Genomic DNA, 72,089 nt, shown 5'->3' on the forward strand with positions numbered 1-72,089 from the left:
CCTAAGGTGCTCCACAGGAGCATTATAAAACAAATTATGACACCCAACCACATAAGGAGCTATTAGGAGACTAAAAGCTTGGTCAAAGAGGTAGGTTTTAAGAAGCATCTTCAGAGAGGAGAGGTAGAGAGAGGGTCTCCCAGAGGTTGGGGCCTACGCAACTAAATGGCACAGCCACTCATAGTGGAGCAAATAAGATCAAGGATGCTGAAGAGGCCAGGATGAGGTAAGTGTTGATAGGTGGGAGTGGAGGAGATTACAGAATTAGCGAGGGGCAAGGCTGTGGGCAGATCAGAAAACCAGGATGAGGATTTTAAGAATCAAAGTGTTGACCGGGAGCCAGTGTGGGTCAGCGAACACAGGGCTGATAGAGTTCAGACACAGGCAGCAGAGTTTGGGATGACCTCCAGTTTACAGAGGGTTTGAATCTGGGAGAGCAGGTGGGACACACTGAAATAGTCAAGTCAGGAGGCACGAACGAGGGTTGCAAAAGCAGATGAGCTGAGATGGGGTACCGTCGGCTGAATCGGACAACTCACCTGACAGAAGATGCTGCACTGAGCATTAAATTGGCAAGATCATTCAAGAATAAGCGGAACAAAAAGATACAAAAAGCATGCGTTTATTGCATCTTCTGTTAACAAATCAGTAAGTCTATAAACACTTGCATTGTAAAAATTGTGTTTCATTCCCTCCCTTCACACCTCCCCCCCAAAAAAGTGAACACAAAATTGTCGTGCCATGGTGAACACATTCTTTCAGTCATCCAGCAAGCTAATTACTTAACGTAAAGCTGAAGTAAAAAAGACTGCAATTAACATTTTGGCCCATACCACATCCACTTTGCCTGACTTGGCAGCTCTCTGAAGCATCAAACAGCTGTGAGCTTCAATCACATTCGTCAACTAACATTGCACAGCACACAAAGGAAAAGCTTCTCAAGAATAAAAGGGCCAGTTCGATGGACAACTGTAATAGCCGAGAAATTTTTTAAATACTGGGGCGCACCCATCGTGGTCACAATGTAGAGACACATGCAAGTTTTCGCAAGCCTCTACTCAAATCGTAAACAAGGCTAGGCAAACTACGGGGAAAAACAATAAATACAAAATAAAGCAGGTAACTTCTTCATTCATCTTACCAAAAAAAAAAGATACATCTCCAATGTCATTCGCACAAAATACAAAAGGTCAATTTTAAAATACAGCCTTCCATATCTCCGTAATAGTACAAATACAGAAAAGAAATATTCTTTACAAAAGTAGTGCAAAATTTTGCACTGCAGGCCCAATTTTCTAATGAGAGGATACTGAACGGTTATGTACAAATGGCAAAACTTGTGTTCGATCTATCAGAAATGCATGTGTCTTTAGGCCATGCAACAATTGTCAATAATATTGCTCATAATATTAAAAAGTGAACAATTTCGGAACAGTAATTATATTTTAATCTCAAGAACAATGACTCCCTGTTCTTTAAGAGTTATAAATCCATCCTCCACCCACCCATTAATCTTTTAAACTCCCAAGTTCCAGTGGAAAGCTTTATGTTGCAGTGTACTACAATTTTTTATTTTTAAGAGAAGCTACCGAAATCAAAAAAAGTGTCCATTCTCGTGGAGAATTGAATCCCTCGGGTACAGAAGGCTTTGTTTATAAGCAAGCAACGTGTTAACCCAAAGTTAAAGCCGCAATGGATCCCTGACCGAATTCGAGCTGAAGTTTACGAATCGCATTTCTGTAAATACAGGATAAACCCAGCCATCCCTGGTTAATTACTGTACCTGTACATAAAATAATACAGGTTTCCATCAGGGGACATCAACATGTTGGCTCAATTCTGGAAATAGGCTGTTGCGAAGACCACACGGGCCTCTGGCCGACACCTGTGCAGCAAACTGGCATAACAGGGCATTGATCATCAGCAAGGGTCTTAACGCAGTTGCCATGGGGGGCTCAGACCAAATTCCTCTCCTGCTATCTTAAGGCGAGGCAGTAACCCTTCTGTCAAAAAAGGGTAGAGGCGGAAGGGAGGCTTAGTCCAAATGCATCCAGCATTCATACAGCATGCCTGACAGCAATTTCTAGCCTTCCGTCAGCTGCACTGTAAAGGTATTGTGTATTCTTCGAATGATTGAAACTATAGATGATTGCACAGAATGTCACCAAGCCCTGCACTGCCTCAGTTCCTACACAGGCGGGAGCGTCTTGCAAGTCACTCCCGTCATGACGACAGTATCCCTTCAGGATTTTGGGGTTTTTTTTTGAAACCAGTAGTCCTAAACATTCTGCTGTCTCTATTGTAAATCCTACTGTTTTAGCTCGATCGAGCATGTGCACTGACGCGGTGTTCCTGAATGGAGATCACACTTGGAATGCCGAGTTACACACTTGGAAGCCTAAAACCTGCCAGCCTTCCACCTGGAGCTAGAATTCCTATTAAAACACGCACCTCGAGAGGGTGAACAGAAAGGCGGGGGCAGTATCCATCTAGCCAAGGTCGTGGAGTAATGCTGGCAGGCAGTCTTGTTTGTTTTCGCAATAACCTCCGCTCACAGAAATATATTCAGCGGCTTTAGTGGGTGCACTGCTGCCCGTCTAAAAAAAGTACAAAATGTGGAACATTCATTAACCTATAAAAAGCATTTTAAAAAAGGCTACAGGCAGAACCTGTATATTATATTCAATTAACATTTGATCAAGATTGTCATAGCCAATAAATCCATAACTAGAAAAAAAAAGTGAATCCAAACAAACCAAGTTTCTAAGTCCAAAAAGGTGGGAGCAGAAAGTCCACAGAAGAACAATTCTTTGGTCCAAGTCCTGATAGTGGTATTCGTTTCCAAAATGGAACATTTAGCAGTCTTCGTTTATTAATCGTTTCCTGAGCCCTCCGTCTGTCTCGCTATCTGATGGCTGCTGATCATCCTCAAAGGCAGACTCTTCTTCCGAGGCCTTGGCACCCAAGTCGTTCCGCTCATCCTCAGCTCCCGACCAGTGCGACTCGCAGTCTGGAGCATCCTGCTCCCTCTTCTCCAGCTCCTCAGAGTCCTCCTCTTCCCCTTCAACAACCTCTGTCAACACAGAAAGCAGGGGTTAAGGTGTCCCGAGACATGGTCAGCAAAACGCGCAATTGTCTGGTAGTCACCGGCAGCCCACCTTCTCTTTACCCATGGCGCCACCCCCGCCCTCCGCAGGCTATTAATTCACAACCCGATTGTGGGGCACTGAGCCCAGCTCCAAAATCAGTGCTTGCTCCTTCTCCTGTTGCTCAGGTTGTACACAACGAGTGCGAATGCTTTATTAAATGCAACAATTTTGGACTCCCTATGAAAAAGGATCTGATTACTCCTCCAACTCATTTGTGTGAACAATCAAGGCATGCACTTCATTATCCTACAGCTCAGTGCATTGCTACGTTCCCAAGATGGCCCTTTCACTAAAGGCTAGCAACATAACGTCGTAGACACACAGTCAGCTAGAGGAAATCGCGACGAGTAAAGGCTGTAAAGGGTATAAGCAAGCGTTTGTTTTGCCAGGCAAATTAGTCTGGATGTAGGCAACAAACATCAAAATTGTACGCTCATTCCTTTCAAACAAAAAAACTTGTAAAAACGATGATTTGTTACTCATCCTCCAGGTATTGGAGTGGCAGGATGGATGTTAAAGCTAGCCTCATTGGGAATGGGGTAGAAAATCAACCAGCGTGCCCATCTTCCAATGGCGATGCAGCAAGTTCTGCTGGAAACATATCACGGCATTCCCACCCAAACCCCCACACCTCTATCAGATAACCTCCCAATACCAAGAAAACGAGGGAGGGAGAACGTTTACAGTGTAATTAAATACACCCTACATGTAAGGTTCTTTTATAACCCTTACCATTTTCAAGTAGCACATGACCTGTGCTTCCAAATGGTTTGCAAATGACAGCAGGAGCAACAATGGGTTCATTTAAGTGTGCAAAATGATACCGTCTGCTAATCGACATTGTTGCATGCCAAAACAAACCAATAAACTAAAATGATGCACCTATCTAACACAGTTACGAATCTACTGTACTACACAGGAGCAAATGAGGGTCTAGTTAAATTATGAGCTTCTTACCTGTTATCTGGTATTTCTGACGCTTGGGTGGACATATACAGTCAGCAATTAGGACCAGAATCTGAAAAACAAAAAGATAATAATTTGACGAGGGGTAGGAAATTTTGAGCGTATATTCCAACATCAAATGCCTTCTGTGCAAAGAAAACTGGCTAATTACTTGGATCTCAATGTGAACAGCTTAGATGAATTTAAACCTTGGTTAAGATCTGAATAAATGTAGAATGCATCCCGAGAATTAGATTTTAAAATATAAATATGACACACGAAATTACACTCCCAAGAGGAGCAAGCAAGGGAAATAGTTTCATTTGAATTCAAAATTTTAAGTATCATAAAAACCCTCCAAATGTTGTCATTCTCCAGGTGATCTGTTAGTGCAATGAAGTCAGAAGGGGAAAAAAAACACACAGGCCATTTTACTAATTACAGGACTGGAATAGAAGTCACTGAGAAAAAGACCTTCAGCTCATGATTCCCAATCCTGTCCCTGTCTGACCACAAAACACCTTGCCTCCATTATTGAGGGCCATGCCCACAAGGTTATTCCTTTGTTTGTAACTATGCCGTGACCCTTTCACCAACACCTCATGCGGATGGTTAGTGGCCCTTTCAGCGTTTCTTCTGCAGTGACAAGTGAAGCGTTTGTGGCTCAGGCAATAATCACCATTTGGGAAAAGATCTGGGCATTAGAAGGTTTGGGGGAGGAAAGAACGAAGTTTTGAAAAGATAAAAGGGTAGAAACTGAGGATAGACGATGAACGGAATCATATAATCCGGATGCAGTGCCAAACTACTGGCCACCTTGCAAGTTTGACACCACGCCACAGAAGGAGATATTAGCTCAGGTGACCAAAAGCTTCCTCAGAGCAGAGGGTCTTAAAGGAGGAGAGCGGGAGGCAGAGGTTCAGGGAATTCCAGAACTGAAGGGTTAAGGGAGCTACATATATAGTAAAGGCTGCAAGTTATACTGCAGGTTAGGGGGTCACAAATCTCAGAATAAGGGGGTCCAGTCACTTAGGACTGAAATGAGGACAAATTTTTCATTCCAAGAGTTGTAAATCCTTAGAAGTCTCTAATCCAGAGAGCTGTGGATGTTCAGCCATTGAATATAATCACGAAAGAGGTCAATAGATAGTTGTACACTAAGGGAACGAAGGGATACAGGGATAGTGCAGGAAGGTGGGTTTGAGAAAGAATGTCAGTCACGGTCTTCGGGAATGGTGGAGAAGGTTGAAAGGGCTGAATGGCTACTTCTGCTCTTATTTCTAACGTTCTGTGTACTGGTCACAGAATAGTAACCCAGCAGGGTAGGGGCAGAGAAGCTGCAGAGATTTTGCAAGCTGTGCACCGGTCTCAATCACAAGGCCAGCAGCCAAGGTTTTTTAGGTATATAGTTCAGTTATCTGGGTTCCTCAGTTTCAGTGAAGCTGCCTTCACATCTACCTAGAGTAAAGCTTTAAAATCAGTGCAAGGCTCAAGCCAGGGTGAGCTGACCTGCCGGAAAGGGTGTGCAAAACTGCTACTTGGCAAAAGTAGCACTCTAAGATATGTTAAAAAAACAACTGCACGATCGTATCTGCACCAATACAACGAATGGTGGTGTTTCTGGAGCGCCGTTCACAATCTCAGGCCAGGCCACAGCGCTTTACGGCTAACGAGGTGCTCCTGAACTGGTGGCAGTCGCGTTTGTGGGAAACGCCGGAGTCAGCTGGCGCACAGCAAGATCCCACAAACAACAATTCGGTAACGACCGGACAATCTAGGCTTCTCCAAAAACCTGCACCAATTGCCTCTTTCAGTATGGAGCAAAAGCTACACGAGGGAGGGAGATGATAAAGCAGCATGCCATCAAGTCTGCTTGGATGGGTAAGTAACAATGATGGAAGAAAGGGTTGCTAGGACAACGCTACAGCAAAACAGGGTTTGAACGGGCTAGAAGTACACAGCAAACTAACCAGTGTTTGAAGAAGGAACTTTCACCAGAGCTGTCCCTGAACTGCAGCCTTGTTCAATTATTTAGCCCAATTAAATATCCCCGCGCTAAATAAAAAGGTACATTTCAAGTTATAACCCGTATCACTTCTACAGAAGAATTGATCAGGGCAGCCAACCCTAATCGACTGTCCCCAAGCCCTTATGCCAAACAACTGACGTGTATTCGTGATTTGGTTCGGAGTCAAGAGTTGCAAGGTGCGCATCAACTTACCAGGCCAAGGAGGAGACCAGCCACTAGAGTAGTCACGGCAAAGATAATGTAAGAACCCCAAGCCGGAATTCCCAGCGTTTCAGTCAAGTAGCTGTGCATTTGCTGTAAATCAAAGAAATACTTTACATTGACAAATGAATCCAAGTTATATAAATACACTTGCAACCTTGTTCACCATAGCACCGTAGCAAAGCAGCTAAAAGAAAAAAAAAAGCATTGCATCAAGACGGAAACGTATATTAAATATTTAATAAGAAAACATCGCTAATTCTGTTCTTTCCAATATCTGTATGTTGCTTGCGACAACTGTAAATCTTTAACTTACATCTGCTTTTTTCCAATAGTGTCCTAACAGCAAGCAGCACTCCAAATAAAAATCTCTTCAGTTTTCCATCCAATAAAACTGGAGCTTCAACATAACACTGCCAGCCTTAAGGAATTCATTTGAGTTTTCTGTTGTCTCATCTCGAGTTCTTAAATCTCTATTTCTTCCTCGTAGAATACAACTAACCTAAGCTTTTATAACTACTCTATTTATATCTTTGATTTTACAATCTTATTAATTTGATTTTAAAATGGTATATTACACACTAAATATATAAATACATATCTATCACTTCCTCCATACGTTTACATAGCATTTGCAGCACAGAAACAGGCCATTCAGTCCAGAAGATCAATGCCGATGTTTATGCTCCACATGAGCCTCCTCCCACCCCCTCGTCATCTCACCCCATCGACATATCCTTCTATTCCTTTCTCTCCCGTGTTTACCTGGCCTCCGCTTAAATGCATCTATGCTATTAGCCTCAAAATGCTCCTTGTGGTAGCGAGTTCCACATTCCAACCACTCCTCGGGGGTAAAGGAGTTTCTCCTGAGCTCCCCATTGGATTTATTTGTGACTGAATTATATTGACGGGCCCCAGTTTCAGCCTCCCTCACAAGGGAATGAAAGAAAGACAGCCTACGATTGCCCTAAAGGAAGTCAGTTTTCAAAAGGGCATCTTGCACAATGAAAGTCCAGTTATCGTTGAGCTAGTAAACACCTCAGCCATACTAGATTGCAGCAAGAGACTACAATCAGATACGAAGTTTTGTGTTTTTGCCAATCGATTGAGGGAGAAATACTGTCCAAAAGGTCCTTGCATTTTTCTGAGGAGTGCCTTGGGATCTTTAACAGTTAAAAGGAGGCACATGGGCCTTAGTGTAAAAAGTCAAATGGAGAATGGCACCTCTAACAATGCAGCTTCTTTAGTAATTAGCTAACCTTATTTAGAACTATGCTCAAATTTCCTCCACATACTGTGTAGGGGGGAAGCCTGGTCGGTCTAAGAGTAAGATCCAAATCTCGAGGCGTGCTGCATCAGTTACCTTCATATTAACGCGACACTGACCGCTCCCGACAGGAGTGTCACCCCAGCTGTCAACAATGGAAAAACAAACTTGCCAGGCCAGTTGGCGCCGGTGAGCAGATTTTTCCCCTGTGAACCGCCTGCCAAATCTGGCAGCTTGGCTTTGGTATTACCATTGGCACCACATGGCATACCAACAAGGAGCCTGTGGCACTAAAACACTAAAATGAAAAAAAAAAGGTGCCAAATAATCAGAATAGCAAATTGGAGGTATGGAACGCTCTTGTTCAATCAACCGCTGCTAAAGTTACTCTCACACTTAGGCCGACAACCAGTCCTGAGACACAGACTCCACGGATCAGGGTCGATGGGCCAAATGGTCTCCTTCTGTGCTGGACTATACCATGATTCTACATCCTCTGTTGAATGGAAGTCACTGTTTCCAGTCCTTTATGAGTGAACTGTAACTCATCGTCAGCAGCAACGTTAAAACCAAAAACAACAAAAAAAAACGGTAGAAAATAAGCAACATTTCAGAAGTAAAGGAACAGCCATGAAAGGGAGTGGCATTTTCAGAAAGACAGGCTGCATCAAAAGAACAACTGTCTATAAACTCTTTCATACATCAATTAAAACAGATTTGCCATTTCCATTTGTGCAGTTCAACAACAGGCTCACTTTCTGAAAATTAAAAATCCACTCTATCCATCGACAGATCTTTATGAAAACCAATTCATAATTCCAACTGCGGAGCTGACCAGGACATGCCTGTTCAACCTCATCTCTTGAGCCGGAGTACTTGTGGGATCTAAACTGCATTGATACTAAACATGATTAAAATCAATCGAATGCATTAAATCAAAGACTAGTTTAAGAGATTAAAGAGCTCAGAGACGGATTTCATGGGGCAGCACATCCCTCTGCAGTTTAGTTCCAACGGAGCTATGCTCGCACATGTCTGTATGTGCGTCTAGGCAGTCCAGCGTTTGAAAGGATGTTTTGAAAGTCAAAGATAAGCTGGACATCAGTGTATTAATCAGAATTTGATGTCATTGCTTTCGTTTATTAAAATGCAAAACCAAAAGCTAAGTTCTGATTGAGGGCTCAGCCTGTAAAGTTAATACACGACCCTCCACTCCGCTGTGGGAGAGGTTCCAGCACAGCGGTAGCTTAAACCCAGTCAGAACAAGATACATCCCGTCTTGCCTCTCAGTTTCACGCCATATGAGGAGGGGTCATTGGCGATTAACAAAACACATCTCTGAATCCAAACCAACGATGCCTTGCTCCTCTCTCACTCCCGTCACATTTTCCACTTGGCTGCAGATGCCATTAGAAAATGGGAGGAGGCCATTCAGCCCCTCAAGCCTGTTCTGCCATTCAAGGAGATCATGGTTGATCTGCATCTGAACTCTGCCCACTACATATTCCCTCCCCAATACCTTTCACCAGCAAAGCTAAAAAAATCTATTGATCTCAGATTTAAAATCATCAACTGAGCTGACGCTCCAGCCTTCAGCCATTCTTTGTGTGAATACTCATGGTAACGGAAGCTGAGGTAGAGGAAATAGTAATCAGTGCTTTTTTTTATATAATATAATAGAGAACGGAAAGTGCTGGAAATACACAGCAGGCTGCGAGGGCAGGAAGTACGATTCAGTCAGGGTGCATCCAATGCTCAAATCGCGAGTGGGAGAGTTGCGCCAGGAGTACAGCTTTTGGTGCACAGAAAGAGACAACGGCCTTGGAGGGGGTACAGTACACATTCACCAAAACAGGACGAGGGCGGGAAGAGTTAAGCTCCGAGGATGGGTTGCTCATTTGATTCAGGAGGTTGCACGGGTGATCGAATTAAAAGATCCTGTCGGTGATCAAACAGGTTCGCTGGAGGTAGATGCAGGGAAACCGTTTCCGCTGGTGGCCGAATGCAGGTAAGGAGGGTGCCATGGTAAAATTAGAGGTGGACCATTTAGGACTGAAATCACTTCGCCCTCTCCTCCCCACCCCTACAACAGCAGAAGATTAGAAGATGGTGGAAATCTCACTCACTCCATCACAAGGGCTGCGGATGCCGCAACATTTGAAATGTTCAACTCTGAGCTTTATAGGTTTTCTTTCATTAGGTAAGGGGAAAAAGGCGGGTAAATGGAGTCGAGGTGGAGATAGGCATGGTCTAACAGAATGACAGAACAGTCACAAAGGGCTGAATGGTCTCGTTGGGTTCCTAAAAGTTAAGAAAATATTCCCACCCCCACCCCCTCCCACCCCAAAAAGAAGGCTGTTTCTTCACAACTCCTACACAGAAATAATTCTAGATCCTTCCTGGGTGAATTCAATTAAAAATGACATTATAAAATACACTTTGCCAATGTTATTAAGGATATTGAGGACTGCCCACTCCAGAGAACTTGCTATTCACCGCTACCAATTTCACGCATCAATTCATTCCAATGAGATGAACTGCAGTGGATTTTACAAATCGACAGCCAACGCAGAACAAACAGTGTGTGAAAAAAAAGGGGAAGAAATTCTTAAAGGAAAACATCGCGCAAAGTCAAAATCTCTGGCCTGCAGAATATTAAAGTATCATTTGCAACAGTGAGAGCCACCCCATTTGGTTTTCCTGACTGCGAACCTTTTATTCGTGCCTGTTTAAGTGAATCGCATTACATTTTACCAACAGTTCAAGTATTTATTCGTTTTGGTGCAACCTTTCAGTTCTATTTAGGCATGCTGGCAAGGATCCACGTGCTGCTCCTCTCACAGGTAAATATTATTCTGCAAGAGCGTTCCCACTGTCAAGACTTGTAACATTCCCGACAAACAGATCGCTTAAAAAGAAAACCGGTCACTCGGAGAACGGCGCTCAGCGCTTTGGCGGACACTTACTCTAATCCAGACCGAGAGCCGGAAAAGACCCGCCATCCCAGACATTCTAGAAGGAAGATCAGAAAAATAAAAGCAACAAATTAATTGGTGGGAACAAACTGACTGCAGTCCACTACAAAGCTGGCCAACACAGGTGACAAAACTTTGTTGAAGATGGCATTGAAATGAGTTGGCGAAGGCACGATGGGCTGAATGGCCTCTTCTTGTGCTGTATGACTCTATCGCAAAGAGGGCATGGGTGGTGGGAGGGCTCGCTGCCAAAAAGCAGTGAAGGGGCGGCGAGAAGGTAGGATTATCTATAATCGTTCTTTCACCACCTCAAGACATCACAAAGCTCTTTACAGCCAATGAAGCACTTTTGAAGTGTAATCACCACTGTAATCATGAAACACGGCAACCAAATTGTGCTTCCGTGAAGAGCAGTCTGATATTTTTTTTTAATTCTTTCACGGGATGAGTGCTGCTGGCAAGGCCAACATTTGCTGCCCTCGAAAGGGTGATGCTGAGCCACTGCCTTAAAGCGCTGCAGTCCATCTGGTGTAGGGGCAGCCACAATACCATCCGTGACTAAACTTCTAAAAACACATGTATTTAAAGTGATCCGTCTTCAAATCAGACCCACCAGGCCTTGGTTTAAATGTCTCAGTCAGCACCACCACTCCCCCCAACAGTGCTGCACTCCCTCCTGCATTGCACTGGAGTGCTCTTGCCTCAACTCAATGGAGTAGGACTTGAACCCACCAACCTTGCGATTCAGAGGCGAGAGTGCTACCCACTGAGCTAAACAGACTTATCAGGGTCTCGGACTTAACCCCAATCTATACTAATCCCAGCCTGTAATGCAACGGGGCTCACTACAGCAGACCGGAGTGACCTTGGGCCACTGGGCGGAGAGGGGAGGGAGTCCTAATGGCCGATGCACACATGGTCCGAAGACATGTTTCTCTGGGAATGGTGCAGTATATTCGATTGCTTTGTGTTTAGAACCAAGATGGGTGTCAATATCCAATCAAGTCAACCGCTTATTTCTACTAGAAAGAAATGAAGTCATTACATAACGGAAGATGGAGATTTCCACCCACTGATCGATTCCACAGCTTCCCACTTCTTCTCCTTAATGAAACTCTGGAAATCTTCCAGCGTCCTTGCTCCGTGATATTTCCGAAAAATACCTTCTTTGGCACTGACAAGAGGGAGATGAAACGTGGCAGAATAATGATATGAGCAGCAGGTTCAAAACTGGTTGAAGCTCAGCAGATTAAAACAATACAATCAAGCAATTTACAGTCACGTATAAAAGCACAAATAAAATGTGAGGAGGCTCAAAGTGCAGAGCTAGACGATCGTGGCATGAATGGTGCTTAGTGAAGTGATGAATAATGTAGCGGACATATGGTACTAGCAACATAAATGTTAACGTTGCATTCACTGAGTTATCTTTCTTTTGGTTAAAGGAAGGTGCTGAACAACATCAGGGTGAGTGAATGAACACTGTCTCTCTCAGAATCCCATAAATTTAGATTACATGAGAGCCAATACTCACTCCACAAGAACCACAACTTTTAACATGCACCTGCAGCACGCGCACACAAACAAAATTATTTGGCAAGACGACCTCTTTTTAGCTGGGCCTTAGCAATTCCCAGTGCTTTAGGCATAGACTCTAACACGACGCCTGTGGTTACCTATCTGGGCCGCATGGACACAATGTAAAAGTGTCATAAGGTGAGATGCAATGCAGTCAAGATTTGGAATAAAGCTACCAATTGGTGGACTTTAACCCCATCCTCAATAAGCACTCCCCTACTTCATCAGTGTGAATTTTACACTTCCCGTATTGGTCATCTTTGTAGCTCCTCAAAGAATTGTTACTCAAGAATCTACAGCACAGAAACAGGCTATTCGGCCCATCTGGTGTATGCTGGCTCTTATGCTCCACACGAGCCTTCTCCAACCCCTCTTCATCGCACTCTATCTGTAGTTCCTCCTGTTCCTTATCCAGCTTCCCCTGCATCTATGCTATCATCCTAAACCACTTCTTGCATTGAATGTTCCACATTCTCAGCACTCCGTGGGTAAGAAGTTTCTCCTGAAGTCTTTATTGGACTTATTAGTGATTATCTTATATTTTTGGCCTCTGGGTTTGGTCCACCCCTACAACTGGAAACATTTTCTCCACCATCTACCCTAGAGAACTTTTTCATTATCGTAAAGATCTCTAACACTCCATGACTATACCATAGACCACAATCACTGGGATAAAGTGTCCCAGCTTAGATCTGAACAGCCATAAGGACAAAGAGGCTTCAATTCCTTAACCCGGGTTACAGAAGAACACAAGGCCAAAGATGCAAGGAACATAGGAACAGGAGTAGACCATTCAGCCCATTGAGCCTGCTCTCCCATTCGATTAGATCATGCCTGATCATCAACCTCAACACCACGTTCTCGCACTCTCTTGATGTCATTAGTCTCCAGAAATCTATCCATTTCGGCCTTGAGGATGTTCAATGATTGAGTTTCCACAGTCCTCTGGGAATACAGACCCAGTCTCCTCAATCTCTCCTCACAAAACAATCCCACCATCCCAGGGATTAATCTGGTGAACTTCCATTGCTCTCCCTCTGTGGCAAATTTATCCCTTCTTAGAAAAGGACACCAAAACTGTGCACAATACTCCAGGTGCGGTCTCACCAAGGCCCTATATAACTGCAGCAAGACATTTTTACTCCTGTACTCAAATCCTCTTGCGATGAAGACCAATATACCATTTACCCCTTCCTAATTGCTTGCTACACCTGCATGCTAACTTTTAGTGACTCATGAACAAGGACACCCAGGTCCTTTTGGACACCCACACTTCCCAACCTCTCACCATTTAAGAAATAATCTGCCGCCTTGTTTTTTCTCTCTACCAGTGAATAACTTCACACTTATTCCATCTGCCAAGTTCTAGCCCATTCACTTAGCCTGTCCAAATCCTCTTGAAGCCTCCTCGCATCCTCCTCACAACTTGCGTTCCCACCCAGTTTGGTGTCATCAGCAAATTTGGAAATATTACACTTGGCGGCCACATCCAGATCATTTATACAGACTGTGAAACAGCTGTGGGCCTAGCATTGATCCTCGCGGTACCCCACACTAAAATCAAAAAGCCTCCCTCAAAGCTTTGTAGTTTTAGTAAATAATCTGAGCACCCTGATAAGGGTTACATAATATGCAGATGTTCTTTAATAATTGGCACAAACAGGCTCTTGCACAGGCAGGAGAGTACTTGCTGTACTTACTGGTAAATGGTCGGTAAAGTGGTGACGAAGAAACGGCCACTCAAACCTAAGAGAAGATTTTGAGGAAAAAAAAATAAGTATTGTCACAGCATTCCATTCTCATTAAGCACAACAATTATCGATTTTCAGAGAAGACAACGATGAGATTCTTTTATTAGTATACATTATGCCCTGTGGATCCTTTAATGAGTAGGGAGATGCGTGCTTATATTTTCAAGTAATGTAATAGGCATTTGGGACAGAGGCTTGAGATGCAGAAGCTGCGAAACAAGTTCTACTGCAGGTGATCCAGTCTCAGCCCTTGTTTAAGTGGTTGCTATGAAAGCCATTGTGCACTCCGCCCTCAGAAACACGTTTACTTTGTACAGTGAGTGCAGCAGGTACTTGTCGGGGTTGGGGGTGGGGGGGGAACCATGCTGAGTTACTAACTCAAGTCACAAGTCAAGGCAATTAATCAACGCCACATAGAAGGATTCCAGTCAGATGGTGTGCAACTTGAATCAGAATGCAGGTCAGATCACAGGATTAATGTTGAAGAGTCATGTGGACTCGAAACATTAACTGTGTTCCTCTCCGCAGATGCTGTCAGACCTGCTGAGTTTTTCCAGCTATTTTTGTTTTTGTTTTGGATTTCCAGCATCCGCGGTTTTTTTGCTTTTAATCACAGGATTAATCCCTTCTATTGACTGCTAAATCTTTCCGATTTGGGCTCAGAGCTGTCCGCTGACAGGATGATGGGGCATTTCCGGTAAAGCGTAGATATTGGTTTCACATTTCGGCCAGGCACTGGGATTAAATCCCAAGGAAACCTGTGCAAAATAAACAGGATGGCAAGCAGGCCCGATTAACCTTGGCTCCTCAGACTGAGGCCATTTTGTGTGCAGAACACTAGATGGTGCCACTCTACAGGGAAGTTTCGGCGTTGTCACATCACTTATGGTCGTATATGGACTGCAGAAGTCGCACCCTCCACTAAAGTTGAGGGGGAGCAGAATTCATTGTCCGCAACTGAGGTCAGCTCCCTCGAACGGGCCTGCTTTGAGCAAGTAACTAAAACACATACGAAGTGCACTTCGCATCCCTTTCGATCTGGATAGCAAATGCAGTGATGCAAACGACATGTTAAAAAGTACAATTAATTGGGGCAACAGATTGCCCTCGAGCCAAATCCTCTACTCAAAGCACCGTCAATACCAGAGATTTCGCAATGTGGTTCCTCCTACACCTTAGAAGTTTTATTTCTGAACAGCAGCTATTGTTCACAATCATTCACGGATGTTCCTTTCAGTGCAAAATCCAACTCATGTACAAATTTGAAAAAAAGTTGGTATTTCTGCATAATCTCTCTTCAAAAGGCTGATTACTAATTTGAGGATCTTCACCAGCAAAAACGAATGGACGAGCTTTCCTCCCACAAAACGGACAGGAAAACACTTCATATTTTGTCCCCTACAATTATGACCGCTCGTCCTTTAATTATTGTCTTTTGAGGTAAGTAAACATGAAACAAAGCAGATTAGTTTATTTTCAAAAAAAAAAACATTTTAGGATGTGGGTGTCACTCGCAAGGCCACCATTTATTACCCATCCCTGAGCTGCCTTGAGCCACTACAGTCTGGTGGTGTAGGTACACCTATAGTGCTGTTAGGGAGGGAGTTCCAAGGATTTTGACCCAGCGACAGCGACAGTGAAGGAACAGCCGATATCTGACTGAAGAACATCAGGGGGGGTGATCTCACACAGCCAGGCCAGCCTTCCCCACAAATAATACCAATAAGAACAAATCAACTAGCCACTCATGTCAAGTGCTGTTTAAGGAGCATTGCCATTTCACATAATGTTGGCGTCGCTGGCTAGGCCAGCATTTGTTGCCCATCCCCCAATTGCCCTTGAGATGGTGGTGTTGAATTGCCTTCTTGAACCAGTCCAGTCCCTTGCGGTGCAGGGACACCCACAGCGTTAGGGAGGGAGTTCCAGGATTTTGACCCAGTGACAGTGAAGGAGATATATTTCCAAGACAGGATGGTGTGTGACTTGGGAGGGGAACTTGCAGGTGGTGGTGTTCCCATGCATCTGCTGCCCTTGTCCCTCTAGGTGGTAAAGGTCACGGGTTTGGAAGGTGCTGTCGAAGAAGCTTTGATGAGTTACTTACTTTCACAAACTTGCTACGGTATTTTAACAACACAACAGTGAGCACAACTCAAAAGTAATTCTTTGGTTGCGATGTTCTTTAATGCTACTGGAGGCCATGATAAAACCCTATATAAATCCAATCTTTGCATAACAGGGCCACTTTACAAAAGGTTTCAACTGTTAAGCATGAATAGAAGATAGACACATCACTTTCTCCAAAAATTTCAATCCAGATTTAAGCTTTGGTTTATTTTGGCCAATATCAAAAATAGGAACAATTTGTTCCCAGCTTCATGTTTTACCCTGATTTATCTTAGCTAAAAGATGAGGCTTATTTGTACAGGCCGTGATATAATGTCCAGATAATCCAACTGGTATGCAATACATTTACACTTGTAAGGATGGAACAAGCACTGCAGTCCATGTACCTCATCATTCAAGTCACAAATGTTTACAGGTATGTGTAAATAAGGTCCAAGCAATATATTTTAATAATATACTTTTTAACGAAAATACATGTGGCTTTCAAAAAGACTTGCATTTACATAGCGCCTTTCATGGCCTCAGATACCCCAATGGGCTTTACAGCCAACTCAGATTAAAATACTTGTGCAGTTACTGTCGTAATGTAGGAAACGCAAGCAAAGCACCGACTAGCAGCAAGTTGATAAACCAGATAACCGGTTTTCTGAGATGAGGGATAAATATTGGGCAGGACGCCAGGGAGAAACGCCCCTGCTCTTCTTCAAAACAGTGCCATGGGATCTTTTACATCCACCCAAGAGAGCAGACAGGGCCTCAGTTTAATGTCACCATAAGACCATAAGACATAGGAACCGAAATTAGGCCATTCGGCCCATCGAGTCTGCTCCGCCATTCAATCAAGGCTGATAAGTTTCTCAACCCCATTCTCCCGCCTTCTCCCCGTAACCTTTGATCCCCTTACCAATCAAGATCCTATCTATCTCGGTCTTAAATACACTCAATGACCTGGCCTCCACAGCCTTCTGTGGCAATGAATTCCATAGATTCACCACTCTCTGGCTAAAGAAGTTTCTCCTCATCTCTGTTCTTTACTCTGAGGCTGTGCCCCCAGGTCCTAGTCTCTCCTACTAATGGAAACATCTTCCCCACGTCCACTCTATCCAGGCCTTTCAGTATTCTGTAAGTTTCAATCAGATCCCCCCCTCATCCTTCTAAACTCCATCGAGTATAGACCCAGAGTCCTCAAACGTTCCTCATATGTTAAGCCTTTCATTCCTGGGATCATTCTTGTGAACCTCCTCTGGACCCTCTCCAGGACCAGAACATCCTTCCTGAGATACGGGGCCCAAAATTGCTCACAATATTCTCAATGTGGTCTGACCAGAGCCTTATAAAGCCTCAGCAGAACATCCCTGCTTTTATATTCTAGTCCTCTCGAAATAAATGCCAACATTGCGTTTGCCTTCCTAACTACCGACTCAACCTGCAAGTTAACCTTAAGAGAATCCTGGACTAGGACTCCCAAGTCCCTTTGCACTCCAGATTTCTGAATTCTCTCCCCATTTAGAAAATAGTCTATGCCTCTATTCTTCCTACCAAAGTGCATGACCTCACACTTCCCCACGTTGTATTCCATCTGCCATTTCTTTGCCCATTCTCCTAACCTGTCCAAATCCTTCTGCAGCCTCCCCACCTCCTCAATATTACCTGTCCCTCCACCTATCTTTGTATCATCTGCAAACTTAGCCAGGCCCTCAGTTCCTTCATCTAGATCATTAATGTATAAAGTGAAAAGTTGTGGTCCCAACACTGACCCCTGCGGAACTCCACTAGTCACCGGCCGCCATCCTGAGAAGGACCCCCTTATCCCCACTCTCTGCCTCCTGCCAGACAGACAATCTTCTATCCATGCTAGTACCTTGCCTCTAACACCATGAGCTCTTATCTTACTGAGCAGCCTCCTGTGCAGCACCTTGTCAAAGGCCTTCTGGAAGTCCAAGTAGATAACATCCATTGGCTCTCCTTTGTCTAACCTACTCGTTACCTCCTCAAAGAATTCTAACAGGTTTGTCAGGCATGACCTCCCCTTGATGAAACTATGCTGACTTTGCCTGATTTTACCATGCACTTCCAAGTATTCATCCGAATACTAAGTCTCATTCGAAAGTCTGCACCTCTGACAGTGCAGCACCCTCTCGGTACTGCAGCCTTCGGTTTTTGTGCTCAAGTCTCTGGAGGGGACTTCAAAGAGGAGAGGTCTGCAGAAGCCCGTACTTTAAATTAGCCCAATTGGTGCAAACAAGTTACTCCAACTTAAATGTGTATCATAATATCTTCTCTTTGTCACCACGAGTATATCAGAAGGTTGTTAAATCTGATTAAACGAGTTTGCTTATTCAGATTCTAAGAGATATTTTGTGCAGCTCAGATTATTGCAAAGTTATTCCATTTCCCTTCCTCTTTTGCAAGATGCAAGATTTTGCAACGATTAGCATGAATGCATGCTTTTCAACCCTAGTTGTGACTGTACCAACATCATCACAAATTTCACTAAAAAAGAAAGAAAACCACTTTGAAGGACTCTCCCTCGAATTATACATTAGAATCACATGCACTGGGTTTGAAGTGAACGGAACAGATTTGAAAATGCACACACTGCGCACAAACAAACGTTTCAAAAGGCATATGGGACATTATTATTTGGCACCACATGCAGAGGAAGCAATGGGTTCGGAGCTAATACTAACAATGTGGTTCATTATTTGAGTTTAGTTCACAGAAACTGTTCATCAAGGTTATGGGGAGTGTACGCTCGAATTCAGTAGGGGACACACCATGTAGCGTGTTGAAGACTGCCCGTGTGACCACAAAAGCGTACAGCTATGTTACGTGTCTGCTCCTCGCCCCTTCCAAACAAACAACAAAAAAAAAGGGGCGTTGTTAGAACGTAACAACCTTTCCCAAACTCAGTGCGGAACAAGCAAGCACAGTTTTAAAAGCTAACCCTCAGGTGTACCTGGTTCTTGAGTGACATCGATCTTTCCCACGCGGATGCGAAGTTCCTCACAGGATTTTCCGAGATACTCCCAATCCGCCTGGATTTGCTTGCACGCTGGGCACCACGGGGCATGGCTGCGGAAACGCAATAAAAGAGCAGTTCAAATGGTGAGTCTTTTATTCCCCCCGCCCACCCCCACTCGAGCGATCAGCCGACAGACACCATCATTTCTTTCTGTGAAATCAGAGTTGTGAACAAACGCACACCAGGGTTGCTCTTCGCTCCTGCTACAAAACGTACCAAGCCACCCGGGCCCTGCCTGTTTCCCTCCCGCCCCATTCCCAGGTTTCCTCGCCATATACAAGGTGTCCGTGATTGCCAAACACTAGCAATTTTTTAACGTCTTGCCAATGAATTTCGCGCTCGTCCGATGTAGGCGATTTAGTGTTGGGGATTGAAAAGCTTTTTCCAATTTTACCCTGTGACGGCATCAAGTGTTTAAAATGAAAACCTATCTGCTCAACCTTAATCTGTCCCTTTGGTCCAACATCCCCTCAAGTGACAGGTCCAGTGTGACAATTCCTTCCTAATTCTCACACCATCCTAATGGCCATTTTTTAAAATATAATGCTTATTATTTGGTGGAATGGGGGTCAAGGCCCATCCCTAAACTGCCCTTGAACCGAGTGGCTTGCTAGGCCATTTCAGAGGGAAATTAAGAGTCAACATGGTCTGGAGTCACATGTAGGCCAGACCAGGCGAGGATGGCAGATTTCCTTCCCAAATGTTCTCTCTATGACAGCTGATGATAGTTGTCATGGTCACCATTACAGAGACCCAGCTTTGTATTCCAGGCTTATTTAATTCAATTTAAATTCCACCAGCTGCCATGGTGGGTTTTGAACCAGGGGCCTGGAGCATTAGCCCGGGTCTCTGGATTACTAGTCCAGTGACACTGCCATTATGCCACTGTCTTGAGCTTGACAAAGTGGAAGGGCAAAAGCAGATGCTGCATCAGGCCATTAATGCCAACGACAAAAAAGAGTTTCATCTCCATTCAAATCTCAGCCCCACTCACGAAAGGCAAGTATCTGACCCAGTTCACCACCTTGCTTTTGGCAATGTGTTTTACAACATATCGGCCACAACTTTAAGATCGGCAAACAGACGATGTGATACTGAGCAAAGGCACTTAAAACATCCAAAAACGCCAACTGCATTGAAAATGGTTCAGCATGGGATGTTCATATTTACAAACACAGCACACAAGTGGACATTGTAGGAGTCGGAATACAGAAGTGTCTTGGCTCAAAAACAAAGCCTTTAGCTCATTGCTCTACCACAACAAATCGCACTCCTATCAACCGGAACACACCAGCTCTGCTCACCGTGACCTGTAAGGACAAAACCCGGTGAGCGGACACCCTTCAGCAACAGAAAATTTTCCACAGCGCGACAGATAAAACACATCGAAAAGAAACATCAGTGAACTAGAAATGCAACTTGTGATCGGAGTGTTTGGGAGACATGACTGGAGTGCTTGGGAGACAGAATGCTGACGGCCAACAATTAGGAACACTCAGTTAGGAGCGGTACATGTTAAATTATTAAACATGGTCTCGAGAATGGGTTTTCCACAGTTTGTAAGTCCACCAACCTCAGTTTTAAAAAAAAATTAAAATCTCTTAATGAAACATTCAAAATCTTATCGACCTCCAACACTTGGCCATGTAAAATTGAGTCCAGAAGCGGAGTGCTGCAACAGAAAAATCTAACAAGACAATTTGGTAAGATTCCTTTCACAACACCTTCAAAACCCGTGACCTCTACCACCTAGGCGAACAAAGACACTAGAGGCAGTGGGAACACCGCCACCAGGGGGAAGGTGGTGGCATTGTGGTACCGTCACTGGACTAGTATCCCAGAGACTCAGGGTAATGCTCAAGGGACCTGGGTTCGAATCCCACCACAGCAGATGGTGAAATTTGAATTCAAGGAAAAATCAGGAAAAATCTAGAATTAAAAACTCTAATGATGACCATGAACCACAGGGATGGAAATGTGCCATCCGTACCAGGCTTGGCCTACATGTGACTCCAGACCCACAGCAATGTGGTTGACTCTTGGACTAAAATGGCCTAGCAAACCACTCAGTTCTCAAGGGCAGTTAGGGATGGGCAATAAATGCTGGCCCAACCAGTGACACATGAACGAGTAATTAAAAAAAAGCCTGCAAGTTCCTTGGAAATATATCGCTGTTCCTTCCCCATTGCTAATTCTAAGTCCTGGAACTCCCCCCCTAACAGCGCTGTGGGTGTGCCTACACCACATGGAGTGTGGCGGCTCACCACCACCTTCTCAAGGGTGATTAGGGATGGGCAATAAATGCTGGCCCGGCCAGCGACGCCCACATCCCAGGAAAGAATATAAAAAGAGTTGCCGCTGTACTTTGTGAAGCAATCATTTGGCCTGAATGCCTGTCAAAAATTTTTAAAATAATCAAACTTGCTTTAAACTAACTTACAGTTTTTGACAAACCCCACCCAACCCCTATCCCCACATTAAACCTCCCCATCGTCTAATCCAGTCCTGGGTGGGGCATATCTCTTCTTCCGATTACTTGTCTAACCTGCACCACATCTATTGCATTCCTCTCCCTTCCATCCACTGGCGATGTCGGTCCACCAGCTCTCACATGGACAGCGTGTTCACATTCAATTCCAGAATAGGAGAGCGGGCTGGTCATGTTGCATGACCTTGAACAAAAGCACGTCACAGACTTTGCCCTAATACCTGCCACTCTATCACCGGCCCACCCCTCAGCAAGCTGGTGGAGAGGGAGCCCCAATGATTCCGTACACTTCCAGGGCCACAGGGTCAATCAGGCACTCTCGCCCTCAGTGGCGTTATTCTCAGGGGAATGCATGCAGGAGACAGGCAACTCCTTCCCCCACACCACCCCCACCCCCACCCAAAGTCAGCTGAGAAAAACCTGGCAGGAGAGTCATCTGCAACGTTAATCCAATCCCAAGCCAGTTGAAGTAGTACAAAATTAGACACTAATACTTTCCTTGTTAATAGGTTTATTCACACAACACAGTATCACAGACGTCTGCTTCCTACCAACAAGCAAGTATGCAGCAGTCTCTCTTAATATGTGCCCTAAGTACTTAATTAACCAATGGCTTTCACCTATGTCTCTTAATAATATAGCTAACATTCCATCAGCATACAACTGCTGTCCTACACTACCGAGAAGCAAAAAAAGCAACTGTGGCAAACTCCTCAAAGCACCTGCACTCCACCTTGTCTGGTGGCCGAATGAGGGTCGCCAATCTTCAGGTGCCAGGTAATTTATAATCAATTAACATTCCCTAATTTCCAATGGCGATCGTCGAGTTCCTCTCTTTGTAAAACAAAATAAAAACAGAATAAAAACAGAATTACCTGGAAAAACTCAGCAAGTCTGGCAGCATCGGCGGAGAAGAAATCAGTCAACGTTTCGAGCCCTCATGGCCCTTCAGCAGAACTGAAGCATAGTTTCAACAAGGGAGAAATATAAATTGGTTTAAGGTGGGTGGGGGGGGAAGAGACACATTGAGGGTGTGGTGTGAGCAGATAATCAAAAGATGTCAGAGACAAAAGGGTCAAAGAGGTGTTGAAGGTGGTGGTCTTTGTCTGAGAAAAGTGCTAATTAAGAATGCAAGACAGGATATTCAAAGTACAGCTCTAGTGGGGGTGGGGTGGAAAGACTAAAGGTTTTAGTTTTAGATTTAAAAATAATGGAAATAGGTGGGGAAAGAAGAATCTATATAAATTATTGAAAAAAAAGGCGGGTGGGGGGGGGCGGTGGGGGGGGGGGAAAGAAACGGGGTGGGGATGGGGGGAGGGGGAGTTTAAGATCTAAAGTTGTTGAATTCAATATTCAGCCCAGAAGGCTGTAAAGTGCCTAGTCGGAAGATGAGGTGCTGTTCTTCCAGTTTGCGTTGGGCTTCACTGGAACAATGCAGCAAGCCAAGGACAGACATGTGAAGACCACCACCTTCAACACCTCTTTGACCCTTTTGTCTCTGACATCTTTTGATTATCTGCTCACACCACACCCTCAATGTGTCTCTTCCCCCCCCACCCACCTTAAACTAATTTATATTTCTCCCTTGTTGAAACTATGCTTCAGTTCTGCTGAAGGGCCATGAGGGCTCGAAACGTTGACTGATTTCTTCTCCGCCGATGCTGCCAGACTTGCTGAGTTTTTCCAGGTAATTCTGTTTTTATTCTGTTTTTATTTTGTTTTGGATTTCCAGCATCCGCAGTAGCTTTTAGCTTCCTCTCTTTGTAACCCCCTCTAGCTCCACCACCCTCAGGGATCTCCCCGCTCCTCCAACTCTGGCCTCCTGAGCGCCCGAGATGCATGGCTCCACTGGCAAGTGGCCGTGCCTTCAGCGGCCTAGGCCCCAAGCTCTGGAATCCCCTCCGTAAGCCTCTCCGCCTCTCTCCCCGCCCCTTCAAATCTACCTCGTCGACCAAGCTTTTGGTGGCCCCATCTTAATAACCCTCTGGGCGTCCGAGGCCTTTTGAGAACGCTCCCTCTTTCGTCATGGTGATTGAGGCATTACCACGACAAATCAACTAGACAATAGCATGTTAGTCTCAAGTTGAATCACCATCATCATTCAGTTTAAGCCATAGCATCAAATGATGAATTTTCTCTCCAGCAATTTGGAGAAATCAGCTTTTGTGCGTTGGGGACGGTTAAAATTCACAGTAAACGGGTAAATTGCCGACAGGAACTAATTTAAAAAATGAACAATTAACAAAGCCGACTATAAACGCTTTCAAATTACTTACCAACAGACATTTCTTTTTCCTGCTAAAACGTTTAGTCTATGTTGCAATTTTCAAGGGGATGGAGATGAGAACTTCATGTTATAATCACAGAAAGCCAAACATCGCTCAGGTTTAACTGTATTCATTTATCTACGTTTAATGTTTTAGTGCTTTGGAAACATGGACATTTTAAAAGTTCATTTGCAAGTAACGTTTTTAAAAAAAAAGGTAAATATATATTAAAACAGGTTCTAGGTTGTCAAGCACCAATCTTAAGCAGTCATCATCGTGCACAGGCAACCCACACTTTAGCTGAAAATGTCACAACCACTCGGTTATTTGTTAAAGTGAGTTCCTGAAAGGTGTCACCACTGCTTTCAAACTGTTTACCTTGTTGTATAAACACAAGAATAAATTGTCCGCTAAAGTGGTGATACTTTGTCACAAGTACAATTCAGCTAGAATAGCGCAACTTCAAAATGAAGACTCTCCGAATTTCTCCTGAGACTTGGGCATAAAAAATCCCGGCTGACACTCCAGCGCAGTACCGAGGGAGTGCAGCACTGTCGGTGGTCCCATTTTTCAGATGAGACGTCAAACCCAGGCCCCATCAGACCTCTCTGAAGTAAGTAACAGACCCTGTGTCACTACTCGAAGAGGAGAGAGGGGATTCTCCCTGGTGTCACAGCCGATACTTACTCCTCAACTCAAAAAGCTCACCTGGTCATTATCACATTGCTTTTTGTGAGAGCTTGCTGTGCGCAAACTGGCTGCATGTCTATACAGCAGTAACTACATTTCAAAAAACACTTCACTGGGTGTAAAGCCATTTTAGGTTGCGAAAGGAGCTATACAATTCAGATTCTTTCACATATGTAGTAAACCTGAACTTCTAATGGTTATAAATTTTAATGAATTGTGCAAAAAATGTTAAATATCAACCTATTTACTCCATATTTATATGACAAAACAATCCAGTCCTTCAGAATGTGTTGCTCAAGTGGACTTTCACTGCTGCTATGGCATCAGACCATGGCCAGAGGCGAATAGTCAGCCTTGGTCACAGTTAAGTACAATATTAGTGGGCAAATTTCCTCAAAAACGCACAATCATTTTGACGGAAGTTTCTTTCTTTCTAATCCACCAACAAACAAACTACCCGAAACTCTGAACTCCCGAGGCTGGGGTCAACTGAGAATTTCAAACCCGAGAGTCACAAACTTTTGTTTAGGCAAAAGGCTTACGGAACCAAGGTGAGATCCTTTCATAAACGTAGTCAGTAAATAAACCTAGTGTGGCACCACCGACAGTGCTGCACTCCCTCGGTACTGCGTTGGAGTGTCAGCAGAGATATTTTGTGCTCAAGTCTCTGGAGTGGGGCTTGAACCCACGACCTTCTAGGCCGTACACTGTACCCAGTGAGCCACAGCGGATGTGAAGATCTTTACCTCGGGATTAAATGAAAATGTGACAACAATAATTGACTGAGGCGTCAATCTTTTTCCCTCCAGATCTGTACAGTTATGGAAAGCCATGAAAGGCTGTCTCGCTGGTTGTCCCAATTGGGTGTCTACGCCCTATATCTGGGTGTGGCTTATGTGAAGCACGGATGTAAATGTCGTTTCCTTTTCTACAGTTTGAGATTCTCTTTAACCTGGTACCTGATGCCTCAAATTTTGAGAGCTCATGACTGAAATTCAGTCCGTGCACTGCGCTGCACCAAGTATGACTTCCTCGCTGGCACCGATGTGGACCCTTCTGAAATTCGCAGAGTCTTCATTTTGAAGTTGTACAATTCAGCTCGAATCGCGCTTGTGACAAAGTATCACCACTTTAACGGGCAATTTATTCATGTGTATATATAACGAGGTAAACAGTAAAGATGGAGTTAAGATGCAAATCAGCCATGATCTAAATGAATCATTTAGCGGATAGGCCTGAGGGGCTGAATGGTCTATTCCTGCTCCTACTACAATGGTCCTGATGCACAGTACAACATAAACCGGGCACTGGTTTTCCTGGCTAACCTTCAAGGATAACATCGAAATCACTTAGTCAAGCATAATTTTCACCTAGAGCATAAGTGATATTGCATAAACCACAATGGCAACCACTACCAACTGACCAACTGCAACTTGACATAAACACCAAGCGGAATCTCTAAGGCAGTACTCGGAGTGGAGCGGGAATCACTCCGAATCCACTCCCACAGTCCAGGAGGCCAATTTATGGCCCAGTCATTGCCAGCAAGTTCAGGTCACTCACTTCCATCTACTCAATTTTCAGTTTAATTTGGAGAGAGAAGGGATTGAAGGAAATAAATAAAAGCAGAACAGACACTGGAAATCTGAAGTAAAAAAACAGAAAGTGCTGGAAACACTCAGCAAGTCCAGCATTTGTGGAGAGAGAGAGAGAGAGAGAGAGAGAGAGAGAGAGAGAGAAGCAGAGTTAGGAGGCAGCATGCTGTGTCCTCCCCCATGGTGAGTTTAGCGGCAGAGATATTTAACCACGACACCAGCACCCGCCTGCCTCCACCCCAATTAGGTCCATGGCGAGAAGGCCTGTGGGCGGACTTCTTGTCTGCGGCCAATCGAGGTCCATTGAGTGGGTAATTAATGCCGACTTAGTGTATCTGGATGAGCACTTGGCACGTCATAACATTCAAGGCTACGGGCCAAGTGCTGGTAAATGGGATTAGGTCAGTGGGTCAGGTGTTTCTCACGTGTCAGTGCAGACTCGATGGGCCAAAGGGCCTCTTCTGCACTGTGATTAATGGTGTCACCATCACTGGTATTAACCCAGCAAGACAAGCGAATCCATGCTGGGGGAGGAGGGGGGCCCTCATCCAAAGGCACAGTGCCTGGTCAAGGAAAACAGCATCGGGGAGGGGAGGGGCTACTGAGAACCACCCACTGCCCTTGCTGCCTCCCACCAACCACCCCCCACCCCAAACCTCCCCAAAATCATTACTCACCCCTGGCCTGAGATCCAGTGGCAATCCCAGGCCTCAGCGGGTGTTGAACTGGCAACAGCTGCCACCTCCTCGAGGGGGCTGCCATCCTACAGGCCTCTGGCTGGCCAGCCACATGCCCGAGCGGAAGGAGAGGCAGCAGGCCGTCCCGAATAAGGGCCAACACTGGGTCCTCGCTGGCTCTCCGGCCGGCAGCTGTAACCCCTGTCCACAAGATCGTGCCCAACATGACTCTGCTCGTAGGGATGAAAGGATATTGGGAAGTGGTCATCGGATGGATCAATCACTTCAAAAGAGGTTGGTCCTTTTGGAATAAATGGTCCTTTTTCTGTTCCTAAAGATTCTTTTGAAGCTATTTCTCCTCCATTTTATCCATATCCACTGGGCGGGCCGCATTCTCTCAACAATATACCACACAACGTAAATAAGGCTTAATCTCCGGGTGTGCTACTTGGCTGAAAAGAACTGACCAATTAACCATTATAACTAGCAGCAAACTCATCAACTAACTACCCCAATGATAAGGCAGCCAGAATGGATGTAGGTTAGCAGTGTACAATTTACATGTTGGGATTAATTGGATGGAACTGAAATGACATTTATGGAACAGAAAAATGTGCGGTTAGAGTCACAGAACAATACAGCACCAAAAGGAGATCTTTTGGCCCATCGTATCTCTGCCAGCCCTTTCATAGAGCTACCAATTAATCCAACTTCCCCACTTCTTACCCGTAACCTTGTATTTCCCCCCCCCTTTTAGGCTCCTCACATCTGTGTCCTCTAGTTACCAACGCTTCTGTCACTGGAGAAGGTTTCTCATTATTCACTCTATAAAACCATTCGGTACTTAATCATGAAAATATTCATTTAAAACGTCTGCCATTTTCTTGTTGATTATTGTATCACCTGCGCATGTCTTTAATGGGTCCACCGTCTCCTTTACCACTCAATCATTTTCTGAACTTTTACTGTTGGCTTTGCTAACCCTTTAAGTTTTTTTGTAACATCTCTTCGTACTTTCTGCAGCTCTCCCGCTCTGTTGGGGCTTTATCTTGGGAGCACACGCTGAAACATTGTGGTAGATCAGTCAGCCAAATCCATAACCTGCCTGAACCTCCTTTGTTACCGATGATTCTAACGCATTTCAGACGACCTCCCACATTCTACCATCCATAAACGTGAGGTCATCCAAAACTCTGCTGCCCTCATCCTTATTTGCCACAAGTTTCATTCATACATCACCCTGTGCTCGTTCACCCACACTGGCGCCTGGTTAAGCAACCTAACTTTCAAATCCGTCCGTGACCTTGCCTCTCCCTACCTTCTGCAACCTCCTCCAGCCCGACAACCCTCCGAGGTATCCGCGCTCATCTAGCTCTGGCCTCTTGAGCAGCCCCGGTTTTAATCTCTCCACCGTCGGCGGCCGTGCCTTCAGCTGCCAGTGGCCCAAGTTCTGGGATTCCCTCCCTGAGCCCCTTTCCCCTCGTTTTTCTCCTTTACAACGCTCGTTGCCGCTTGGACGAAACTTTTTGAGCGATCTGCTCGAATATAGCAGTGCGCAGCTCAGCATCAAAGCTCGGGACTCCTGTGAAACAGCTCCAGGCGTTTTAGTTCATTGGTGTAATGCTGCCCAGAAAGCCAGGCAACGTCTGCACTAGGCGGGCGCGCTCACCTCGCGGATCACTCTGACCCGTGGCCCAGTCACACGAGGGCGCGGCGTCCTCTCCGTACAAACATTCATCCCTTCACACACTCTTCGAAGTCTGTCGTTTTCAAGGGGCTCGCAGTCCCAGCACAAGGGGGTCGGCCATTCGGGACTCGACCGAGGGGAGATTTCTTCGCCGGGAGGTCGTGAACCGTTGAAATTCTCTACCCGAGGGAGCGGCGGATGCTCAGTCGCTGAACATTTTCATCTCCCGGATCGACAGGCTTTCGGACCCCAAGGCCGGGATTTCCCAGCCCCGCTGGGGCACGCGCCCCACTGCGCGTTGTGGCGAGACGTTCCAATCTCTTGATTTCGGTGGGACCGGAAGACCCACCCCCCAGTGCTGGGGGGAGGGGCCGGGAAATCCCACCCTGGGTGAGGATAGGGCAGGAATTCACATCAGCCACGATCTTCTCAAAATGCTGGGTCAGGCGTGTGGCCTAAGTCCTGCTCCCATTCCCCATGTTCTTAAACACGGGACAATTTCCTCCAAATGCCTCCGCAGTCTTTCCCAGCAAAACAAACTCCAAGGTGGCAAAGGAAGTAAACCTCCCTCCCATTTGAACGGGCGGATTTCCCACTTGTCAGCCCATTCGGAGTTTCTGGAAGTGCAGGCCCACTGGCCCCCTATCCAGCTCTACCTGTCCCACCCCCTTCTACCAGCTTATATTTCATCTCTGAAGGGTCATACGGACTCGAAACGTCTCAACTGTATCCCTCTCCGCAGACGCTGTCAGACCTGCTGAGTTTTTCCAGGTATTTTTGCTTTAGTTCCAGATTTCGCACGCCTAGGCTATCCTGTCCGACAGGATAGGGCTGTTGAGGAAGACGTCACAACTTCACAACAACAACTTCCTTAACTCAGCCGCGTAAATCGCTTCGCCTTTGCAAACTTTAAACCGGTAAAGCTATTCGCCAACTCGGGGCTGCACCGCACTTCAGATTTTAAAAAAAGGCCCCAAGCCTGCAGCTGATGTAACATTAGCAGAAGTGTGCAGGAAATGCAGAGCGATGAGTCAGTCCTCACTCTCCTCTCAGTGACAGAGCCGCCCGCCCTGTGCTTTTTATGTTGTCTAGAGATCAGAAAGCGAAACTCATTCTCCCTGAAGCAAATTCATCCAAGTTTGTAACTTGTGCATCCGTCAACAATTTGCACTGGCCTGGCCTTGCCTTTCAGGTACCCTCCCTTGCTTTGCAATTTTTTTCTTCTCTAAAGTCACTATGGTATAATTTTGCTTCCTAAAGCTTTCTCTCCGCTAGTTGGTGCAACTCGAAAGGTAACAGTCGCCTCACCCATATGGTCATCACACCATCTGTGAGCCTTGGCAGCGGACATTGGTCAACTATTTAACTGCAGGATGCATCGCAGGCAGGCGTGACCCTGCCCCCTTCCGAAGTCCACGTGGTGGCACTTCCTGCAGAGCTTATTACAGAGCTATCAGAAGCAGGGTTCATCCCAAATCGCAAGGAATTCACACCAACTACGCCAGGGTACCAATCTCTGTCCCTCGCAGGAAGGGTGGGAACAGCCCTACTTCAACTGCAAACTTTCCTTCCTTCAGAAGGAGCAGAAGGCCCTTCAGCCCCTCGAGCCTGGTCCATCATTCGATGAGAGCATGCACCCTCACGATGGGCTGAATGGCCTCCTTGTGTGCTGTATAAATTGATGATTCTGCATCATTCTATGACCTGTATCCTAACCCTATTCACCAGCCTTGACTCCACAGTAGCAGCAGTGTATGTACCAGCTACAAGATGCACTGCAGGAACTCACCAAGGCTCCTTAGACAGCACCTTCCAAAACCCATGACCACTACCAACTAGAAGGACAAGGGTAGCAGATACATGGCAACACCACCTGGAAGTTCCCCTCCAAGCCCCACACCATCATCACCGTTCCTTCACTGTCACTGGATCAAAATCCTGGAACTCCCTCCCTAACAGCACTGTGGGTGTACCTACACCACATGGGCTGCAGCGGTTCAAGAAGGCAGCTCACCACCACCTTCTCAAGAGCAATTAGGGATGGGCAATAAATGCTGGCCTAGCCAGCGACGCCCACATCCCGTGAATGAATTTTTAAAAATACACTTAGCTAGCAAAAAATTCTACTGAACACAGATCTAAAATTATTTGAGTTTGGAGCAACTGTGTTCAGTGGAAGAGGATTCCACTTCTATCACCCTTTATGTGAAACGGTGCTTCTGAATTTCTCTCTGAAAGGCCTGGCTCTGATTTCCAGATTGTGTCCCCTTGTCTCAACGCTGTTCATTAAACTTGGGGCCCATTTTACAAGTCATCTTGCAAATGGCATTTTATTGGGGATCAGGAGTGATCTCCCCTCCATCATAAGGTCAGAAGTTGGGATGTTCGCCAATGATGGAACAATGTTCGGCACCATTCACAACTCCTCAGATACTGAAGCAGTCCATGTCCAAATGCAGCAAGACCTGGACAACGTTCAGCTTGGGCTGACAAGTGGCAAGTAACATTCACGCCACACAAGTGCCAGGCAATGATCATCTCCAACAAGAGAGAATCTAACCATTGCTGCTTGACATTCTAGGATTACTGAATTCCCCCATCATCAACATCCTGGGGGTTATCATTGACCAGAAAATGAACTGGACTAACCATATAAATACTATGGCTACAAGAGCAGGTCAAAAGCTGGGAATTCTATGGTGAGTAACTCACCTCCTGACTCTCCAAAGCCTGTACATCATCTACAAGGCACAGGTCAGGACTGTAATGGAACACTCTCCACTTGCCTGGGTGAGTGCAGCTCCCACAACACTCAAGAAGCTCAACACCACCCAGGACAAAGCAGCCCGCGTGATTGGCACGCCAGCCAGCAACCTACACATTCACCCCCTTCACCGCCATGCAGCAATATTGTGTACAATATACAAGATGTACGTCAGCAACTCACCAAGCCCCCTGCAACAGCACCTTCCAAACCCGCCATCTCTACCACCTAGAAGGACAAGGGTAGCTGACACTTGGGAACACCACCACCTTCAAGGTCCCCTCCCAGCCAAACATTATCCTAATGCCGTTCCTTCACCGTCGCTAGGCCAAAATCCTGGAACTCTCTTCCTACCAGCACTGTGGGTGCACCTACACCAGATGGGCTGCAGCAGCTCAAGGTGACAGAACACCACTACCTTCTCAAGGGCAATTAGGAATGGCCTAGCCAGCAATATTCACACCCCAGAAACAAAGAAAAATGGAAGTGCGAACGACAAGTCAAGATTGCTAAAATTAAACCTGCAGCCCCATCACTCAATCGCTGTGTGTGTGTCAGTGTGTCTTAAGCTTCATCGAGACAAGATGCTTTGATCTCGTGTATATAATTGTTACTCCAGACACTCACACACAGCAATCCTTACTTGAAAGTAGTTACTCATTTGGAGGTCGATTTCCTCACAGCTGTCTGAGCTACAGAAAGCATGATCACAGTGGCCAGTCCACTTGTGCAAACTAGGCAATCGAGGACCGAGGTCTCTTGCACCACAAAAGGACCTAACAACAAAAACTTACATCTTATAGCGCCTTTAAAAGTAGTAATGCTTCCCGAGTCACTTCACAGGAGCGTCACCAAACTAAACTTGACATCGAGCCACTTTAGGAGTTATTCGTGCAGCTTAACCAAAAGCTTGGTTGAAACGGCATGTTTTTAAGGAGTGTCTTGAAAGAAGGAAAGTGAGACAGAGAGCTGGAGAGGTTTAGAGAGTGGGAATCCCAGAGCTTAGGCCTCGACAGTCAAAGCCAATGATGGAGCAATTAAAATTGACGATGCACAAAGGAGTGCAGAGACGGCAGAGGGGTGTCAGGCCGGGGGTGGGGGGGGGTGTCACAGGGATTCAGCCACTGTTTGGGGCTGAAAGGTTTGCGTGACTCTAAAACATGCATAAGCAGTAAGTCTGACAAAGCTCGATATTAGCATTCAAGGTGAAGATGACTCAGGGACTTCAGTGAATTGGTTACTAGGCAACTTTACAAGCATTTTTTTTTGTCCAGGTCTGGAAAGAGCTCAACACATCAATTGGCAAAATGGGCATAACAAAACAGTCAGTCTTCAGAGGCAGCTTAATGTTTCAAATGAATACATTCAGGCTTTCGCAATTCATGTAAACGTTTTATTCTTTTATCAGTTATTCGTTTGAGTGCATCCAAATGTACTCCCATTTGTTGAGGTAACATAATAGGTTGATCAAGGTAGTTTAGCGGATGCTGTGTATACAGACTTTCCAAAAGCATTCCATAAAATGCTCAGAGGCTGATGAAGAAATGGAAACCAATGATATTAAGGGGAAAGTGAGGCACAGATACCAAACTGGCGTAATGACAGGAACAAGCATGCTGATGGATGTTTTTCACACTGGGAGGTGGTTTGCAGTAGTGATCCCATAGGCTCAGTTTGGGATCCATTATTCTTAGAAACGGGGGAGATAGTGACGTAGCGGTAATGTCACTAGGCTGGTAATCCAGAGCAACATGGGTTCAAATCCCACCACGGCAGCTAGTGGAATTTAAAATCGATTAATAAAGCTGGAATTAAAGGCCAGTCTCAGTAATGGTGACCATTAAAACCCATCTGGTTCCCCTACTGCCCTTTAGGGAGGGAAATCTGCCGTCCTTACCTGGTCTGGCCTACATGTGACTCCAGATCCACAGCAATGTGGTTGACTCTGACCTGCCCTCTGAAATGGCCTAGCAAGCCACTCAGTTAAAGAGCAATTAGGGATGGGCAAGAAATGCTGGTCTGGCCAGCGACGCCCACATCCCATGATCCCATCCCAAAAGATTCTCCTCAAATTTTACACCTAGACTCAGGTGTAAATTTGCAGGTGATACGAGACTTGGTAAGGTCATGGTAACGATAGTTAGAGGCTTCAGGCTGACAGAGCTAGGATAGTGAAATAGGATGATGAAGTCCAATGCAGAGAAGTGATTCACTTTGGAAATGCTAATACGGAAAGACGCTGTCCTATAAACGTCACCATTTTGAAAAGTGTAGATGGTGTCCATATACACGAGGTGGCTGGGCAAGTTGGAGAAGGGAGATAACAAAGCATATGAGTTCAGATTTGAGATCTTAGAAACTTACAGCACAGAAGACTATTCAGCTCATTATGCTTGTGCTGGCTCTTTGAAAGGGTAGTCAAGCTACATTCCATCTCCCCCCCCAACCCCCCCCTGCTTTTTGTCCGCAACCCTCCAAGATCCTCATTTTCAACTACCTGTCCAACTCCCTTTTCAAATTATCTCTGGTAGCAACTTTCACCACCTCAGGCGGGGTATTCTACTCCAGTCAAACCCCTGAACATCTTGAAAACTGCTTTTAGGCCACCTCTTTCTCGCCTCTGTTCCAAGGGTGTGGAAAGAGATCTCGCAACCTTCCATATGCTTTTTACGACGGACACAATGAACTAGGAGGAGTAGTCCATTCGACCCTTCGAGCTTGCTCCGCCATTCCATAATGGCTGATCTGGCTGTGGCCTTAACTCCACTTTCCTGTCTGCCACCTCCACCCCTGCCCTCTGTAACCCTCAGCTTCCTTATCGATCAATAATCTACCCGAACGGTCTTGACATGGTGGACATGGAAAGGATGTTTCCTCTTGTGGGTGAGTCCAGAACTAGGGGGCACAGTTTTAAAATTAGGGGTTGCCCTTAAAGGACAGAGATGAGGAGAAATTTTCTTCCTCATCGGGTTGTGCGGCTTTGGTACGCTTGCCTCAGAAGGCGGTGGAGGTGGGGGTCACTGAATATTTTCAAAGTGGAGGTAGATAGATTCTTTTTAGACAAGGGAACCAAAGGTTATCGGGGGTAGATGGGAATGTAGAACTCGAAACACAAACTAATCAGCCATGATCTTATTGAATGGTGGAGCAGGCTCGAGGGGCCGAGTGGTCTACTTCTGCTCCTATTTCGTACGTTCGGCCTTGAATATATTCAATGACCCAGCCTCCACTGCTCTCTGGGAAACGTTACTTGCGTTTATAAGCAGAGGAGTCGACTGTAAAAGCAAAAAGGATTATGCTGGAACTTTATCAAATCGCCGGTTAGGCCTCGGCTGGCGTATTGTGGGGAATTCTGGGTCCCCCACTTCCGGAAAGGTGTAAAGGCCTTAGAAAGGGTTCACAGGTTTACCAGGAACGAGGGAACAGGTTGATAAAGTTGGGAGTGTTCTCCTTGGAACGGACGATGATCTGGAAGTGACCTAATCAATCTTCCCTTCAAAATGTAGCTGTTGTGCGTGGGTCATTATCTTTTCAGTACATGATCTCTTTAAATGCTTTCCCCACACCCAGGTGCTGGATTTCCCCAGAACAAGGCCTGCCTGGTACCTTTCAGGCTATTGTGCATCTGTGCAACTTAGCAGCAACACTGGACTCAAACAGAGGTTCAATATTTTGAGAGGTGTTGATAAAGAGTGCAGAAAGAAAGAAAAATAACTGGTCCCCACGGCCAATAGGCCAATAACCAGAGGTCACAGATTTAAAATCTTTTGGCAAAAGATCGTGGGGGGAGACGCGGAAAGATTTTTCCCCATTCGGGAATGTCAGGATCTGGGACGTTCAGCCTGAAAAGCTGGTGGAAGCTGATTCCATAAATAATTTTAAAAAGGGAGTGGGACAGGTAGTCGAGGATGAGACACTCGCAGGATGACCGACAAAAAGCAGGGACAAAGTGCTCTTTCGAAAGGGTCAGCAGGGGAAACAATGGACTGACCAGCCCAGCCGTTAAGCTTCTGTGCGGTGCAAGTTCAGACAAGTTTAAACTGGCCCCAACAATTAATCATTCACGAAAAAAAAATGATTCACAGCGGCCTCACACTAATCCCACTGCCACACCACCAACAACACAACTCACTTACTGTTCCTTAAACAAAAACACTAGCCTTCCTTCAACCTTACCCAGCGCACTTCCACTCCTCTTATGGATTCCCCAGACTCTCAGAATTTTAACAGCACAGAAGGAGGCCATTGGGCCCATCGGGTCTGCACCAGCTCTCCGAATGAGCATTATGACCGAGTGCCATCGCCTTTTCCATGTACCCCCGCACATTGATTATTTGAATAGAAACATCCAGTGCCCTCTTGAACACCTCGATTGAGCCTGCCTCCAGGAGACAATGGGGGTGGGGAAGCCAAAATCTGGAGCAAACGCCTCATCTACATTTGGGATCTGTGACATACCAAATAGCTGTCATCCTCCGGACACTGTCCAGTCTCATCTTCCCCTCATTTCATCAGAAGTTTCTTACCAAGGCTTTCAGCAACTTCCCTATTCTCTCTTTTATTTCTGTTTATTAAGGTCTAACAGCTGTCATGAGCGACAGTACATGAAAATAGCCTGTAGTGAAGCAATAATATAGTAAATTTACATCTGGAAGAGAAAGAAAAGGGAAAAGAAAAGTAGGAGGAAGAACAACAAAAAGGAAAGAAAAAATAAAGGAAAGAAAGATGAAAAAAAACTCCTCCCTAGCCTCTCCAACAAAAGAAGGAAATCAACAACAATCATAGGGCAGACATAGTTTCACATGGTATAATATATACACCCTAATTAGGGTCAGTTACAGGAAACAACACCCTAATTAGGGTCAGTTACAGGAAACAACAGAGCTGTAGTTCCTCAAAATGATTTAGGAAAGGTTGCAAAGTTACATAAAATCCATCAGTGGAACCTCATGTTATACAACTTCCCTTATTCTTAAATATTACCACATTTCAGTTCAGTGGTTGCTATCTTTCCTTTACTATTAGTTTGCATTTAACTTATCCGAAAAATCAAACAGCAGACTGGTTCTAAGTTCACGAGTTCTATTGTTCTTGTATTTTCTTTCCCAACCGCCGCCAGTTTTCGTTTATTATCTTTCCAAGCCTTTCTTCACAGGCTGGCTTCACTTTATCCATTCGGGCAAAATTAAATATCGTGGAGACTGGAGTGTGGAAATTTGGATGATAAGCAATCAACCCAAAATGTTAAAAACAAAAATAAAAAATACCTGGAAAAACTCAGCAGGTCTGGCAGCGTCTGCGGAGAGGAGCACAGTTAACGTTTCGAGTCCGTATGACTCTTCAATAGAACTAAGTAAAAATAGAAGAGAGGTGAAATATAAGCTGGTTTAAGGCGGGGTGGGACAAGTAGAGCTGGATAGAGGGCCAGTGATAGTTGGAGATAACCAAAAGATGTCACAGACAAAAGGACAAAGATGTGTTGAAGGTGGTGATATTATCTTAGGAATGTGCTAATTAAGGGTAGAAAGCAGGACGAGCAAGGTACAGATAGCCCCAGTGGGGGTGGGGTGGGGGGAAGGGATCGAGAAAGGCTAAAAGGCAGAGATAAAACAATGGATGGAAATACATTTAAAAATAATGGAAATAGGTGGGAAAAGAAAAATCTATATAAATTATTGGAAAAAAATGGGGGGGGATTCGGAAAGGGAGTGGGGATGGAGGAGAGAGTTCATGATCTAAAGTTGTTGAACTCAATATTCAGTCTGGAAGGCTGTAAAGTGCCTAGTCGGAAGATGAGGTGCTGTTCTTCCAGTTTGCGTTGAGCTTCACTGGAACAATGCAGCAGGCCAAGGGCGGACATGTGGGCATGAGAGCAGGGTGGAGTGTTGAAATGGCAAGCGACAGGGCGGTCTGGGTAATGCTTGTGGACAGACCGAAGGTATTCTGCAAAGCGGTCATCCAGTCTGCGTTTGGTCTCTCCAATGTAGAGGAAACCGCATTGGGAGCAGCGAATGCATTAGACTAAATTGAGGGAAGTGCAAGTGAAATGCTGCTTCACTTGAAAGGAGTGTTTGGGCCCTTGGACAGTGAGGAGAGGGGAAGGAAAGGGGCAGGTGTTGCACCTTCTGCGGTTGCATGGGAAGGTGCCGTGGGAGGGGGTTGAGGTGTAGGGGGTGATGGAGGAGTGGACCAGGGTATCCCGGAGGGAATGATCCCTGCGGAATGCCGCCGGGGGGGGTGAAACTTCCCCTCTCCTCACCGCCCAAGGGCCCAAACACTCCTTTCTAGTGAAGCAGCATTTCATTTGCACTTCCCTCAATTTAGTCTATTGCATTCGCTGCTCCCAATGCGGTCTCCTCTACATTGGAGAGACCAAACGCAGACTGGATGACCACTTTGCAGAACACCTTCGGTCTGTCCGCAAGCATTACCCAGACCTCCCTGTCGCTTGCCATTTCAACACTCCACCCTGCTCTCATGCCCACATGTCCGTCCTTGGCCTGCTGCATTGTTCCAGTGAAGCTCAACGCAAACTGGAGGAACAGCACCTCATCTTCCGACTAGACACTTTACAGCCTTCCGGATTGAATACCTGAGTTCAACAATTTTAGATCATGAACTCTCTCCTCCATCCCCACCACCTTTCCGATCCCCCCCTTTTTTCCCAATAATTTATATAGATTTTTCTTTTCCCACCTATTTCCATTATTTTTAAATGTATTTCCATCCATTGTTTTATCTCTACCTTTTAGCCTTTTTCGATTCCTTCACCCCACCCCACCCCCACTAGGGCTATCTGTACCTTGCTCGTCCTGCTTTCTACCCTTAATTATCACATTCCTTAGATAATATCACCACCTTCAACACCTCTTTGTCCTTTTGTCTATGACATCTTTTGGCTATCTCCACCTATCACTGGCCCTCTATCCAGCTCTACCTGTCCCACCACCCCCCCTTAAACCAGCTTATATTTCACCTCTCTTCTATTTTTACTTAGTTCTATTGAAGAGTTATACGGACTCAAAACGTTAACTGTGCTCCTCTCCGCAGATGCTGCCAGACCTGCTGAGTTTTTCCAGGTATTTTTATTTTTGTTTTGGATTTCCAGCATCTGCAGTTTTTTGCTTTTACCTGAAATGTTTGCTTCACTTCTCTCTTCACAGATGCTGGCTGACCTGCTAAGTGCTTGATCCTTCCTTAACAGTGGGACACATTCAATAAAGTGTTTTTTTTTCCAAGCCCCTTTTCCAAAATTTCATAGTCCAGGAGGTCAAGGTATATCATAGCAACCAGTTCAATCTTTGGCAAAAAAACGTGACTCGGTACATGAAGGTTAGCACTGCTCGGGTGAATAAGCCAACCCGCGGTGCTGGGGGAGTTAATGAAAAATACTAAAAATATTCAACGAAGGATAGTCACTGCTGGGAAACACAACACATTTAACTTTCTCAACTCAAGACCGGCACTAAAAACATTCACAAGTAGGAGAGTGGACAGGAAAGCTCACTCTGTTCCAGCCAAATAATGGGGTTAAATTTCACATGCCCCATTCCATCAGGCAAGAGGCAAACAATTGAAGAGAGTAGTTTCTGTCCACCTATCTGCCACAGTTTTCAGTCTTTTGACGTCTATTCCAGGGGGAGCGGTTAGTCTGTTCCAACATTACACATGTTATATCCTGTGAAGCTGTATAGGATCTCTTCAGGTGTGTTTTTTTTTGAAAACGCTCCTGACAACTTTAACTGAGTCCATTACTGTTGGGGCCAAGCCTGGGCCTTACCAGGTGCAGTGTGTCCACATTGTCATCTGATAACTGTTTAAGACATTCAAACTAGGCAGTTCTCCGCAATTATATTTCTAGTTTCTTTCACGTTATTGGCCTTGGTTCATTTAGAGCCCACTTTTCGGTGTCACTGATGTCAGTGCTTCCAGCCTCAGCCTATCAGTTCCAACAGTGACTTCTAACAGTACAACATGTACAGTACTGGAACATTTATTGCAGTGTAACTCTCAGCCGACCCAACTTAGCCCTGACATTGCGGCATTCAAGAACACCACTGCAAAACACAAAAACTACTAATTCACATGCTCGGGCAGGAAGTAACCAAACGCAATGGTCACCACTTAACAGCGCTGGATGGGGGCACTCGAGAGCTTATTTTTAAAATTATTTTTATGTGATGTGGGCATCGATGGCAAGGCCAGCATTTGTTGCCCATCCCTAATTGCTACAAGTGAATAACTGCCCTCTGAAATGGTCTAGCAAGCTAGGAGTCAACCTCATTGTCATGGGTCTGGAGTCACACATAGTGAACCAGATGACAATCATTCGTAGTTTCATGATGACTAGCTTTCAGGTCCAGATTTCTTTTGATGAACCCCCTGAATTTATCAATTATTTGAATTTAGATTCCACCAGTTGCTATGGTGGGATTTGAACCCATGACCAGAGCATACGCTTGGGCCTCAGGGTGACTAGTCCAGTGATATTACCACAATGCCACCACCTCCCCATGGTCTGTCATCACAACTAAAAAAAACATGGCTGTTAAACAGCAAATACTTATGCAGCCCATGAAGGAAGCCATCTACTTGGCTACATATGGTTATATGTCCAGCCTGAGGAATGTTCCAATTAACATCCCCGCTATCTACCATTTCCTTGGTACAAATTTGGTCTCCTTTACATTTAATCATGACAATTATCCAGGCAATCCTTGGTCTCAATTTGTACTGGGGCCTATGCAGTTTTTCAATTACCCAGTGTGGAGCAGGATGAAATTAAATCTGTTTTAAGAAATGCAAAAAGCTGAACTAATAAATTTTTAACTATGTGATTCCTCGTCTCTCTGTAGCCTCAATGCGAAGTGCGGGAGCTATTTTCTTTAGGACTTTTACGTTATCCAAAACTCGGCTGCTCATGTCTTAGCTCACACCCAATTCTTTTCCCCTTTCACCCCTGTGCTCTCTGACTTACACTGGCTCCTGGTCAAGCAACATCTTGATTTTAAAATTCTCATCCTTGTTTTTAAATTCCTCCATGGCCTCACCTCTCACTATCTCCTCCAGCCCTACAACTCTCCAAGCGATCTGCGCTCATCTCATTCTGGCCTTTCGAGCATCCTCAATTTTAAATCGCTCCACCATTAGTGGCCGTGCCTTCAGCTGCCTAGGCCCAAGCTCTGGAATTCCCTCCCTACACCTCTCCGCCTCACTTTCCTCCTTTAAGAGACTCCTTAAAACCTGCCTCTTTGACCATCTGGTCCAATATCTCCTTATGTGGCTCAGTGTCATACTTTGTTTTATAAAGCTCCTGTGAAGCGCTTTATGGCATTTTTTTTAAAAGTTAAAAGGTGCTATATAAGTTGTTGTTTGGAACTGGACTGTTTCCAGTGGGTAATGGACTTAGAATGAAAGGGCACAAACAGATGACTGAATGCAAGGGAATGAAGATAGAGAGAATGAAAGATTTTCACACACGATTGTGAGACTGCATTGCTGTAACGCCCGATGTCTGCGGGGAAAACTTCCCCTTCAAAGAACACCACCAGCTGACAAAGTATTCCCATTGACACAGGACCCCAAAACAAAACCACACGCCCCTCTGAGATCCCTGCTGGGACACACTCCACACCCTCCAAACTGAGGACAGCCCCACCTCTCGACAGCGCACTGCGACCCGCTAACTGACCCTAGCGGCGAAATCCCAGGTCTCAGGCTTCCGCGGGAAATCCGGACACCCCTCAGCCGGTTGAGGACGGGCCCGGGGAGATGTGGGCACTTGCTCCATAAGCGGAACATGAGGAACGGCTCAGACTGTCCAAATCAGGGCCATCGTCCACATCGGGCCTAACAGCATCTACGGAGAGAATAAGAGTTAACATTTCGAGTCCTTATGACCCTTCTTCAAGAGTCATACAGACTCAAAAGGTTAAATCTTCTTTCTTCTCTCCACAGACGCTGTTGGACTTGCCGAGCTCATCCAGCATCTTCTGTTTTTGTTTCAGATTTCCAGCATCCGCAGTATTTTGCTTTTTTTTTTTGTCCACATCGCCCTGGTGGTATCACAACCATTCACAACTGGGTCAGCTGAAGCTGCTGAGTGGATTGTCAACCTCGACATGGGATCATAACTGCTTCCCCAGCCGTGCAAATAATAAAAATCTACAGAGCGACTGAACCAGAAACCTCTGCCAACATTTAAGAATAGGATAAGTAGGCGGTTGAAAGAGAAGATAAGTGCTTTGCGAGCAGGCCAAGGCACATAGTGTATTGCTCAGAATCAAGCTAACAAGCGTAAAGCAGAACCAAATTCGCACCAAGGAGATGGTAGAAAGGGAGAAATTCATTAGAATGGGTTTTGTGGTGGGACGCAATAGATATTCCAAGTTAAAAACTTTGAAGTTTTTTTACCCCACTCATTTACGGGATGTGGGTGTCACTGGCTAGGCCAGCATTTATTGCCCACCCCTCACTACCCTCGAGAAGAAAATGAAGGAAGTTAATTGTGCCTCCTCTCTGGAATTAGGATGAACGGTCATGTGAACAGTTAAAAGAAAACAGAATTTTTGGCCATGCTGGGTAAAGTTGAAAGCAAAATGCTGGAAATCTGAAGTAAAAATAAAAAATATGCTGGAAACACTCAGCAGGTCTGGCAGCGTCTGTGGAGGCCCCAAGAGGGTTAACATTTCGAGTCCGTATGACTCTTCTTCAGCTCTGGACTCCAAACGTTCACTCTGTTTCTCTCTCCACAGATGCTGCCTGACCGGCTGAGCTTTTCCAGCATTTTCTGCTTTTGGTTCTGTTTAAGACTTGCAATTCATCCATATTCTAACCAGAGCTGCATACAGAATACATCTGGAAGATTTAAAGCTGATTTTTTTTTTTAATTTTAAAAAAGCGCTAAAGTTGCGCATTGCATTTTTGAAAAATTCTACACTGGACAAGTTTCTTACTAGATCATTTCCTCCAGATAACTTTAAGACAGTCAAGCACTGCCCCAGTCTACATAAAGGGTGTGAAGGGGATAAAGCCAGAATCAGCCCATTACAGATTCATATTTGCGGTAGAGCCTTTTTTAAAAAAAAATCACGAGAAATAAACCAGAAAATTTAAATAAAGGGTCTCCCATTTAAGATGGAGATGAGGAGGGATTTCTTCTCTCAGGGGGTCGTTAGTCTTTGGAATCCTCTTCCCCAGAGAGCAGTGGAGGCTGGGTCATTGAACATATACAAGGCCAAGTTAGACTTATGATCGAAAATGGTGGGGGGAGGGGTTGGGTGGGGAGGGGAGGGGGGTGCAGCAAAGAAAGTGGAGTTAAGGCCACAGTCAGATCAGCCATGATCTTCTCGAATGGTGGAGCAGGCTCAATGCCCTGAATGCGCTACTCCTTGCTCCTGTTTCTCACGAGGTACAGGACAGAGGAATATTCAAGCAGGATCACCGAATGAGAAAGGAAAACCCATGGGAGTTGTCAGCTCCCCAAAAGTCACAGAGCAGCAATGCACTTTGCTAAATACAAAATCTCAGTGACGACTCACACCTTGAACACTTGGACCAAACTGTTTGCAGAGTGTGAATAAGGCACCAGAAGTAATGTTGGAAGACAATCCCCCAACTGTGGAATCACAGTCCCAGGTCAAATTCATAATCGTGTTGCCATCTTCTGATCTGGGGGGGGGGGACATCCCAGATTGGCTTGCCACAGCCTTCAAGCATTGCATGTGCTTCCCTGACAAACTATTTGCACTGTCTATGACAGTGAAAGACTGCAGCCTGCATTTGGGGGGAAAAATTGCTAATTAAACCTCTTAAATGCACATTTAAAAGGGCACAGGCCGCACTGAAGCAAAGCACTGCCAGAAGAGAGTGGAGAATTAAAGAGTGGGTGGGTGGGTGAGTGAGTGAGGAGGGTGCATTAAATAATTTCATTGGTCGGGACGGTGCAATGAATGTCAGATAAGGTGCAAGACGGTTTGCAAAAATAGCAAAGAGCGCGCAATTGCACCACTCCCTCCCCCACCCCCCTCCCCTCCCCTCCCCCCAAAAAAAGAAAAACAACTATTTAACATCCAGATAATGATGATTCATTCAGTGTGCAAACCACTGCCCAAGTTTGGCAAAAAAATGTACAGGATACGGGCCCGGCACATTCAGCAGCAGCAGCAGCACAGCCAGTGCTTGGTGCATTATTGCTCCCCCCTCGGCCTCGGCCTCTGTCACTGCTCCTGGGGGGTGGGGGGGGAGAGAGACCCTGGGATTCCCTCCTTCCTGGGTCATTGCAGCCGCCCCGCGCGCGCCCACTCAGTGAGTCAGTGGGTGGGGGATTCCCTCGTTCCCGGGTCAACGTTCTGCCCCGCGCGCCCAGTGAGTGGGGGGAATTCCTCCCTGGAGGAAGGGAGGGGGGGGTTTCCCCGCCCCGCCCCCCGCGCGCTCTCTCGCTCCGGGCCGCGTTCCATTCCCACTCTACTCACAATTGCAACATCCACTCGCCGCTCAGGATCAGGGTCCAGTTGGTGTCTCCCAGATGCTCCACCGCTGGGTTTGGGACAGCCTCGGGCTGCGGCTCCGGCTCCGGCTCGGACACGGGCTCCGGCCCGCAGCGGGCCGAGCCGGCCACCAGCAGCAGCAGCAGCAACCACAGCCTCCCGACCCAGCACACCGTGCAAAACGCCATCTTTCTTCTTTCTAATTCTCTCTCTCTCTCTCTCTCGTTGTCAAATGCAAACCACCCGCCCCTCCCTCCCCAAAACAAAATGCAACCAGCGCCGCCACAAGAAGCCAAACGTCCTGTTTCAAACTCCCTTCCCGCTCCCTGCCAGTACAAGCCCCACTTCAGCAGCTGCGCCAGCCCTCAGTGGGTGAGGTCACAGCAACTCAAGAGGGGTGACCCCGCCCTCCAGTCTTCATGCTGCCAGCCCAAGCAAGCCCCCCAAAATGCAAGGCTTGTGCCCTTTTCCCAACCAGCCCTTGGGTTTTAGAGAGTCCACAATTAACGCTGGGAGGCTTTGCAAAACCGAAATGCCATTTATGCATGGTCACACGGTGTGCCACACATTGGATGGCACGGTCCCGGCCATAGTCTTCAGGTGACGTGGGAGGTGGAGAATCAGTGAACCAGGGCCTGGAAATGCAAATCCATCCCCATTTTGCTCGTACATCCCATTCCAGTTCCCAGCTAGTATGTGTCCACCCCAATAAACCGTCCTAAAAGGTACTAAAGTGTCATATCATTCAGGGACCAAAGATGCAAGTGTAGGAAGTGGAAAAATTGTCACACTGTTGTCAAAGAGATAAGTCTTGGAACGAAGATTGGAATGCAGGCACATGTTGATGAGATAAAGTAGAGGGAGGTGCAACCTTTACTATACTTGATCTGGGGTCACGGCCTAAGGACTATTAGCTATAGTGCACCGAGGGGCCGGGAATTGTATAGACCCCCTCGGGCTGCATGACTCACATTGAGTGTATGCAGTGAATACGACATATGTCGCAATTGTATTGAAGCACCTCAGAGTACAACATGATCTATGCAGGCAACTTAAATACCATTGCACTGTCTGACTGTCTGTTATGACCATTTTGAAATGTCTGTAATGTTCCTTGATTGTATTGAAGCACCTCAGGGTGTGACATGATCTATGTGGAAAACTTGAACATTATTGCACTTTTTGAAATGTTTTGTAATGTTCTTTCAGCTAGTTTATGAATAAAGTATATTTTTGTCCAAAAAAAGACCTGGGAATATTTAACTGATGAAGAGCCATACGGACTCGAAACGCTAACTCTCTTCCTCTCCGCAGATGCTGTCAGACCTGTTGAGTTTTTCCAGCTATTTTTGGTTTTGTTTCAGATTTCCAGCATCCGCAGTATTTTGCTTTTATCTTAATATTCAATGATTACCTTGGTTAGCACAAGAGTTCATGCAAAGGAAATGGTTAGATCATTCCATGATCTTTTACAGATTCATTGAGATGCAAAATAATCTCCGGATTACTACCCGAGCCACGTGCAAATTGGCATAGGAACGCGAGAATAAGGGAAGTAAACACGTGGCTAAAGAAGTGGTGCGGGAAAGAGGGGTTCCATTTCGTGGGGCACTGCCATCAGTATTGGAACAAGAGGGATCTGTACCGTTGGGATGGTCTCCACCTGAACCGATCTGGGACCAATGTTCTCGCGCAAAGGGTAACTAGGGTGGTCAACAGGACTTTAAACTAGAAAGTTGGGAGGGGGGAGGGAAGAGAAGGGTAAAACTCCAAGAAGTATGACTAATGGGAAACAAAGCAGCAGGTTAGTGTGTGGGGGGGTGGATTCAACTTCATGGAAAATTATGAAAAAACTGAAAAGAAAGGAGAGCCCAGGAGAGGTATTAAAGTCCCCAGAACACAAAATAGGACAGAGTGTTTGGAAAGGGCTAGGAATCTAACTTCAAGCTCATCAGATAAAGGGACAACAATGAGAAAGGAGATGGGAAATACAGGACTGAAGGTGTTGTATCTGAATGCACGCAGTATACGAAATAAGGTAAATGAGCTTGTGGCGCAGATTGAAATTGGCAGGTATGATGTGGTGGGCATCACAGAGACATGGCTGCAAGGGGATCAGGACTGGGAGCTAAATATCCAAGGATATACATCCTATCAAAAAGATAGGCAGGTTGGCAGAGGGGGTGGGGTTGCTTTGTTAGTAAGAAATGAAATTAAATCGATAGCAAGAAATGACGTAGGGTCAGATGATGTAGAATCTGTGTGGGTAGAGTTGAGGAACCGCAAAGGTAAAAAAAACCATAATGGGAGTTATGTACAGGCCTCCGAACAGTAGTCAGGATGTGGGGCACAAGATACACCAGGAGATAGAAAAGGCGTGTAAGAAAGGCAAGGTTACAGTGATCATGGGGGATTTCAATATGCAGGTAGACTGGGAAAATCAGGTTGGTAGTGGATCCCAAGAAAAGGAATTTGTGCAATGTCTACGAGATGGCTTTTTGGAGCAGCTTGTGGTGGAGCCCACTAGGGAACAGGCAATTCTAGATTTAGTGATGTGTAATGAGGCAGATTTGATAAGGGAGCTTAAGGTGAAGGAACCCTTAGGAGGAAGTAACCATAATATGATAGAATTTACCCTGCAATTTGAGAGGAAAAAGCTGGAATCAGATGTAACGGTATTACAGTTGAATAAAGGCAACTACAGAGGCATGAGGGAGGAGCTGGCCAGAATTGACTGGGAGATGAGCCTAGCAGGAAAGACAGTGGAACAGCAATGGCAGGAGTTTCTGGGAGTAATTTGGGAGACACAGCAAAAATTCATTCCTAGGAAGAAGCATACTAAAGGGAGGACGAGGCAACCATGGCTGACAAGGGAAGTCAGGGACAGCATAAAAGCTAAAGAGAAAGCATACAATGCGGCGAAGAACAGTGGGAAACCAGGGGATTGGGAAGCCTACAAAGACCAACAGAGGACAACTAAAAAAGAAATAAGGAGGGAGAAGATTAAATATGTGGGTAAACTAGCCAGTAATATAAAAGAAGATTGCAAGAGTTTTTTTAGATATATAAAGGGTAAGAGAGAGGCAAAAGTGGACATTGAGCTGCTGGAAAATGATGCTGGAGAAGTAGTGGTGGGGAACAAAGAAATGGCGGAGGAACTGAATAGGTACTTTGTGTCAGTCTTCACAGTGGAAGACACGAGTGACATCCACAAAGTTCAAGAGAGTCGGGGGGCAGAGGTGAGTATGGTGGCCATTACCAAGGAGAAGGTGCTAGGAAAACTGAAAGGTCTGAAGGTGGATAAATCACCTGGACCAGATGGATTACACCCCGGAGTTCTGAAGGAGATAGCTGAGGAGATAGTGGAGGCGTTAGTGGTGATCTTTCAGGAATCACTGGAGTCAGGGAGGGTCCCAGAGGACTGGAAAATCGCTAATGTAACACCCCTGTTTAAGAAGGGAGTGAGGCAAAAGACGGGAAATTACAGGCCAATTAGCCTGACCTCAATCGTTGGTAAGATTTTAGAGTCCATTATTAAGGATGAGATTTCAGAATACTTGGAAGTGCATGATAAAATAGGGCAAAGTCAGCATGGTTTCATCAAGGGGAGGGCCTGACAAATCTGTTAGAATTCTTTGAGGAGGTAATGAGTAGGTTAGACAAAGGAGAGCCAATGGATGTTATCTACTTGGACTTCCAGAAGGCCTTTGACAAAGTGCCGCACAGGAGGCTGCTCAGTAAGATAAGAGCCCATGGTGTTAGAGGCAAGTTATTAGCATGGATAGAAGATTGGCTGTCTGGCAGGAGGCAGAGAGTGTGGATAAGGGGGTTCCTTCTCAGGATGGCGGCCGGTGACTAGTGGAGTTCCGCAGGGGTCAGTGTTGGGACCACAACTTTTCACTTTATACATTAACGATCTAGGTGAAGGAACTGAGGGCATCCTGGCTAAGTTTGCAGATGATACAAAGATAAGTGGAGGGACAGGTAGTATTGAGGAGGCGGGGAGGCTGCAGAAGGATTTGGACAGGTTAGGAGAATGGGCAAAGAAGTGACAGATGGAATACAGCGTGGGGAAGTGTGAGGTCATGCACTTTGGTAGGAAGAATAGAGGCATAGACTATTTTCTAAATGGGAAGAGAATTCAGAAATCTGAAGTGCAAAGGGACTTAGGAGTCCTAGTCCAGGATTCTCTTAAGGTTAACTTGCAGGTTGAGTCGGTGGTTAGGAAGGCAAATGCAATGTTGGCATTTATTTCGAGAGGACTAGAATATAAAAGCAGGGATGTGCTGCTGAGGCTTTATAAGGCTCTGGTCAGACCACATTTAGAATATTGTGAGCAATTTTGGGCCCTGTATCTCAGGAAGGATGTGCTGGTCCTGGAGAAGGTCCAGAGGAGGTTCACGAGAACGATCCCAGGAATGAAAGGCTTAACATATGAGGAACGTTTGAGGACTCTGGGTCTATACTCGATGGAGTTTAGAAGGATGAGGGGGGATCTGATTGAAACTTACAGAATACTGAAAGGCCTGGATAGAGTGGACGTGGGGAAGATGTTTCCATTAGTAGGAGAGACTAGGACCCGAGGGCACAGCCTCAGAGTAAAGGGAAGACCTTTTAGAACAGAGATGAGGAGAAACTTCTTTAGCCAGAGAGTGGTGAATCTATGGAATTCATTGCCACAGAAGGCTGTGGAGGCCAGGTCATTGAGTGTATTTAAGACCAAGATAGATAGGTTCTTGATTGGTAAGGGAATCAAAGGTTACGGGGAGAAGGCGGGAGAATGGGGTTGAAAAACTTATCAGCCATGATTGAATGGTAGAGCAGACTCGATGGGCCGAATGGCCTAATTTCTGCTCCTATGTCTTATGATCTTATGGTCTTAAAATCTTATTCTTTCACTTGTTTTAATAATTCCTTTACACCATACATACTCACTGTTAGGTCCCTTGGCCTTAACTGAGTTCTTGGGACAAGACGAAAAGGCAACAGACAATGATATCAATGCAACAATTTAACGGAATTTATTAAGTAAATGACTGAACATATAAACTTAACAATTGATGAACAGACAAGCTGTTTCCGGCCCTTGCTCCTCGAAGCTGCCTGGGCACAGGTGAGATTGGTTTTGGTTCTCTCTGGTATCTTCTCTTTTCTGGCGCCTCCTCTTGTGATGCTATGTGCCTGTGCCACTTTTATACCCTCCCAGGGGCAGCCCACACGCAGTTCTGCACATCAGCCCCTGTCTAAGTATGACCTGGCTACCTGACCCCTTGTCTAGGTGAAGCCTGGCCATCTAACCCCAGGCTTGGTGAGGCTGTTTACGAGCTACTTGCTGACCAAGTGACGCCGAGGTCCACTTTTGGAGCCAAACCATCCATCAGCAACTCTCTGTGGAAAGCGTGCTTTTTAAAAAATTTTAACTCTTTAGCTCCCTTGTACCTATAAACAGTGCAATCAGTCATTATAGGATTCAGAACTTTTCCATAAACAATACAGACCCTATACTAATCAGAACATCTCCATAAGAGAATTCACAACATTTTTACAATTTTCCACATCACACGCACTGAAAATGTAGAACGAATAATGCGGACACTGGGGAGGCATAAGGTTCTTCACAAGAGGGTCAACAGAAATGCAAATTGACACCAAGCCAATGAAGGGGACATTAGGACACATCAGTCAGAGGTAAGCTTTAAGGAGCGTCTCTGTGGTAATCTGATGTGTAATATCCCTTTAAGAAGAATGTTATGAAGGGAGATCACATGATCTTGGTATCCAATAGAATAGGAGCATGGGCTACCTCAGTCATTAGTGGTTAGTAGTGCAGAGATAGCGCATGTTTCGTTGCTGCTGAGTAACTTTGCAAATAAACTAAGTTTCCACCTATGAAGTCTCTGCTGAGCAATTCTATCAATATTACCAACTCAGCCACCACTCACAACAAGCACGCAAACAGGATCCTCTAAACCCAACTACAGAGATAGGGAAGGGCAAAACCATGGAGGGATTTGAACACAAGGATGAGAATTTTAAAACCGAGGCATCGATGGACTGGGAGCCAGTGTAGGTCTGCGAGCACAGACGTGATGGATGATCAGGACTTGGTGCAAATATGGATAGCAGAATTTTAGATGCGTTTAAGTTTGCAGAGGGTGGGAGGTTGTAGGTCATCTGGTAGAGGACTGGAACAGAACTTATTTTCAGACTGGGCAGATTATTTCTTGAATTTCAACAATGCAACATTGGCACTGAAACTCCAATTCTAAAAAATCACAATCCCTTTTTTGCACTTCTTATACCTTATAACATGGAGGCATTGGAGTTATAAGGGTTTCTAGTGAATTTTCAATTTCAATAAAACAAATATTAAAATTCAATACTATATTCATATCATCATACATCTAATAAACTACGTCACATCACAAACAAAATACAAAGGACGGAATTTTCCCAGATTGCACTAAGTGTGGTAGCGGGTGGGTAAAATGGTGTCCTACCCGCCGACGAAAATGGCGGGTTCTCACACCGTATCGCCCCGAACCCACCTCATTATTTATTCACTCCCGCGAAATATGCCATCTCCATGGCGGGTGGGCTCTCATTTGCCCGCTCGCCATCACCCCGCTGTTGCATCACCCCAGCCGCCATCCTTAAAAGGCAGCCGCCAGCAAAGTCCTCATCGCCACCAGCTCACCACCGCTGCCCGGGAGACACGGCCAACAAAGGAAAAAGTACTGCAGCCCTCCCCCGCCCCCCCAACTTCAATGATGGGTCCCTTGAGCGACTGCTGGTTGCCGTGGAGATCGGCAGGTAGGTCCTGTATCCCCGCTCCGGCCGCAGGTTGGGCAGCAAAGTCACCAACCCGGCTTTTGAGGTGGTAGCAGTGGTGGTCAATGCAAACGCCCTGCAGAGGAGGACAGACACCCAGCACCACAAGAGGATGAATATTCTCCTCTGTTCCACCAGGGTAAGTCACTCTTTTTATCACTTCCAGCTCACACACTCACAAACCCATCACACATCCACAGGGCCCTCACTCACTGCCAGTGCAAGGGACATCATCATTCACTCTCTCACACTCATCGTCATTGTCCTCATCCCGTCCATGTGGCCACTCACCACCTACACATCTGGCCAGGCACACTTATCCTCTGGCCTGGCAGGCATCCTGCTTACACTTTCTCTATCTCTATCCATGCAGGACAAACTGGCTCACAACAGGAGGGAAAGGTCACAGACAGGTGGAGGGATGCCGGAAATCAAAGTTCTAACAATTCAAAAACAGAGCCATCCAGTTGGCGAGGATCTGGACCATTCCTGTGCTGACAGTGAGGTCGGCGCTGCTCTACTAAGTGAGGATCCAGAATTGCAACATCCATCAGACAACCATACTGTGAGTGATGTGTCCTGTTTCACAGGTCACTGCCATGCACTAATTATCTGCCCTTGCTTTCGCATCTGCCCAACAGCCGACAGAAGAAACCCCTGAAGAGGAATCTGAAGGCACCCTCTCTGAAGTCCCGTCACAGCACTCACCCACACCCTCCACCAGCGCAGAGACACACACCTCAGTGGGACCTAGTTCTAGGGTAGGCTCACAATCACAATCTGCTAAGCACATCACACTGTCTGATCCACAGCAGGCGGAGGCAGAGACTTCCCAGGCCCCCGGCACTCCGAGAACTGCTGAAGGCCAGAACATTGCTGAGTCTGAGCCAGATGATGAGCCTCTGGACTCCGTCATGTCACAGTTGCTGGAGCTGCAAAGTCAAGCTCGGGAAAATCAGGAAGGAATGTCCGCTGCACTCCTCAGATTGCAAGGCACGATGGAGCAGCCCGTCCGTCTTCAGGCTGAGATGATAGTGCTGGCATTGCAATGCACCGAGATCAACACTGGCAGGATGGCAGCCGTCATGGAGACCTTGGTCCAAGACGCCACTGCTGTGCGGATCCCATAGTTGGCCTTCAACAGTGTGTACGCAAGAGGGGTGTTGGGCAGCTCCATCACACTCCAGCTACCCCTTCCGCACACACAGTCACCCAGCGGCCCTCAGGCACCTGTAGGGAGGAGGATCAGCAGGTGCACACTCCGGGGCCATCCACCCAGGTGACTCTGGGAGTGACCAGCCCATCTGAATCCCCTCTTCCTGTGACCTCCGCAGCTCCAGCTTCACCGGCCGAGGAGGGGGCCACTGCCACACAGCAGGACCCTGAAAGCAGGCCGGGGCCCTCCAAGTCTAGTCATTGGTAGATTTACAGTATTCCTAGATCACAAAAATGACTAAACCTCAAAAGTATTTCACTGGTCGTAAAGCTCTTTGGGAGGTTGTGAAAGGCGATGTACAAATTAAAGCTCTTTCATTCTTTCTGATCCCTCAATTAACACCATCAAAAACAGATTTCCTGATTGCTCATTTGCTGAGACCCCACGGTCTCCAAATTGGTTGCCATGTTTGCTACTGTAACAATAATAACGCCATTTTGAAAGGAGAAAGTTTGGAAGCACTTTGGTTTGTACAGGAGAGTGAGAAGGTGAAAACCAGCCCAATATTGGTTTTATGCAAAATGAGTAAGTTTGAGTCGAAATATATCACAGAACCGAATTGGTTCTGTGCAGAAGGAGGCCATTTGGCCCATTGTGTCTGCACCGGCTCTTCAAATGAGCAATATACTGTTATATACTATTGGTACTTACTAAGTTGAGAGGTTTTTTTTAAGTATTTGAAGGGATAGGGATAACAATTTGCATTAATATAGCTTCGTTAGTGTAATAAAACAGGAGTTGCCAAACGAAAATGGACATTGAGCAACATCGATTTTTGGTCAGGTGACCAAAAGCTTGGTCAAAAAGGTATGTTTTAAGCAGCATCATAAAGGAGGAAAAGTCCTTTTATATAATAAACCTTTATATTTGCATCTTATCTTTTGCATCCATTTTCTGCTTCCGCCTTGTGTATTTTTCTGTTTTCAGGCATGTCTTTCTTAGCTGCTTATTCCCAGTCCCCACCTCTGTGACGATTGGGGACAAAAAGTTAATTCTTTACGAACATAGCCAACTAATGACCCTCGGTACAAATATGGTTTTTAAACCAGGCCAAAAACTTAGTAAATCCTTGTCATCTAGGGACATTAGCACTGGGCTGGACAGCAGCCACTGGGTGGAAAAACAGCAGGCCTTATTTTATCACAGAGATTTCATTAAAATGCTTCAAGCCCTTAGTCATTTGTGCAGGGTTATTTCTCTGGCGCCTGAGACAGATAGCCCAGGATGTTAGTCGTTGAAGACTTATGTGAATTGGTCTCCACATTGTGAAACAACAGTGTCTGAGGGACCAATTACAGTATCCTCAATATTTGTGCACGAGCAAATGGCGATTGTGTAGCTCTCCTCAACCACCGTTTACAAAATGCTTTCTAAAAAAACATTTTTAAGAAAGTGGACATAGAGAATAGCCCGGAAATGAATTTTTTTTTTTGATTAAAAAGAATGAAATGGGTTAATGGCCTCTAAAGTTGAATATTATAACAGAGGTGGAACCCATTGTTTAATTTGATTTAAAATGAAAAATTCTAGTAAACATTCATTGTATTCAAAATAGACTCTGCGCCTCATTCATTTTTTGAATGGAAGCTTGCTTACGAATTAATGCTATGTTACGATACTACAGGGATAGAATAGGACCTAAGCTGAACATCACATACACTGCAAATACTGTCCAACAATTTATTGTCAACTTTTGGAATCTAACAGCACAGCCTTTTAAGTTGTTAAATTGTATGTGAGATTCTTGGTCAGATCAAATCTGTGCTGTGAATTCGTAGGGCGGGAATTGCAGCCCTCACTACGAATTGATATTAATATAAGTAAAATTCCAAGTTTTAAATATTAAAAAATATCAAGTCAAAGAGCCAGAAACATATTGGGTATGAACCAGAGATGCAGAAAATTGATCAGCAGGGGACTCCACCAACTGGAGGAAAATTTGCATTAGTTGCCAAGCCAACTAATACATTGTGTTTGGACGAGTACATCACTGCTGAGTGCTAATCCTCAAGGAGCATGTTAATTGCCCCCTGAATACGGTGGCCTAGATTTTGCAGTAATAATAATGATGAGACTATCAAGGGGTAAATCGGACAGCAACTTCTGGCATCCGCCCATGCAAAGGTAAACATGTCAATCAGGAAGTTGCTGTCAGTGATAACCTGCTCCTCCACAGGGCACACTGTTGCTGCGCTCGCTGCCAGATTTGTCACTGCAAACAATACAATGGTGACAACTCACTGTACTTGTCCATCAGTTCTGCACTAAAGACGGCTGAAAAAGTTAGGGGGCTGTTGTATTTGGGAGTAAGTGCATTTTTAACATGTGATAAATGCTAATTACTGCCAAACAGCCTTTCTGGCCCTAAAAAATAAGTTTCACAAATGTGGAATCTCATTCCTTCAGAAGAAAATTATTGTCAAAGATATTCAAAAAAAATTAAGACTATTTATGTTGGTCTCTTTTATCTCCCTTCCTTAATCCCATCTTTAGTTCCCAAAATTTATTTCGCTTTGTGTATATCATTTAAAGCTAATATACAGTTTTTGCTTTACACTTCCTGCTTTAGACTCTGCGTGGCTCAGTGAGGATTCTTCAATCTGATTGGTTGAAGAGCCTCACTGTTGCTCGCCCAACTCATTGATGCCCTGTCGAGGGCACCATGTTGGATCCAGCAGCATCTGTCTGCTCTAAAACCCGTCAAATCCTTATGGAGAGCTCTAGCAAGGTGAACAGCAAGCATTGATCTTCGCCACTCATAACCATAAATACCAGGCCATTATTTTGACCGTGTGGGTCCATTTTGCCCTTGTGCACACAAGCAATTCAAATACCTGACTTTGAAACATTCAGAAGGGACAAGTCCATTCAACTTTTCACCAGTCATCTTCAAGCATTGTATGTACACACACAAAAGAGGCAGGGTGGGGAGTTGGGTCAAAGCTGAGAGAGCTAGATAGTTCTCCAGCTTAGCAGTAACTTCAAACTGGAGCCTTCACTGCCCTGAGAAATTCATGTAAAGTGCTGCCGGCAGCTGCTTACATATGGCATACACCACCAGGCTGTGTCTGGAACTGTGGACCAAATCATGCACAAGATTGACTTTAACATGTAAGTTGATACTGGCTGTACATAAACATTTAATATTAGGTACTTCATGACATGCAGAAATTTCTAAATGCTCCCTAGAAGCTCATGTAGTCACAATTACATATAATTGAGAAAAACAATTGTTTGAGACATTGATGCATCTGCATAATGACAACCTTGGCAACTGTACACAAGACCCAGACTGCAATTCCGCACGTGAATTGGGATTAAAGCACACACTGTTGTTTCTCATCCATAACTACTGGGCAGAAAATCAGGCCCCAGGACACTCTCGTGAGCGTTTACAAACAGCAAGTTGCTTCTTGATTCCAATTTGGTTATCAAGCATATTAAAATGAGACGTTTGTTTAGAATTTGGAGACCACAATTGGACACAATAGCCTTAGAGTACGGAGTGGAAAAGTTCCCACTTCAGATGGCAGTCCACTTACCTCTGGTGAAAAGTGCCCTTGTGGTTTGTTGGATTAGCTTTGACTGCAAACCTCATGGTCCAATACTGTTTGGGCATGAAAAGCAGGAACTTAGATATGGTGCCAGAGGGCAGAAGGTGTCGAGGAAACTGGATCCTTGCTTGAATAACGATCTTAAGGAGAGAAGGGGAAAAGAGTTACTTGTCACAAATATTCTGCTCAAGCATGAAGAGAGTTTTAAGGACGTCACAGCAATGGTTTTTGACTTTATTGATTAGAACCGCAAGTTTAGATCCAATGCACCATTGAGAAAACAATGTTCCTGATGTGTCCAAGAACATGCTAAGTGCTTTTGTTTCTTTCTATGCTTTTATTATTGGAATAAAGCCTAGAATGCACTTTTATTTTAGCCATTCACGGGATGTGGGAGTCACTGGCTAGGGCAGTATTTATTGGTCAACCCTAATCGCCCTGGAAAAGGTGAGCCATCTTCTGGAACAACTGCAAGCTATGTAGGTACACCCACAGCGCTGTTAGGGAGGGACTTCCAGGATTTTGACCCAGCGACAGTGAAGGAACGGCCGATATATTTCCAAGTCAGGGTGGTGAGTGGCTTGGAGGGGAACTTCCAGGTGGTGGTTCTCCCATGTGTCTACTGCCCTTGTCCTTTTAGATGGTAGAGGTCATGGGTTTGCACAACATATAGCTCAAAAAGGGGCAAATTGCCTCATGAAGCATGCACCAGCATTCCCTAAAGAGCTATCTCAGCAATGAACTGGATAAGTCTCTTTTCTTCAAAGCACCAACAATGTTTATGCTATACTTGCCAGTATTTTGGAGAAACATCTCGGGAGAAGAGGATAATTAAGGAAGGCTTACATCTCCAAGTTTCTTGCAGTTGTCTGCCTGATATGCAAATGTATTTAGCTGCCAATCTATTGAATTCTGTTGGATTGATTGACATTTATTTAGGGGGTGCTACAAATTTATGAATTGTTCCTCACTCCTATGCCAAGATTCTTAGCAAGGGAGGAGGTGGAGTCGTGGGGTCTGAATCTTCGGGTCGGCATGCTGGGGAGGGTTCCGCACGCCGACGTGTAAAATGACACGCGGTGATGTCGGCGTCCATCCCGACATCACCGCGCTTCATTCCGATCTTCAGCTCGGCGAGCGCGCATCGGAGTCGGCTGCACACCCGCCGAACTGTCAAAGGCCTGTTAAGGCCATTTATCAACTAATTGAGCTGATTGTCTGGGCTGCCCGTCCAACCTTAAGGTCGGTGGGCAGGTGAAGAGCCCAGGCGGCCTTCACATTTCTCATGGAACCTCATCCACAGGCGGGGTGAGGTTTCATGAAGGCTTTATAAATTAAATAAAAATATTTATTGAAATACGTAAACATGTCCCAGCTCATGTGACACTGTCACATGAGGGGACAAGTCTGAATAATTTTTTTAATTCTTTTTTTCCATTTTTCACAATCGGATTAATGTCCCCGAGGCCTCTCCGTGCCTCAGGGAGGTTTCTGCGCTCTGTCGCGCGCAGGCCCCGACCCTTCCTCCTCCCCCCCCCACCTCCCCCCTCCGCCCGCACAGGTAGCGCTGAGCACTTCCGGGTGCACGTCACGCTGGGAGGGGCCTTAATTGGTCCGCCCACATAAAATGGCGGCGCGCAGCCGATCGTGGGCGGCGATCAGCTGGGCGACCGCTCCCGCCCAGGCCGCCCGGCGGGGAGAAAATTCTCCCCACGGAGTCAACATGGCACAGAAGGAAGCCACTCGGTCCATCGAGTCTATACTGAGTCTCTGTGTAGCGATCCAGGCAGTCCCATTTTCCTGCTCTATCTCCGTAACCCTGCATGTGTATCGCCCTCAAGTGCCGACCCAATTTCCTTTCGAAATCGTGGCTCGTCTCCACTCCCACCATCTCTGTCTCAGCCTAATCAAATCCCAAAACGCTTCTTGCAAATGTTTTGTTCACCAATGTTTTGCTTTTCAGCCTGACTGACTACCGACTTAAAATAAGATTTCTAAAATATTAGAACATTTTAAAAAATACTTACTTCACAATACATGATTAAATGTAACTTAAATAGTTACTCCCTGTATCTTTTATTCATCTTTTTACTTGACGGCCTCAGCTTCTCCCAAAAGCCTGGCCTTGATTTGGATACTTTAGGCCAGAACTGTTAATTTGTTGACTGAAAAGAAATCATGCCATTAATTATGCCGTCAACTCAAAGTCACTTAACTTGAATTACTGGATAATACAAACTATACTTTAAAAAAAAAAGTGCTATTCCGTGCTATTTTAATGCATTTGCTTGGTTCAAGCCATGAACGGTTTAAATTTTGTTGAACAAAAGTTGACTCTAAATTATCAGGGGTAACTAGGGGGGAGAAACATATTCCTGTCATGCCCATATTTTTGGTGCAAATTCATGTTGGGGGAAACAATTCCAGCCCACCAAAATCCAGCGTGCCGCCGCCCCCACGCCCAACCACCCACCTCCCCCGCCCCTCCCCAAGACCCCCAACACCCACCCTCCTCACTGGAAGAACAGCAGCTGCCAAAAACAGGTTTGAGGGCCCTTGAAAATGTTAATCGTGGGCCTAACGCTAGTTCTAGGACCTGCAGCCGAATTTGTCCGAGTTTGGGCAAAGCGTGCTTTACAAAACGATTCTTAAAAAGGGATGCCTTTTCTTTCCTCTTTCTTAGCTTGGTGTGGAGTCGGGAGGCGCATGGACGCAGTCCTGAGGACCTTTGGCCCCTCTCCTCTCCGCCTTCCCCACGACTTACCCGCAGGCCTACCTTAGCGTGCAAGCCTGCTGGCTCGAGAAGGCCCCGACTGGCTAGGCCACATCTTTGATGCCCAATCGGCAACCGCAGATCACCGATATAAAAGAGATGAGGTCCAAGGCTTTACCTTCAACGCAAATTCCATCAATGCACCCATGATGAGATCAGCCTTTCAGTTTGTGTTTTTGAAGCAAGTCAGGCCGAGGGAGACGGACAAGCTAATTGAACAATTGATATATTGGTATATTATTGTCTGTGGATATCTGTGGAGAGCTGGGAATGAATTGACTAGGAACTAATAGTTATGTTTTGGTATTCCAAGGGGCCACATTTCATGGCTGCAACTAGAGGCTGATGTGACGTGCAACAGAATCAGTTCAAACTGGTCCTTCGTGTGTACCAGGCAGCAAGGCAAATTAAAGATAACAAAAGACAACAAGAACACATATCTCCAGTCTTGATTCCCTCTGACGAGTTCCAGCTTGAAGATTCTGTTGCTGACTGTGAGTGGTGAGACTCCAGGTCCTGCGGGCTGCACTCCAGTTTGGTCCTCTGATCTTCTGGCACACACGCCCGAGCAGCACAAGGCAGGAAAATCGCAAGGTTGCACTTCTTGTTGGAGAATTGCCAGCGCGATTTGCTGCCACTTTACAAATACGAAATTTGAGTCAAAGTACCACCTGTGTGCCGCAGAAATTTGCACATAGGACGTCTGAAATGCAGAAGAAGAGGTGATAACTAAATGCTAGGCTTTTATAAATGCTAACAGACCTCCCAGAGTATTGGAGTACTGTTTGCTACTCTGAGGTATGAAGCACAGTTATAATGATTAGCTGCCAGACAAGCTGGGATTTTCAAAGCTGCTACTCTTGATTGGTAAACCCAGATAATCAAAGGCACTTTACTTCATACACTATTGGGGTTAATCACACCGCAGTGTGTAACAATTTGTAAATCTCAAGCTCCCGGTCAATCACTGTCTTTCTCTTTTAATTTGAACAAATATTTGTTTTTTGTCTGTAACAAAGTTTGACATCCCACATTTTCACATTGACATGTTCCTACATTACAACATTGGCTGCATTTCAAAAGTACTTCACTGGCTGTAAAGGAGCAGCACCAGGCCTACCTAAAAATGAGGGGTCAACCTGGTTAATATACAACAGGACTACTTGTGTGCCAAATAGCATAAGCAGCAAGTGATAGGCAGAGCTAAGTGATCCCGCAACCAACAGATCAGATCTAAGCTCTGCAGTCCTGCCACATCTAGTCGTGAATGGTGGTGGACAATTAAACAACTCACTGGAGGAGGAGGTTCCACAAATATCCCCATCCTCGATGATGGGGGAGCCCAGCACATCAGTGCAAAAGATAAGGCTGAAGCATTTGCTACAATCTTCAGCCAGAAGTGCCGAGTGGATGATCCATCTTGGCCTCTTCCAGAGGTCCCCAGCATCACAGGTGCCAGTCTTCAGCCAATTCAATTCACTCCAAGTGATATCAAGGAACGGCTGAAGGCATTGGATACTGCAAAGGCTATGGGCCCTGACAATATTCCGGCAATAGTACTGAAGACTTGTGCACCAGAACTTGCTGCGCCCCTAGCCAAGCTGTTCCAGTACAGCTACAACACTGGCATCTACCTGGCTATGTGGAAAATTGCCCAGGTATGTCCTGTACACAAAAAGCAGGACAAATACAACCCGGCCAATTACCACCCCATCAGCCTACTCACAATCATCAGTTAAGTAATGGAAGGGGTCATCAACAGTGCTATCAAGCAGCACTTGCTTAGCAATAACCTGCTCACTGATGCCCAGTTTGGGTTCCGCCAGGGCCACTCAGCTCCTGACCTCATTACAGCCTTGGTTCAAATATAGACAAAAGAGCTAAACTACCGAGGTGAGGTGAGAGTGACTGCCCTTGATATCAAGGCAGCATTTGACCAAGTGTGGCATCAAGGAGCCCCAGCAAAACTGGGGTCAGTGGAAATCAGGGGGGAAACTCTTCGCTGGTTGGAGTCATACCTAGCACAAAGGAAGATGCTTGTGGTTGTTGGAGGTCAGTCATCTCAGCTCCAGGACATCACGGCAGGAGTTCCTCAGGGTAGTGTCCTTGGCCCAACTATCTTCAGCTGCTTCATCAATGACCTTCCTTCCATCATAAGGTCAGAAATGGGGATGTTCGCTGATGATTGCACAATGTTCAGCACCATTTGCAACTCCTCCGATACTGAAGCAGTCCATGTCCAAATGCAGTAAGACCTGGACAATATCCAGGCTTGGGCTGACAAGTGACAAGTAACATTCATGCCACACAAGTACCAGGTAATTACCATCTCCAACAAGAGAGAATCCAAGCATCGCCCCTTGACATTCAATGGCATTACCATCACTGAATTCCCCCACTATCAACATCCTGGGGGTTACCATTGACCAGAAACTGACCTGGACTAGCCATATAAACACTATGGTTACAAGAGCAGGAGCAGAGGCTAGGAATCCTGTGATGAGTAACTCACCTCCTGACTCCCCAAAGCCTGTCCACCATCTACAAGGCACAAGTCAGGAGTGTGATTGAATACTCCCCACTTGCCTGGATGAGTGCAGCTTCCACAACACTCAAGAAACTTTACACTGCCCAGGACAAAGCAGCCCGCTTGACTGGCACCACATCCACAAACATTCACTCCCTCCACCACTGACACACAGTAGCAGCAGTGTGCACCATCTACTAGATGCACTGCAGGAATTCATCAAGGTTCCTTAGATAGCATCTTCCACACCCACAACCATTACCATCTAGAAGAACAAGGGCAGCGGGAACACCACCACCTGGAAGTTCCCTCCAAGTCACTCACCATCCTGATTTGGAAATATATCGCCATTCCTTCCCTGCCGCTGGGTCAAAATCCTGGAACTCCCTCCCTAACAGCTCTGCGGGTGTACCTACATCACATGGACTGCAGCAGTTCAAGAAGGCAGCTCACCACCACCTACTCAAGGGCAACTAGGGATGGGCAATAAATTCTGGCCCAGCCAGTGAAGCCCACGTCCCGTGAATGAATAAATAAAGAGCTGGCGAGACCAGTAATATTGCCTTGTGGAGCTGCAAAGCTCAGTCTGCCAATTTTACTATCTACAAGCAGCAGTAGCGAAAAGGGGCTCTGTCCAGGTTTGAATGCCTGGCCCAATCTACACTATTTCTAATGGAGGTTCTGTACCATCGTCTACAACACTGAATCACCTCTGTGTGCCTATCTCATCATGGAAGTCAACTCTATTGCCTACCGACCTCTGTGAAATAATATACCGTTGGACTTTGATTCTGGATTCTGGCCACATGTGAAATAATAATTATTTTCTCTGTGGTCTTTGTCCTGTAAATCTTTCTTTCCCTCACCCTCTTTACTGTATGAGTGCGCAGGATGGGGACTACATAGTGGCCTCCCCTCCTGCGTTTTGAGTGTATGCAAATAAACTAACCCTCTGAGTTCATCCTATCCCAAGTTTGCTCTAAGGTTATTAATAGAAAATTGGATCACATCAACCTGAGGGTTTTGGAAACATGCCACCACATAGAAAGGGGGGAGCAAATCAAAAACACAGGACGCGTGGTGAAAGGAGAAATCTGGGCTGTTTAAATTAGCCCCCTTCTTGTCCATAACAACATATTTTCTCATCAACTGGAACTCTCACTATAGGGAAAGATGTATCATTGGCAATAAGGTTCGAGCGTAAGAGACATTAAAAATTATGAGAAAGTTAGTAACTAACCAATGAAGCTACATTTTAAAATGTCAGTTATATAGTTTCCTATGACAGGCTTGTGCCACTCATAAGGTTAAGTCAATCAAGCTTTCAAAGCTCGCACTGTCATCTCAATAGGTTCAGCAGCTCGGAGGTCACAAATGGCCATTTACAGAGTGTATCAGGAGTACATGGTTATCATCCTCAGCTGTCCCTTCCCTCCCCAACCAGAAAGATGGGAAGCAAGATGCACAGCTTTATTTATCTGCATTCCGTGGATAAGAACATCTTGTTTATTTATTCCCAGGAACCATATAATTTTTAAAAAATCAGTTATAACTTCTTTTCGTAATCTTTCAGCTGAAGTATTAGCTCTTCCATACTCTACTCTCACACCCACCAGTGCCATAGGCAAACTGGAAATGAAATCTCTGTAAGATCACAATCAATTATGTTCAGCACCCTCCATCAATGCATCAACTGCAACAGTTATAGGTAATTTGTGGGAAGTTTAATTACTAAACAGTCCTTGTGTGGGCAGGAATATATAGCTGCTGGCCACAGCAGAGCTATATATATGGGAAATTGTTCAACCTACGCCACCTTCAATCCAAAATCAAAATCACTCCAACTTCAGTTATTGAGCTCCAGTATCCACATAATGCTTATGTATGCACGTTTACTTAGGAACTGAGCTCCAGGTCCTTGTGGTCTCGTTCTCTGAAGCATATGAAAAAATGGGCCTTTCACTAAGCACCCGGAAGACTAAGATCCTGTTCCAACCAGCTTTCAGAGCATAACGCCTCCTCCCGTCAATTAAGATCACCTCTGAGTGAAGGCAGACATAAATGATTAAATTCATCATCGCCTCCAATGTGTCAGCTCAGCCTTCAGCTAGCTGGAGAAAACAGTATTTGAGGCCCAGGATTTCAAACCCAAGATTAAGGTCATGGTTTAGCAGGTAGCAGTGATCCTCATGTTCTTATATGCTTCGGAGACCTATTCAACCTCCCTCAAAGAGCTGGAGAAGTACTGTCAGCGGTACCTTCACAAGATTCTCCAAATCTGATAGTGGGTAAGATGGTCCAACAGCAGCAATCTCTCCCAAGCCAACTTGCTCAGTATTGAGGTGCTAATCACTCAAAACAAGCACCGCTGGGCAGGACATGTCATTCGTATGCCTGACACCAGACCACCAAAGCAATTGATCTACTCGGAACTCGGTCAAGGCAGGAGATTCCCAGGAGGAGGGATGTCCGCGGAGGATGCTTTAGGGGTGTTCTCAAAGCCTCCCTGAAGAGGTGAAACATCCCTGGTGACTCATGGGAGACCCTGGCTTATGACCAACCAAATTGAAAAAGCTCATTCGGGAAGGCACCGAGCACATAGAGAGACTATATTGAGAACGTGCAGAGGTGATGTCGAGGTGTCAGAGGGAATGCAAGATCCTTCAAACAACCCCCCTACCCAACCCTTCAAGCACCATCTTGCCTACATCCGGCATGTTCTGCAGATTGTGCATTGGACTTATCAGCCATTTGTGATACTTCTACAGTTATGAGGTTTTTAAGAGCATTATACTTTGGACTGTAGCTTTAAATTTAAGTTAAGTAAAGAGGGTGATGTGACCTGCTCTGAGGTCTGCCTGACATTAAGCCTTGGGTGTTTTGATTGTTATGGATCGAAGGAAGACTTAAACTGTTTTACTGAGAAGAAGGTGTAAGGTACTTACGCTTGGAGACAATGGGTGGTATTGTCCCACATTTGCACTAAGTGCCGGCGGGAAAAAGACATCTTACCGTTGGCCGCAATGGCTGCTTTTCACGCCATATCAATCCCGCCTCATTAATCATGCATTCCCGGGAAACACGCCATTTCAATGGCATGGGGGCTCCGAATCACCCACCATGCCATCACCTCGCCGCTTCCTCATGCCGGGCGCCATATTTAAAATGCAGCCACACACAAACCTCTCAGTGCTTCCAGCCCAGGACTGCTGTAAATAAGACATGGCCCCAAAAGGCAAGATGACTGCAGCCCCCCCCGCCTCCAGCTTAGTGACGGGTCCCTTACGCACCCTTTGGATGCCATGGAGGCCCGTGGTGATGTCCTGTACCCCATCTCCGGCCGCAGGAGGGGCAGCAACATTACCTCTCCAGCTTGGGAGGCGATGGTGATCAGTGCCAACACTGCACAGAAGAGGTTGGCCATCCAGTGCAGAAAGAGGATGAATGATCTCATCCGTGCTGCCAGGGTAAGGCAACCATCTCATCACTCTAAACTCACACACTCACAAGCCCATCACACACTCACTGGCATCTCACTCACTGGCAGCTCAAGGGACATCACCACTCATTCTCTCTCACACACCCACCCTCACATGTCCATCTGGCCTGATCTCCTCTGGAGGCTGCCTCCTCAGCCCTCACCATCTTGAGGCCACTTGCACAGATCAACTCGTGCCCCCCAAAAAACATCTTGGGATACCTCCCTTCCCCAGTACAGCCCTCACCCTGCAGCCTCTTCCCTTGCCTAAAGCCACAGCACCCACTTCCTCAAGCAAGCCCTAGCCCTGCAGCCACTGAAAAGCCATCACACCCGCCTTACAGCTGATCTGGTAGGTAGAGACCTGCCCATAAGCCCCTCCTAAAAGTGATGTGATGTTGTCTGTGAAGCCTGGCGCTGATGACAGCGAGTGCTGCCCGAAGCGAGGTCGGCAAACAAACCCCAAAGTCCCGAGTGAAGTGCAGCCCACCAGGTGCACGTCATTTATGTAAAGTTGTGAAACCACACTGATGTGCCCAGGTGATCCAGTGTGGGGGCACGATTCTGGTGAGCTGGGTTTATAATGATTTGCAGATGTATTACAGTGAGGCTCCCAACATGTGATGGTGGGAAACGCAGCCTGCCATTGACCGGCAGAGCAGACGATTGCAACCTGTTTTAATGACGTCATGAAGCCGATACTTGACTTTCTATTGTCCGCTCACGTCGCCAAACACGCCCACCGCCAGAGGGCACGGAAAATTCCGCCCAATGGCAGTGGCCTCTGACTTCACAATGAGTAGACTCTGAGTCTCCCATAGTCCCAGAAAGGTGTTGAAGATACTAGGTTGTAAACAGTTGTGCTATACACTGTCTATTTCCTTCAAAGGTGAAAGGGAGTTGAGGTCAAGGATAGCTAATTAGCGTTTCTACCGAGATATAAGGTTAATGTGTTCCACACTATCATGGAAGAGGGCAGAGGAAGATAGTTTTGAGATCAGGTTACAGGCTTCCCGAACAAATCAATCAATATCACAGGCAGACAGTGGTTCTATGTGGTCAGCAGAGACAGGAGGCTGTTTGACTTTGCAAGTTACCACTGCCAGGCGTAGGAGGGGGACAGTTTCCAGTCAAAGAGATGCAAACTGCAGCTAAGGATTCAGGAAAAGTCATCCTGGGACAGCTGAGGGATGAAAAATCATTGGACAACGCTTTACTACTGGTGGTAGATTTAAGGAGCTCTCTGAAAACTGAGAAAATGATCATTTGAAGTTACTGCTTGGTGAAATGGGGATACAGGAACGCATTGGAAGCTAGGAGTGATTGTGGACTGTTTGTTATAAGAACTGTAATTCCACAGAGAGTGTGATGTGAGATAAATATGAAAGGGGATCGTTCCTTTCTGCAGTTTAAAGTATAAGTTGCTTACAAAAGGAAAATAGTGTTTGGTCAATAGTATGTTTAGTCATTTGTTACAGTAAAAGTTTTAAAATATTAAATCTTGTAATATTATTCTTTCAGCTATCAACTAGAAATTCAGATCTCTTTAAAAGTTATAGGTCTCTATGGGATTGTAACAAAATTGACAAGCAAACACCTCCTTGAGACCAGGAGCTGGTGAATTGCAAGCAGATGTTAATCTACGGACATGTTTTCAGTGTTTAGCCTCCAATTGCCTTAAGGATGTGGTTAATTTTCTATTTGAACCAAATTACATACCTTCTAACAGTTGCCACTATTAATTCTATGAAGAAAATCTAATTTTGTTTCATCCTTTATTTGTTGAAATTTTTGAGATTGTGGTTTGAGAGTTACAGCAAGATCTACTTTAAATATTATGAATTTGGTTAGAGCTAGTAATGCAAAGCATAAAACCACCCTAACATCTGCGTCTATAGACTTTTGGCAAAGCAGATGATATGATTCCCTTGACATTGGTATGCAATATTATACAACTGTTACTGGATCTGTGACTGATTTATGGATATCAGGCAAAGAACTCCAGATGAATTTGACTATAAGAGTCAGTTGACCTCCACTTATTGGATTGACTCCAGTCAGAAAGTACATGGAGATCATATTAAGTGGGCTGGTGACTTCTAAGTAGTAAGGTAGCCTGGTAATAGTTGATATCTTCATCAACAATGCAATGAAGAATAAGGTCAGTTCCACTGCCAAATTGTTTGACCTTCTGAATAAATTATCATGGGAGAGACATTATAGTTCAATTGAATCACAGGCATAGCTGTTTAATGACAGTCCCCTCCACATGATTGGAAGATCAAAAGGTTTGCTGTACAAGATTCTTGGGAAATAGGTTACATTAGTTATGATGTTGAATTTCTTTAATGTTTAGTGTGCAGTGCCACAAGTTGATGAGGTTACTGTTTTGAAGCCTGCACTGCTGTTGAATACAAAGGAGAGTTTATTCGCCAAACCAAAGAACCAATCAGTGAATGGGCATCCTATATCCATGCCAATAAATCGCTGTTGCTGAGTGTTGGTTTTGGATGAATATATACGGCATGGCTTATGTGCACCACCTATAGGATGCATTGCAGCAACTTGCCATGGCTTCTTTGACAGCACCTACCAAACCTGCGACCTGCACCGCACATCCACAGGGACATGGTTAATATATCACCTTTCTTGCATCGTCATTCAGTCAAAATCCTGGAACTCCCTACCCAACATTACTTTAAGAATATTTTCACCACATGGACTGTAGCAGTTTAAGAAGATGGCTTACCACTACCATCTCAAGGGCATCTAGGGATGGGCAATAAATGTCTTCCTTACCAGCAACACCCACATTCCGAGAATGATTTTTTTAACAGTTAAAATTGACGGGTCTTCATGCTTCATACATTTAAGGCAAAGTTCTAAGAAATATTGCTACAGTCATGCTATCACTTAATTTTATATTAGGTTTATTAATGTTAGTGGTTTGCCTCATTAGCAAAAGGCGATGTGTAATTACGCAGACTGGTAGAAGCCAGGTTGAATTCTAGGTTAATGCTCAGTTACTCTCTGCACAATAAGGGTGACTATAAGGGTGTTTCAATTGGCTGTGTTGAGAAGGGGAGAACCTGCCATAAATGCTGCTTCTGACTGCTATTGGGCAAAATCCACACCCCCACAACCACACCTCCCCCGTCCCGCACCCCCACCACCCTCAACCTGTTCGCTAGTAGGGGGGGAACGTGGGGTGAAATGGGCTCTGATACCCTCCATTGGCAATTGGCCCCCAACGCCCACCATTCTGATTTACACGTGAAGAATGGCCACTTGGGTGAGGTGTGGGTAGATGTCTGACAAAAGTCCACAACTTCAAGGTGGGGAGAAAGAAGGAAAAGTATTAGCAAAAATATTATAGAAAGTTGCTTTCACTCCATAAATTTATCATTGCTGCTATTTTTGACAAACTATTTAAAGAGGTGGTTGTCTCATTGACTTCCTCAAATAAGCATTTTATCAGTAACCACATTATCATTTTTTAATTAACATAACAGATGTGAAGGAACTAGATGCTTTGCATTTAGCTTGGGATCAGTTTAAGTAATCACTGTAGTGCCTACTTGTATCCGTTACCAATGGAAGATTCTTATTTTTAGGATAACTTTTAACAATTAAATTGATATATTGTGGGGTTTTTTTATAATTACTGAGGTAAAGAAATGTCTCCAATCTGGACAGAGAGCAGCTACATTGAACAATTCTGGTCAGCCACGCACCTCTCAGCTCCAAAATGGGCCATTCTGATGCTTTAGGGGGAATTTTAACTCCCTCAGTCTGGCAGAAACTGAGCAGTACCTGAGTGGAAAGCAAAGCAGCCCAGTTGTCACTCTTTTCCTTCCCACACCTATCGTAAAGACTGGCAGGCGAGTTTCCTGAATGACGCAGTCCGAAGCTGTCCAAATTGATGCTCATTGGGGTCCTATTGCATAGGTAGGATTCTCAAAGGCACTTGTAGATCATGGATGGAGGTCTAAGAAAAGTTATTTTTCTTATTGCGTTTGCTGCCAATGCCACAGCCAAAGTTGTGCATGTGCAGTTGACTGTGGTGTTTCCTCGCGCCTGCGTGGCACAGTACACATGCACAGAGTGGCCATGTTGCATTGGTAGGAGCTACAGAGTATTTTTACAAGGTCAGGGTAGATCAGGAATGCTCCTCCGTCATTATCATGTATGCTCTTCTCTAAGGCAGGTCCAGTATTCCCATGTTTCTCCATCCTGTGCCAGTCTTTTCATTAGCCAATAATGTCCTTCAATTTTCAAGCCATCCAGCACTGATGTTCCCTTCCTTCCTCTTTCTCTTTTTCCTTGAAATCTTCCTTCCATAACGTCTCTTACTAGTCCGTTTCTTCTTAAGATGCGCCCTACCCACACTCTCTGTTTGTTCCTAATTATGTTCAGCAGATTTATTTATCTAAACAAAAAGCTTGGGGGGCATTCCCTGATTCATTCTCCATGGTTAATCAATCAGAGTCGGCTTGCCTGGTTTGAATTTAAACAACAGCTTGGCAGTTAACTGTTCCCTGCTGCATTCTCCATGCCAATGCCTCTACCAACCACAGCACACTTGCCAACCAATCAGCACCCTCTTCTCATGCAGTATAAATTGTTGTTCCTTTTTAGATTTGGTATTCTAACAATTATGTCCTGATGAATGCAAGACACAGAGCTTTGGCAGCATGTCTCTTTTTTTCAGCAATGCTCAAGTTCTGTACTACCAAGCGACTATTTATTTGTTCGTTTACTCTCTGCAGCACTTCATCATTTGTTCCTTTTTCTGTCCAGCTGATCCTTTCTGTTCTCCTCCAAATCCACATTCTAAAGCTATTTAACACGTTTGTCTCCCCTTTCCGTAAGGTCCAGTCTCACACTCACACAAAACAGTACCCAAATCAAGCTCTTCAGAAGTTTCCCTTTCGGTGTGGGTGACCCAATATTGTGCCAGCCCAAGCTGCATTTGAGGTGGGCGTCTCTCCAGTTTCAATAAGGCCAGGCTGTTAAAATGAGGCCAGGCCTCTGGCTATCCAGCCCCCTATGCCCTTCGCAATCAATCTCCTTGGCAGGTGTTCCCATTGGTTGAGCTCCCATTCAAGGCTTCAGTGAGCCAAGGAAACTTTATTAAACATTTTATTTCCTGCATATTGCAGCACTTTTAAAAAGATATCACACATGATGTCAAGCAACTTGAGTGCCAATATAACAATAGCAGAAGACACTGTACCCAGTTGATTTGGGGATCAGCCCTTAGGCCAGGATTTTATGGCCCCACCAAGGCGTGTCTCTCCCCGGTGTATGGGATGAGCCATTTCAATCTCCATTCAGTTCAGCGGGATTATAATATCCCGCGGGAAGGAACGTAAAACCTTTGCCTTTAGTGTTATTATTAGCAATCAATATATCCATAAATTCAATTAGTCACAGTCTCTTCCCTCCAGCACACTTTCCTTATCCTAGTCAACCTTTCACCTCTTGGAGAGGGCAATATAAACAATTACCGCTGAACAAACATGAGTGATAGTGAATCTACAGCCTGTTCTCCATCAAAGAGTAAGGAAATCACACGATGAGTAAAATGAGAACTTAAGAAATAGGAGCAGGAGTAGGCCAAATGGCCCTTCGAGCCTGTTCCACCATTTCACTAGATCATGGCTAACTATCAACCTCAACTCCACATTTCCACCCGATCCTGTGATTCCCTTGGAGACCACAGACCTCAGCCTTGAATATATTCATCCACAGCTGCCTGGAGTAGAGAATTCCAAAGATTAACAACACTCGGAGTGAAGAAATTTCTCCTCATCTGCCTTAAATGGCCGACCCCTTATTCTGGGGCCATGCATCCTGGTTCTAGACTCTCCAGCTGGGGTAAATGGGCTGTCCAATTCACAATCTTCTGTTTGTGACCGGGCATAAATTTCAAATGACCCCCTCATGAGCAACGTTTCTGACCTCCTACCCGTGACTCCACTCCCACCATCACTCACCTGTGGCCTGGATCCATCCACAATCCTAGGCCTTGGGCGGGTGCAATTCCAGCACCAGCCAATGCCTCCCTGGTGGCACTGCCTTTCAATAGAGTTGGCGGCCTCTGATAGGCTGGCAGGGGGTTTGCGGGGGTGGGGGCGGGGTTTCTGGCCCTGGAGTCTTTTAACCCAGGGGGAAGGCCCCACCACTGTCCAGTCAAGTGTCTGAGTAGCACTTGATGTGGCAGGCATTCCTGAAAAGCGGCAACCAGGGGCTCTCCAGCTGGCAGCCAAGACCTCCGTCACCTCCATTAAATAGCGTCCAATCAGTCGCACCCTCCCCTCCATCTTTGATCCCCTCATCTCCATTAAAACCATTACATTCCCCTCCCCTGGTCATGTCCCTTGGTACAGCCCCTATCTCTGTTCCCTTAAGACCAAGGGACACAGGGTTATGGTGGACATCTGGGGTAACAACACTTAACAAATTTGCAAGTCATACGTGAATCCTTTCAGGGCAAAATGGTAGAATATTTCAAAGCATAATGCCTTCCTTATGGTCTTTCTGATTGACATTGCTATTTTATTGTTTATTAGCCTGAATTGTGAACAATTCCGTGCATAATGCCCTGCATAAATCACCGGAGGCACAATAGCCAACACACAGAGACTCGGCAAATACCCGCATGAGATTGCCAATTTCCTAACTATCACAAGAGAGCTTTGCGTAGCAGCCCTGCATCCATTGGGAACTGGCTCAAAAAGGCTCAAAGTTGATCTTATGACAGCCAAATACAGTCAACAAAGAAGATCCAAGGAAAAGTCTGGGGAATACAAAAAGCAGAGAATGAGACAAAGGGTGGGTCATCAATACAGGCCCACATAACAAAGATGTCACTAGGGGATTCAGATAGGGCGACTTGGCACAGTAATGGAGGAGCCAAGTGCTTCGTTTATGATGGAAGATTTTTCTGTACCTGACAGCTGGCTGCCTCATGCCTCTGCACATATGTAAGAGACAGATATCGCGGCCAGGAGGTAGAGTTCAGCACACAGGAGCTATGCTATGTCGCTGAATAATAAATGCTGTCTGCTAATTGTTTCAGAACAACCCTTTATTAGTCACAAGTAATTTAGTTCTAATGATGCATTAAAAGCTGCTGCTTCTTTGTGGTTAGGGGTGGGAACAGTGAACAAATTACATTTTTACCTTATTATGGATCATATGGACTTCGCTTCCTGAGCACTACACAACAACAACCACAATTGCAATTATATGAACAGTAAGTGCTGGAAATACTCAACAGGGTCTGGCGACATCTGTGGAGAGTGAAACAGCATTAACGTTTCAAGTCATACATGACTCTTCAGTTCCCTGGTGCATTCTCCATGGAAACACCTTGACCAGAGTCGATTTGCCAACCAATTAACCCCTTTTTCTCATGAAGTATAAATTGTTGCTCCCTTTGAAATTTGGCATTCTTGCATCTGTTCCTGATGAGTGCAAGATTAAAAGCTTCGACCGCACGTCGCTTTTTTTTCAGCAAAACTGAAGTGATAATTAACGATAACATCTAGTCACAGGTACGCTCCATAATTTTCATTATCAGCAACGTTTCTGATATTAAGATGGTTTTCAAATGTTGAATCAGCTTGAATAAAAACATTCTATTTCTCAATAAACTCACCGATCAGATTTGTGTTCATTGCTAGCTTTAGCTCCCTTATGGAAACTCACAAATTCATTTTATTTCTGGCATAGAATAAATATACACCTAATTTATCTCTCCATTGTATGTAGTGTATTCTCTTGCCCCTGTATGTCATTTTGCAGTGACATGAAGATGTGCTTTATATCAAATACTGATTTTTAATCCACCAGCTGGAAACATGAAATTGGACTTTTAAAAAACAGGCTTTTAAAAAACACAGACTAAAAACTCAAGCTTGGAGTCAATATGGCCACCTAATTTGCATTACTGTACCCCCACATTTCAACCACATTGGAATGAAGACAGCATGTCTGCAAAAC

The 72,089-nt window shown here is 45.4% G+C and overlaps 1 protein-coding gene across 1 annotated transcript; it reads right to left on the bottom strand.

Annotated features, from left to right (window-relative positions):
- Positions 1 to 606: 606 nt before the first annotated feature.
- tmx4 (thioredoxin-related transmembrane protein 4) lies at positions 607 to 43,931 on the bottom strand. The gene is made up of 8 exons (XM_078556435.1): positions 43,686 to 43,931; positions 18,979 to 19,094; positions 13,845 to 13,890; positions 11,612 to 11,740; positions 10,558 to 10,603; positions 6,316 to 6,417; positions 4,107 to 4,167; positions 607 to 3,073 (listed from the first exon to the last, which is right to left on the bottom strand). Exons 1-8 carry the CDS (start codon positions 43,886 to 43,888, stop codon positions 2,856 to 2,858), a joined length of 921 nt encoding a protein of 306 aa, XP_078412561.1. The 5' UTR covers positions 43,889 to 43,931; the 3' UTR covers positions 607 to 2,855.
- Positions 43,932 to 72,089: the final 28,158 nt, after the last annotated feature.

This window comes from Cetorhinus maximus, chromosome 14 (genome assembly GCF_964194155.1).
Source record: "Cetorhinus maximus chromosome 14, sCetMax3.hap1.1, whole genome shotgun sequence".
Classification (NCBI taxonomy): domain Eukaryota; kingdom Metazoa; phylum Chordata; class Chondrichthyes; order Lamniformes; family Cetorhinidae; genus Cetorhinus; species Cetorhinus maximus.

Excerpts from the sequence above, each read along its gene's own strand:
- tmx4 (XM_078556435.1), bottom strand. The coding sequence starts at position 43,888 with ATGGCGTTTTGCACGGTGTGCTGGGTCGGGAGGCTGTGGTTGCTGCTG. Across the intron at positions 19,095-43,685 it reads GGCGAGTGGATGTTGCAATT|CCATGCCCCGTGGTGCCCAG; the intron begins GTGAGTAGAGTG and ends GCGTTTCCGCAG. Across the intron at positions 13,891-18,978 it reads CGATGTCACTCAAGAACCAG|GTTTGAGTGGCCGTTTCTTC; the intron begins GTACACCTGAGG and ends ATCTTCTCTTAG.